Raw genomic sequence first — 55,966 nt, 5'->3', positions numbered from 1 at the left:
TCACGCCAGCAGTTCCAGACCATGACGTTCTCTTGGCATACTGTATATGGACACCCAGATGTGGCAGCTTGTTCCTATAATTTCAGCTTCATGAGTAGTTGGGTCTCGTATGTAAATAAATAAGGTTTCTGGGGTTTATTTTGTGTGGGAACCAACATGGTGCAAATATACTGGCCTATGGGAAGCACTGTCTCTTTTTGCTAGCTATTGCATCTGCATAAATATAGTGGTGGCATATGCATGGCATAAGTAGAACACTTGCTCTGTATGTACGTATATTTGCTATGCACAGGTATACAGTGTATATGCATGAAGAGACATATATACAAATACACACTTATCAATGGAAGACTTACTACATGTACTTTAGTGCATATGCATATGTATTTATGTAAATTGGGGTAAATGTGGCACATACGGATACAATGCCGCCTTTAGCAGTAACAGTAGCACTTAGCAATAGTGCAGGTTGAAATCCAAATACCTAACACCCGATCTTTTCATGGAACAATAGCAGTATTCTTCCCTTCAGACATGACAGAATTCACATTGGAGACTCCAATAAAATATGAACACAGCCTATCACTGCTGGGTAGTTCCCAGAGCAAAAGGACCCCGTAATAACATAAACCACACAATATAAAGCTTGTTAGCATAGCAGCTAATGGCAGCTGGATAAAACTGTATAGGCTTGCTATTATATATGCCAGGAGCATATGCACATAGTGTAAATAAAGCATTGTGCTTGCATCGTACGCCATATCCAAGCACACATCTGTTGGGAAATGTAGTGCAGACTATTGAACAATGCCTGATCCTGCAGTTCGGAACTTTCACGTTAGAATCTATGACTATAGCTAACCATAACCACTAACTGAAAGGAACATGATGCCCTCTATACAGTACATAACTGTTAAGGTTAAATTTATATGTTGACCTCTCTCTATGGAGAGAAGCCAAAAACCCAGGTAAAGGATGGTTTTTTAATTATATCTAGAGTTGGAATCCTGCAGTATTACCAGCTCGTTACTTATACGTCATGGACACAGATAAGACAATGTATCATGATTATAAGCCTGGAGAAATGGCCCAAGTTTTATTATGGTAATCACATTTTATAGACAGATAAAATATAGGGTGGCAACAAATGCTAATAAGACATAGATGAGGCGGTGCTAGTGATTTAGATATTCAGTCATGCGCAATGGCATCTATATTAGTATTCATTATTATTATTCAAAAAGGTTAGAACAACACATTCTGTGCAATGATACTTTCACATTATTCCCACTGTAACAGACAGGCAACTTTCCTCTGAGAATGGCCTTGAACGCTGATAAACATGTCTCTGAGGGAAATAGTTCTTGAGACAAAACATTCTTTCTAGTGTCATATCAGAAGTTTTCCAAGGTAAGAAATGGTCCAACTATAAGTTAACCCTATCAGGGACTCTCTAATGTGCTGGAGCTTCTGAGCAAGAGGCCTATATATATGTGTATTCATATAGGTACGGTGCAGGTAGGTAAAATCGTATCGCTGGCCTTATCATTCCCCCATTTGACATCCGTGGAGCATGGATATGGTTCATCACTGGTGGTTGGGTCGTAGCTGGAGGTTTTAAGGACTCTCAAGGGACCACAGGTGAAAACATCCTCCAAGTACTAGTACAGCATCCAACCTCCAGAAATGTCCAGGCGGCACAGATTCAAGAGAACCGATAAGAGAAAGAAAGCATAGTAACGTTAGTCTCTTATATGAGGGTGAAGCTTCTTCCTGTTTGTTGAGGTTTTATACGAAAGAAAATACACATGAACACTTTTACTGAAAAACAGATCAGTATTATGCATAAGACCACTTGGAAGAGACCCTGAAGGACTCCCATTAGTTTATGGGCATCACCATAGGATAGACAAAAATAGTACCATACGTTTTATTGAAAGTTATAGATGGCGGAACAAACTTACAGCAGATGTGGTAGTAAGATCTGCAATAACCGAAAGAAAATACTAAACAATGGGCGAGTCTGTATAGTATACATCAATATACAGCTTAGTTACAACAAAACAAATAAAAGCTTATTATCAATACTCAAACAATCATATATATATGACAAATACCTCTCCGGATTTTATCAAAATAACCAAACCTTATTGTCTCATCACTCCTGTCCCTAAGATTTGTCCCTAATCTTGACTACAGATGTAGCCCCCTTCTCTAGGTCCCTTTACCGTAGGACTGCTTTAAAGGTAAGACAATCCTCCGTCCCGAACCTAACTAGTCTCCTGTCACTCCTACGTCTCCCTGTGACACTGAGTGATCAGACAATAAGTTCTTCACTGTATATAACAGACGTGACTCTATCACAAGGACTCTACCACTTTGGTATCATGTGGGTATTGGAAAGTCACAAAAACTAACTTTAAAAAGTTTCTGAAAATAAAAAGTTTAGATGTGAACAAATCTTATCTCATGGCAAAAGCAAAAATAAAAAGTTGATTGACACATAAACCAAAAACAGCATAACAGGTGAATGCAATAAAATCTCCACAATGTGACCTACTATGTAACCACTAGATTCACTTATAATAACCAATTAGTGAATTCACAATCTTCAGTAAGGGATTCTCAAAATTTCCACTTCTTTTTAGTCTTTTTACTTCATTTTGTACCTAGAAAACGTCTTTATGATTAGATCACACAGGACTAATGACTGGTCGCATGGTCACATCTCTTCCTGTACATAATCATATAGTATAATACATACACCAATAATATGAAGTAACTGGGCGCTTAATACCGATATAATATTTGGATCCTACTGAATTGTCTCTTGTCTGACTGAGATCATCATATATTACACATAAGATAACCACCATAAAAATAACAGCAAAGTGTAAACGATACATCACCTAAGGTTTCAAAGCCTTTTTATGAGAATAATATATATCATATGATCCTTTTTGTAATAGTAGCATTGGTATGGATCCTTTATCCTTAAACCCATCTTTTGACTGACAGGCCTCTTTACAGACACTTGGACTCTTGGCCTCAGTTATATCGCTTCTTTTAAGGCCACTAGTATCACCTCAGACATTGGCTTTGTCGTCTCCCATAGCTTTGGCTGACCTGTAAAGAAGACACCAATACAGACAAGGACATACTTATATAGGCCACCTGTAAGGACATACCTATATAGGCCACCTGTGGCAGCTGGATGACGTCCACTTACATTCCCTGAAACAGGAAGGAAGATGACAGACTATGCAGACAGGCACTTTACGGTGTTACTTACAGTAGGTTATGACAGGTGTAGATAATACAGCCGTACACAACCCTCTCTGCTATATTTGTTGTCCCCTGGGCCGCCCAATGTGAGGATACTACACCACATTACACATGGCTTCCTTCTGCTGGTTTTGTCAGATAACTTACAGTGGGATACAAGGCAGGCGGCAAACACAGTTACTTACTTACTGTCTGCATGCCATCTTTACCCAGTACCTCTTCTCTATCCGCTGGTCTCTCAGCTTGTTGCTGATTGTCTCTGGAAAAGACTTAAAAACAAACAGATCCACATCTCCCCTCCACCTGTACACTATGTACGGTTACCTCAGGAAGAGACTGGAAACATCTCCCCATTCCCTTGTACGCTTTGTACGCTGTTACCTTGGGAAGAGCACAGAAACCACCGCATCACCAGCTTTATCCATCATCCATCACCCTTTTTGGCATCAGGGTTTGTCTGCGTGAACGTTGCGTCAGCCGCTCTTATGGCAGCTTTTCTTCTTCTTTGAACATTTTTTTTTTTTTTTTTTTTTTTTTTTTTTTTTTTTACAACTGTTTTTGGTAAGCCCAGGGACCAAACAAATCTCTAATTTGCCAATTAACCCATAATGGTGGGCTTCATATAGACATCTGCACAGTTACCTTCAACCATCCTACATGTCTCAGTGATTGTCCTCACCTCCAGCTTATAGCAGGAGCAGTTTCTGCAGTGGAACGTCACTCTGCATGGCGGTCACCATATATCCTTGCGTCTTGTGTCATCCATCTTTGAAAAGTCTGAGATAATCTACAATGAAAACTTTTAAACTTTCATTAATATTTGGGCTTTCAATTACATTTTCATCTTTCACAATTTAAAATATCAAACACAATAAGTAACAAAAACATCCTTATTCAAAAATAAAAAATTTGTACGGTGTTTAAAAAAATTTAAAACATCAAAATTGGCTACTCCATCAAAATGGCAAAATTGGCTACTCCATCAAAATGGCTGCTCCCATTTCCATTCACCTCCATCCCCTCCCCCATTTGAATCTACATCAAGAACCATGTACACACATACAAAGTCCTCAGAGGACTGATCAAATCTAGCTCTTCAGGTGTCTCAGAATAAGAAAAGCTGAGCGGCAATCATATTAGTTTACATGAAAAGCTTTATTGTAAAATAAATTTTCATCATAAATCGGCACAACATGTATACTTCTTACAATGTTACAAAGAATACATTAAATATAAATATCTGACTACACAAGAGAGGCACTTTATCCAATTCTTCTTTTTTATGTTAAAATCTCAAATGTCATATATTCCTCAAAGCTGCTTTAGATAATTACAAGGAATATTTAATGCACTTATCTTTTCACTGTAATCATCATATCAGTGCTCCAAGCCGACAAAAGCATTAAATATACATTGGATCAAATTCAAAGAAATGGAAACTGCACATAGTGATCTATAACACTGCAGTTGGGATGACTTGTAATAAACCTTTCTAAATGTAAATTCACAACAAAAGTTAGAATGGGGTCCCATTTAGCCAAAATGCCTATCAGCAGCGGGTTCATAAAATACAAAGGTTTTATACATCCTATTAAAGCAGGGATAGGGAACTTTCGGCCCTCCAGCTGTTGTAAAACTACAATTCCCATCATGCATGGACAGCTGAACCTAACGCTGATGATGGGAATTGTAGTTTTGTAACAGCTAGAGGGCTGAAGGTTCCCCATCCCTGTATTAGAGGGAGCCAGTCACATTGAAAATGCAGAGCAAACTGCAGGTAGCATGTTGTAAGGCAAAAGGAGGTAGGCAAAATGATATACAGTTCTGTGGGAAAAGATTCAGTTGAATTTGTCATATATTGCTCTAAGAGTCCAGGAGGCGGGTCTACTCAGTGATTGACAGTCTTTCCTGTATGAACTTATGTACTGTATAGGAATTGCTGTTAGCTTCTAATTAGAACTGCCCACTGGACTTTAAAGCCCAAAACAGGCAAAGATTTAGTTGGGAATCTTTGACTAAATCTTTTCTTACAAAATAATATATCAATCTGCTCAGCTCCTACAGGTTCCCCATACAGAATTCTGAGTTAAAGGGGTAGTGGGGCGCTTAAAAATTATTCACAGAATAACACACGTCATCAGCTGCTCAGTCGCGATTGGCTGAGCATAACTGTGCTCAGCCATACGCGGCTAAACACAGTTATGACGCGGCAGAAAGGAGACGGCGGCAGCGATTCGGCCGGCCGGCCGAAGATGATGTTTGGCACAAGATGGAGGACATGCGCGACACGGATGAGGTAATGTATAATGCACCACACTTCCGGGTACACGTGCGGGGGTGGTGGGACACGGGGAAGGGGGCGATTCACAGACATAATATACATTACAAAGTTGTATAACTTTGTAATGTGTGTTATTCTGTGAATAATTTTTTAGCGCCGCACTACCCCTTTAATAGTGGGAGCTCTTTTGTACAGGATCTTGATCTTTTGGCCAGAGTAGAAAATGTTTATAATGTTTATAAAGAAGTCAGTCCTAGGTATACTTTGGCAGCTTATCATAAAAGGGATGCAGACATATACCGCAGCTGGACCATTCACCTTGAAGCGGTTGTCCAGCGAAAAACTTTTTCTTTCAAATTAACTGGTATCAGAAAGTTATATAGATATGTAATTTACTACTCTTAAAAAAATCTCAAGTCTTCCCATAGTTATTAGCTACTACATGTCATGCAGGAAATGTTTAATTTTCAGTCTGACACAGTGCTCTCTGCTGACATCTCTGGCCGAGACAGGAACTGTCCAAAGCAGGAGAGGTTTTCTATGGGGATTCATAGAAAACCGAGACAAGAGTTCCTTTCTCGGCCAGAGATGTCAGCAGAGAGCACTGTGTCACGGTGTGGAGTTAGCGTAGGGACCCGTGTGGACCAGAGGACCTGCGCGGTGGTACACGGGGCAATATGGCTTGATCAATTCATATACAGACACTCTGGTGTTGATTTTTAATATAGGCCTAGCGGCATTAGTATCAGCCATAGATGGGATGTGCAGCGGTTCCATTCTCTCCAGTTCGTGTTTTACAGTTCTCCCTCTCTGAACAGCTAGCACTCCTTTATAAGACCCACATGACCAAAATTAGCAGGATATGCCTGTGCTCACATGTCTGGACCCTAGGTCTTCCCCATTCTGTGAGAGCAGCAATGGTAAGTGTAATACCATATCCATACTTGTGTCATTTGGGGGCAGCCTTCCCCGCCGGTGGTGCTGGCTGGGTTTTGGTGGGGCTTTTTGGGTCTGGTCCTGTGACATTGGGGTTGCAGGGCCGTTCCATGGCCTCCCTTCCCTGCACGTGCACGCTTTGCGGGGTTGGCGGTCGCTGACCGACACGGTGTGGAGTTAGCGTAGGGACCCGTGTGGACCAGAGGACCTGCGCGGTGGTACATGGGGCAATATGGCTTGATCAATTCATATACAGACACTCTGGTGTTGATTTTTAATATAGGCCTAGCGGCATTAGTATCAGCCATAGATGGGATGTGCAGCCGTTCCATTCTCTCCAGTTCGAGAGAGCACTGTGTCAGACTGAAAATAAAACAACACTTCCTGCAGGACATACAACAGCTAATAAGTATGGGAAGACTTGAGATTTTTTAATAGAAGTAAATTACAAATCTATATAAATTTCTGACGCCAGTTGATTTGAAAGGAAAAGTTTTTCGTTGGACAACCCCTTTAATGTCCCTAACATTTTCAGCTAGTGGCTATGTTTGGGCCACTTCCTGCAGGTATAAGTTCATCTAGTGGGATTTAAAAGCATTGCATTCAATACCATTGAGTCACAATAAATATAAGTATATGTATAGGAAGAGGCCAGACATAACTACTAGCTGACTCTGTTTGGGTCATTAACCCCTTAACGACATCGGGCGTAAACTTACGCCCTCGCGCCCTGGTACTTAGCGCATCAGGGCGTAAATTTACGCCCGATGTTTCCCCGATCGCTGCGTGTTCACACACAGCGGTCGGGGAAGATGGCCTGCTATAAATCATAGCAGGCCATCATAGCTTCACGGCACGGGGGGTGGTTAACACCCCCCGTGCTTACGATCGCCGCTATAGGCTGATCAATTCAGATCAGCCAATAGCGGCGATCGGAACCTTTCCGGGTCATCGGTGACCCGATAAAAAATGGCGGTCGGTGCTGTCCGAGGACGGCACCGACCGCCATTACTGTAAAAAGTAATGGTGGTCACCGTGCCACCGGCCCGATCGCCGTGAACGGCCGGCCGGCCGTTCACGGCGATCGGGCCGGTGGCACGGCGATCAGAGTCCAGCAAAATAATAAATACCTGCCCTGGACCCCTCAGCTAGGTAGCCGAGGGGTCCAGAGCAGGTATTTGTACATTACTCACCTGTCCCGGGCTCCTGATCGGCGTCTTCCGGGTTCGCGGCGTCCTCCGTCATTCCGTTCGGTCTTCGGGTCTTTCCGCCGTTCCCCGTCGTCTTCTTTCGGCTATTTTCGGCTCCAGCCTCGTCATTTTCCGGATTTTGCGCTCTGCTGCCCCCTAGCGGCTGATATGTGTAATACACTTATCAGCAGCTACAGGGATATTCAGAATATAGAAATTTTTTTTTTTTTTTTCCAAATTTTTTTTTCTTCTATTTTCCGCACCCTATCGCCGCTGAGTGTTGATCAGCATCGCACGAAAGTGCGCTGCTAATCAGCAACTCCTCCTTTTTGGCGTAGGGTGTTTTTTTTCTATATTCTACTGCCACGGTCTGCTGATAAGTGCCGAACATAAGTGCGGCATTCATCAGCAACACCATTTTTGGCGTAGGTTTTTTTTTTATACTTACTGTAAAAAAAACACGTAAAAAACACTACATTACACCACACTACATTGAATAAAGTTTGACACTACACCACTACATACCCCATATACCAATCCCCGTATAAAGATGGCCCCCAGGGTGTTTTCGGCGTCAGAGGGATACGTTACTATTGCCCCCGACCCCGAAACAGCCAGTGAGGATGAATGGGGGGATCCTTCTTTCCTCCATTCATCCTCATCATCCTCATCATCCAGTGACATGTCTGGGGGGTAGCGTAGCGTACGCTGCCCCCCAGACACGTCTTTTCCGCCAGTACCGTCCCAATAAGAGATGACGGTATGGTGTGAAATTCTACAAACTCTGTGAGAGTACCTCAGGGTACACTTACAGATCCAGGGTACGTGCACACTGCGGAATGGCGAAGGATAACCCTTTGTGCATTCCGCAGCTGGCACCCGCCAGCGGACTGATGCGGGCGCATGTCTCCACCCGTGTCATAGACTCCATTCTATGCACGGGCGGAATCCGTCGTCCGTCCAAAGAATGATCCGCCCGTGCATAGAATGGAGTCTATGACACGGGTGGAGACATGCGCCTGCATCAGTCTGCCGGTGGGTGCCAACTGCGGAATGCACGAAGGGTTATCTGTCGCGATTCCGCAGTGTGCACGTACCCTTAAGAGTGTATGTAGAAAGGGACACCCAAATCCAGCCCCCAGATGCCCCCTCCCCCCCCATCCTCGGAACAAGTGGAAAGATCGTCCGGGAACTGATCTTCCCACTGCTGGATAAAGGTTACCACCTGTACGGGGATAACTTTTATACCAGCACCCCCTCTTCCGGTCCCTCGCTGCCCGAGCTACTGTAAATTGCTGCACGATCCGAACATATCAGAAGCAGTAATAGCGCCCTAATATTTAGCAGCCATGGAGCGGACCCAGCACTTCTGGATATGAAGGACCCCGTATCGCACCAGGACAACATTTTCCAGGTGATGTCCCCCACACTGGAGAACAGGAGACCCCAGAAGAAGTGCAGAGTGTGGCGTAACAGGGGGATCAGGAAGGACGCCATTTTCCAGTGTGACGCCTGTCCTGATCACCCCGGCCTCTGCATACTGGATCGCTCCAAGGCGCACCACACGTCACTGGGGTTCTACATTATCTAAATTCTGTCCCTTATTCCTATTTCAGGGGTCACCCTGATCCAGGGATTATTCTGATCGCCAATATACATATATATAGTCGGGAAGGAATTTTTCCCCTGCTACTGTCGTCTGCCTCACGAGGGGTTTTTGCCTTCCTCTGGATCAACACAGGTTGAATTTGATGGACACCTGTCATTTCCAACCTTATAAACTAATAATTGGCCTAATACCCCCAAATAAATTAGAATTGTCCCTTTTCCCCAGCTAAATAGGTATGGCCGCCATTCCCATTAGAGGATGCCATGATGCAATTACAAGGCCTCTGTGCGGCCAGGACAGTAGAAACCCCCCACAAGTGACCCCATTCTGGAAACTACACCCGATAAGGAATCTAACAAGGGGGGCAGCGGGGATATGGCCCCCTGGTGACGGCCACATTTGGGACGTGAAAATGAAAAAAATTGTATTTTTTATTTTCTCGGCACATGTTCTACGTAAGTGCCTGTCACCAGTGGGGTCCATATCCTCACTGCACCCCTTGTTAGATTCCTTATGGGGTGTAGTTTCCAGAATGGGGTCACTTGTGGGGGGTTTCTACTGACCTGGCAGCACAGGAGCTTTGTAATTGCGACATGGCCTCCATCCCCCATTCCAGCCTCTAAATGGCGCTCTGTCCCTTTGGTGGCTTGCCCTGTGCCCATATGGCACATTATGCCCACATATGGGGTATTTTCGTAATCAGGGGAAACTACCCTACACGTTTTGTGTTAATTTTCTTTTTTAACCCCTTGTGGAAATGGAAAAAATCAAGGCTAGACCAACATTTAGTGTAATTTTTGTAAAATTTTTACTCTAAATCATTAATCTTGTCATGATTTTTTCATTTTCACAAGGGGCTAAAAGATAAAAAAAAACACTAAATGTGTAGAGCAATTTCCCCTGAGTACGGAAATACCCCACATGTGGACATAAAGCGCCATGCGGGTGCAGGGTAAGCCTCCGAAGGGAAGGAGCGCCATTTGGTTTTTGAAGGCTGGATTTGGATGGAATGGATTTTAAGGGGCCATGTTGCATTCAAAAGGCCTCTGTGTTGCCAAGACAGTTGAAACCCCCCACAAGTGACCCTATTATGGAAACTGCACCCCTCAGGGAATGTAACAAGGGGTGTAGTGAGCATATGGACCCCACTGGTGACGGACACAAATGTGGAACAATGTGGCGTGAAAATGAAATATTACATTTTTTACACTATAATGTTGGTTTAACCTTGAATTTATCATTTTCACAAGGGGTTAAAAGAGAAAAAAACACACAATATGTGTAGAGCAATTTCCCCCGAGTCCGTAAATACCCCACATGTGGCGATAAAGTGCCAAGCGGGCGCAGGACGAGCCTCCAAAGGGAAGGAGCGCCATTTGGATTTTGGAGGTTGGATTTGGCTAGAATGGATGATGAACGCCATGTCGCATTTACAGAGCCCTCCTGCTGCCAAAACACTGGAAACCCCCCACAAGTGACCCCATTCTGGAAACTGCACCCCTCAAGGAATCTAACAAGGGGGGCAGTGAGGATATGGACCCCTTGATGACGGGCACATTTGTGCCATGAAAGTGAAAAAATGAAATTTTTTACTTTTACGTCACATTGTTCCACATTTGTGCCCGTCACCAGTGGGGTCCATATGCTCACTGCACCCCTTGTTAGATTCCTTGAGGGGTGTAGTTTCCAGAATGGGGTCACTTGTGGGGGGTTTCCAGTGTCTTGGCAGCACGAGGGCTCTGTAAATGCGACATGGCCCTTGAAATCCTTTCCAGTGAAATTCAGCTTCCAAAAGCCAATTGGCGCTCCTTCCCTTTGGAGGCTCGTCCTGCGCCCGCTTGGCACTTTATCGCCACATGTGGGGTATTTCTGTACTCGGGAGAAACTGCGCTACACATTTTGTGTCTTTTTTTCCCTCTTATCTCTTTAAGAAAATGAAAAATTGAAGGCTAGAACAACGTTTTAGTGTAAAAAATAAATTTTTCTTTTTTCACGCCATATTGTTCGGAAAATCTGTGAAGCACCTATGGGGTCCAGATGCTCACCGCACCCCTTGTTACATTCCTTGAGGGGTGTAGTTTTCTAAATGGTGTCCCTTTAGGGGTGTTTTTTAGGTTTTGGCACCCCAGAGCCTCTGCCAACCTGAAGTGGTACAGTCAGAAATGACCAAATATAACGGAGGCGTTGAAATTCACTAGGCGCTCCTTTGATTCTGAGGCTTGTGGTTGCGTCAAATAGCGCAATAGGGCCACATATGGGGTATTTCTATAAACTGCAGAAACGGGGCAATAATTATTGGGGTGCATTTCTCTGGTAATAGGTTTATAATTATGAAAAATATTGGATTACAATAAAATCTCTGCACAGAAAATTAAAATTTTCAAATTTCTTACACACTTAGCTTTTATTTCTGTGACTCCCCTAAAGGGTTAAAACACTTTCTGGATATGCTTTTGCAGAGTGTGGGGGGTGCAGTTTCTGAAATGGGGTGCTTCGTGGGGCTTTCTAACATACAGTCCCCTCAAATACACTTTAAACCTGAACAGGTCCCTAAAAATATCTGATTTTGAAATTTTACTGAAAATTTGGAAATTTGCTGCTAATGTTTTAAGCTTCCTATTGTCTAAAAAAAATTAAAGATCGTTTAATAAATGCCGCCAACATAAAGTAGACATGTTGCTAATGCTATTTAATATATAATTTATGTGGTATAACCACTTTCTGTATACGCAAAGAAGTTTCAAAGTTGGAAAAATGCAGTTTTTCACATTTTTTCACATTATTTTGGTTTTTTTCATAAAGACTCGTTATGAGTATCGACTCCAATTTACCAGAAATGTAAAGTACAATATGTCACGAGAAAACAATCTCAGAATCAGCCGGATAGGTAAAAGCATCCCGAAGTTATTAATGAATAAAGTGACACTGGTCATATTCATAAAATTTGTCTCTGTCATTAAGGCCATTTCAGGCTCTGTCCTTAAGGGGTTAAAGTGCACCAGACTGCTGACATATACCTAAGACAGACAGCATTAATGCAGTGAGTACCCGGATTAACAAGTAGGGATTGTCCAGTAGAAAATTCCCTACCTATGGTCTTCACGCCATCCCATATATGTAGCTTTTCCTGGTTATATCTAGAGATTGGTGAGGGTCTCAGCACTGAGACTCCAACTTATCTAAACTTTTGACATGTTTTTGTGAAAGGTCAAATTTTTAAGTGATGGTAACACTTTCATAGTCTGGGTATAGCTGCAATCCCCAATAGTAATCCTACATTAGTCTTTTTTCATATCAATACAGCCTAATAGGGCTTATGGAAAGGGGTTGTCAAGTGCTTTACTTACATAACACAGAAAAAAATCCCTATTACACGGATTCCCCCAGATGAAGTTCTCTGCTGTAATCATTCAGAAGTGACTTTTTTGTCTTGTTCCTTTCACACCCATGTCCCTCTTTATTTGTGAACATTATCTTTCCAATATGGAAGATTTATGTAGATTAACCTTTTTCATAGTTTCTCTAATTTTCAGAAGTGTCCTGATGTGATTTACCTGTGATGGACAATAATGACTGTCCCTTCCTTCCTGTACACAATGAAGTCTCATCAACCAAGGAAATGATTACCCAGCATTACCATTATTCAACTGTGTAAAAGATAAAATATAACAGCAATGTAATTATTAAAACACAAAGGCGATTGTCTGTGCCTCACAGTGATGCATTACTCCTTGCATTTTCTGCTCATTTATTCTCAATTTGCTCCTAAAATGATTGCAAAGTTTCACTTAAGTCTTGCTAGCTAAAAACCAGAGCAGTTGTATGGGCAGTGCAGGTGGTACTGCTGTTCGTGGTCCAGCCAAATAAAGAACCCATACATACCTGTGGGTGGCCACCCCCCTAAGTACTTATGAGGTGTCCCACCATGGGTGTTGCAAAAGCCGGTAACTCAAGTTTAAAGGAGAATTCCAGTGAAAATTTTTATTAAAGTATTGTATTGCTCCCCAAAAGTAATTCAAATTACCAATATACACTTATTATGGGAAATGCTCATAAAGTGCTTTTTTCCCTGCACTTACTACTGCATCAAGGCTTCACTTCCTGGATAAAATGGCGATGTCACAACCCGAATCTCAGAGCTGTTCAGGCTGTGGCTGCTGGAGAGGATAATGGCAGGGGGACACTGAGGGACACAGGGCACTGATGGGACACTGAGCATCCCTCTGCCATCATCCTCTCCAGCAGACACAGCCCACACAGCTCTGGGAGTCGGATCGTGACATCACCATTTTATCCAGGAAGTGAAGCCTTGATGCAGTAGTAAAAGCAGGGAAAAAAAGCACTTTATAAGCATTTCCCGTAATAAGTGTATATTGGTGATTTGTATAACTTTTAGGGGGCAATACAATACTTTAATAAAAAATTTTGCTGGACTTCTCCTTTAAGTGGTAAAGAAGTTATGTATAAGTTTTGCCACTAGATGTCGCTATTATGTATATCTATGTCTGTATATGGACAGCTGTAGTGAATCAAGGGTTAATGTTTTGTTCAGGATCTGCACCACCAATGGGAACTGGTCTTTCCTTCTGCCTATCTCTATCCTTATTTTTCTTTTGCACTCTCTTCTTCACCACTCACAGGAGCTGTTACACACCCTGTAGGAAGTTGCCACATGGGGAGAGGAAGTATAGTCACACACTTAGTCAGTCTTATCTAGGTTTCAGTAGAGAGAGGACGCAAAACAAGACAGTCCCTGCTGTAGTCCAGCTGGGCCCTGGCTCTGTTAGGTCCCCTACCAAGTCCAGTGTAGTTCAGTCTAGTGTGGTAGTAGACAGAAGTATGGGAGACACAGAGACTTTCTTCTTTAAAGCAACTCTTATTCTTACTATGCAGTGCTAAACACCTAAAGAAATGACAATTTAGGGATCACCCCAACCCACAATGTGAACATCTCTAAAAGTGCAGAATGTTATCCTATAGCAGAGAAACTGATCCAGATAGAGCAAAGTTGCTACAAGCCTAAGTACTGTACGCAGGTTACACCGGGACATCCTTGGACACTTCGCTCAACTCAGGTAACTAGTACTGGGGCTTGTGTCACCCTAGTAGGACAGGTCACTCAACACTGTAGGGCAACAGATGGTATAACGACAACAAAGGTCAAAACTCGGGCACAAGTATTCTTCTTCTCTCAACTATTCTTCTTCTACTTCTTCAAAATTTTCGGCAGAGCACAGTACTGAATTGGGTTGGGACTCTCACGATCTATTCCTCTCCACTACTCTGAATGTTCACAACCTACTCTTCTCCACTGCTCTCAACTCTCTCTACTCTTGTAAGCACGTAACAAAGCCCGCACTGCTGCTACCTCACAGTTCTCGGTACGGATCTAGTTAAGTCCAGATTGTATCATGCTGCTCACTTGTATCATAAAAGATTCTTAAGTAAAAAAGGAAGTTTATTTATTCTACTGGGACTCAGTAATTATTGCACCAACACCTATACACAGGTTACACCGACCTTGGGTCATCTCCCCTTTTCTGTGGGTGGCAGTACCGACAGTCCGGATGGGTCACAATTCCACTCCGGACCACCATGATAAGCGCTCAAGGGACCCATCACAACCTGGCAGGTCACTGACCATTAAGGAAAGGGTAAAGCCAGCCTCAAAAACTAAAATCAGGTGTGCCTCCATACCTGTGTGCTGATTCAGCACTGGTGTCACAACAACCTACCATCCGGCTGAGCTATATTCCACCGACCAACCACCACAGTAGTGACGTCACACTATACCATCTAGCAAGTGACCGTTGGAGCACACACATACAAAGTGTGTTGATCGAACTTGCCAAACTGTTCGGGTTCAACAACATTCTCCGAACCCGAACGCTAGGCATTTGGCTCCCAGCAGCTGGAGAAGTTCGATGCTGCCCTAGGGAATCCTGAAAAACATTGATACAGCCACAGGATGTATCTATGTTTCCCTGGCAGCCCAAGGGTGGCATCCAACTTCTCTAGCCACTGGGTCAGTTTTAATGGGTCAATGTGCTTGGAAAGAAACATAGCAGCCCATTCTCTGGAGCCTAATAAATGCACTGAAACTTTTAAAAGATTCAAATTGATGGTCACAGTTTGGAGTTTGTAGGCCCTAACTATTTACTAGGGACAGGCGTAAGAGAGCAACACATGACCGCAGGATCAGACCAGGGGCATAACTAGAAATGTTTGGGCCTCATAGTAAACTTTTGAATGGGCCCCTCCCAACTGACCACAAACCCATCAAGTGTAGTCATAACCTTTAACATTTAGCACTTGCAGTTCAAGAGATATATTACGCTCCTGGATCAGACTATATATGGATTATTTGTATCCTGTAACACATAAGGGAAATGTATGTATAAAACAGTAAGAAAATGTACAATTAAGACTATATATAAAATGTCGCTCCATTAGATGCTTTAATGATATAATGAATACACTTCATAGACATAAGACTGAGCAACCCATAAACACTTTACCATAATGGTGCTTATCATACCCTGGATATTCCAACATGTTTGACATTAACAGCCCTTATGCAGTCACCATTGAAGCAAACATTACCTTGTGTAAACCCGGTCTGTCATGTTGGAACTTGTCATTGTATTGTTTGTGTCCATCCAGTCAAATAGAATTTATCCATCTTCCCTGTGGCGTAATGACTTCAGCCTGAAAAAAATGTGTCTGATAAAGGAGGCATTGATCTTTGTTGTGACAACCACTGGTCCTTGTGCCCACAGGCTGCCTGTATAGATCACTGACATTATTTAAGGTGTGACTGATCTATAGCCGTCAGCTGTTATCACAGAGATCAATATGAGAGCTACTGTAGTCAGAGCAATGCGTTTTGTACATAGACAAACCCTTCAAATATTTTAACAGCTCATATTCTTTGCTTTTAGATCGTTAGAACTTTTCTTTTGTTTTCAGAACCTATGGGGGAATTTATCCATGTTTTTGCGTAGCAATTGCTCAAAAATTGGTGACTTTTCTTTGTACTGCGCAAAAAAAAAACAAAAAAAACCCCTACTTTTGTACGCTACTTTTCTGGTGAAAACATAAATAAATTTATGGGGGGTTTTTTCTTACCACCTTTTTTTATTGCATTTTGAAATGTCAAGTCAACTTTAGGCTGGGTTCACACTACGTAAGTTTCCGGCCGTAGCGCGTTCCGTGAATAAGCGTCCGGAAACTTACGTAGTTTGCGTAGAATGTAAAGTATACGATCTACGGCCGCACAGTTCACACTACGTACGAACTTACGCCCGGATCGTATGCGGCGCCGTAAAAAATGAACCAGACCATTATTTCGGGACGGAAATGCCCTAACTTACGCCCGTAGCATTACATGCGGTCCCGTACGTAGTGGTGATTTCTTCATTTTTCAAGCTTTTTGTGCCGATCCAAAAGGTTCTGTGGGGTGTCCGGGGCTAGGCGAAGATTTCCAAGTAAAAGACCGCTGTCAGATCGCTACGAAGAGCGCTCAGGAAGCGTAAGTACACTACGGGCGTAAGTTTGCGTTCCGTACGTATCCGGCCGCAACTTGCATAAAGTCCCGGCCGGAGTTTCATACGTATATGTCCGGCCGCGGAAAATATGCGGCAGGACATATACGTAGTGTGAACATAGCCTTAACTTGATTTTAGAACGCATATTAATTACAAGACAACTACATACCCCTTCGGGCCGTATTGGGTTGTGTTCACACATAGTGATTATTTTGTGTTAATGATGAGTTTTTGCTGCGATTTTGACAATGTTTTGCAGTGGATTGTGCAACTGCGGAAAATAACGCTATTTTTTTGTCGCAATCCCATTAAAAATTTCAGCACAAATGGTGCTATTTTACCACAATTGGTGCCTTTACACAGATATTTATCTGACATATTTTTGAAGCCAAAGCCAGGAATGGATTTGAAAAGAGGAGAAATCTCAGTCAGATAAATCTCTCTGTGTAAATGGACCCGAACCCTAATTGGGTCAGCAATCAGCTGACAAACAAACATATACACCTGTCAAAAAGCATTACCTGTCAGATGCACATCCCCCATTTTGGCTGTGTTCACACATACAGTAACACAATGAAAATTCTATGTGAATGCATTATTTAACTGCAGTAACTGATCATTTTATTGCATAGTCCATTTACACAGAAAGATTATCTGATAGATTATCTGCCAAAGATTTGAAGCCAAAACCAGAAACAGAATATAAACAGAGATCAGGTCAAAAAGGAAAGCCTGAGATTTCTCCTCTTTTCAAATCCATTCCTGGCTTTGGCTTCAAATCTTTGGCAGATAATCTGTCAGATAATCTTTCTGTGTAAATGGACCCTTACTGCATCACTTCATTGCAGTAATTAATTATTTAATTGTCATCCAGCTGTCCTTCATGGCATTAATGCAATGAAATAAAAACGTGCGTGAATATACCCTCAGTGGGGGATTGCAGACCATAATTTTTAATTGCAAAGGCCCATGTGAATGATGCAGTGACCTCCACCTGATGCTTAAACCATGTGAAGGCTCTGCTAACAAGCTCCAGTCTATGAGATCGGTTTATGAGATCATGTTTACCATTATCGATGGAATTTGCTATAATCAATTTTTGCCCTGCCTCATTCGTTTTTTAACTTCTCTGATGTCATTCACGTATTTTATTGGACTACTGAGTTTTTGTCATGATGCATTAAAAGGATTTTATTGAGTTTTTGGATTATTATTTGGGGGGGGGGGTTGTAGTCTAAATACTGTTTAGCAGGGTGGCAAGTAAAATAGTAGCTAAAAAATTCATATTAATCCTGTTATGCATTCTTGCCTGTGTGTTATCTTTAACACTTATGTCAGACGGATGCGTTCTGTGCCCGATGTAATAATAACACTATAGGAAGCCTGGTAATAACACTCTCGCTGTGTTGTCTCATCCTCTGCAGGCAGTGTAAATGTACTGCCCGGTTATATCAGAGAAGATACTCTGTGAAATTTCCTCATTTACAGCTATTTTATTGAGCATCCCAGGGGTATCATTGTCATTTGTTTCTCCCTATGGTGGTTTCAGTTGACTACTTGTATATCGAAACTTTTGTAAAGCTTAAAAGTCTCTGTTCCAGGAAAGCAGTCTACAGCGAATTACAGCACAGAGCGGAGACATTTAGGCTCAGTTCTAGGTACAGGAAGTCTTATATACATTGAAAATGGTCAAAAAGAGGTGTTCATTTTCTGTCTCATAAAACACTTTACATTTGTGAATATTGTTTTTATTGCAGGTGTTATAGAGAATAGTGTTATAGAGTCATTTAAAATATATTGCACAGATTCTCCAATAATCCTGAACTTGGTATATGCCCTCCCATAACCCCCAGAACAGGGCTGAAGAATAGATTATAATGTCAGGCTGCTTGACCTCACTTTGCCTAATAATATAGACATTTCAGATATTTACATGTATTACTGGATTAGGCAAAAATATATTGCTAGCTATACATCAAACATGTCCTAAAGCAGCTTTTAAAAAGTGGTTAAACTTTCTTTTTTTTCTTCATAAGTCAAAGGGGTACTGACTCTCCTTACAGACCATTGCTGCTCCACTGAGAATTCTGGGAAGAAAGTATATGCAAAATAGCTCTCACACCTCTTGAGCAAAGAGATGTCTCAAGTCAAGTCTGGCTCAGTTAAGGAGCCTTAGAACATTGACTGGGGATTTTATGCCAAGCCAATAATCTCTCCAAAAGGAAAGATTTCCCATCTGCAGACAGCTATTTCTGGGTTTATGCCCCTCATCAGTGCAGAGCAGGGTGTTGGCTGGTTAGTGAGAGGTCTATCGATGTGGGTCAAAGGGGTAGTGACTCTCCTTAAGGAGAGCCCGTCATAAATTCAGTTTTTTTAATGCCATTAGTACAGAGATTTTTGCCCTAACAGGCCATAGGCGGTTTGTTGGCCTCCCACATGCCACCGGTGTTAAAGTCCATTGGAAGCGTACTAGATCTTTGACCTCTTTTGAGCAGCTGTGTATGCAAGGTGCTCCTTGTAAAGGGATGATTTCCATTCTCTATTCTCTTAAGCTGGAGTCTCTACTTGGAAGGTCAGTATTAGCAACCATTCCTGGGCTCGCTAAGGTTTCCGGTAGTAAAAGGGTCTGACTTCTTTGTGGATTCTTGGTTTTTCTGACTAGTGGGGTCGGGACAGGGGACGCCACCTTCAAGATATGCCTCAATATGCTGTAGTGTTCTGAGGTTTTAGTTATGTTTTTCCTTGAAGCCCTCTAGTTACGCGGTTGTTTGTTATCTCCTAGTACAACACATACGCAATGTAAATTATTATTATAGATACCTGACATTCGCACACTTGAGTGTTTCTTTTGTGTACTTCCTTTACGTACCTCCCTTCTTTTCCCTATTTGTACTTATTTACTTATTTTCTTACAATGTGACTCACTTGACGATGGTGATTATTTGCCTTTCGTCTTTGTGTTTTTCTATTTGAAAACTTTAATAAAACTGCAGACATGATACTGCTATGAGGGCCCGGGAGAGAGGTGGGTAGACCAGTTTTTAAAGAGAACCAATCACCTAAATATAACTGTCCCTATTATGACAGTACATCTCTCCCTAAGTCTATTCATGAAGATACAGACTGCCTTTGCAGTCTGTATCTTTATACTTTACCTGATCCTCTGTTCCCTGGCTGTTCCGGTGAGCGCCGCCATCTTGATGACGTCACTTGCGTTCCAGCTGTGCGTTCCAGCGTGACGTCATCAAGATGGCGGCGCCGCCGGAACAGCCAGGGAACAGAGGATCTGGTAAAGTATAAAGATACAGACTGCAAAGGCAGTCTGTATCTTCATAGATAGACTTCATGAGGATACAGACTGCATTTGCAGTCTGTAGCTTTATACTTTACCTATCCTCTGCTTCAGTGCCGCAAGGCCGGGCACCGCCATCTTGATTACGGGCCTTGCGTTCCACCGCTGGAACGCAAGTGACGTAATCAAGATGGCGCCGCCGGCCTTGCTGCACCGAAGAAGAGGATTAGGTAAAGTATAAAGATACAGACTGCAGAGGCAGTCTGTATCTTCATAAATAGATTAGAGAAGAGGGACTTTAGATAATACACAGCGATCTTGCGCTGTATAGCGCGAGATCACTGTGTGTTAACAGAGCGGCAGGCAAAGGATCATGGGAACCTTTCCTGCCACTCTGCATGACGGGAGTTTCCTGTCTCGCGCCGCCTCTTTTGAAAAGAGCCGGCTCGAGACAGGAAAGTAAAAAGGGAATAATTCAAAAACTTGACAATAAAAATAATTAATTATATTTGCAAATGTCAATTAAATTATGATTTGCATCTAATTAAGGAATAAAAATTTTTTAACTTTCGTCCATGATTGGTTCTCTTTAAGCTATGGCCCAGATTTATCAAAGGGTCTAAAATATAGACTGGTGTAAACTTCCCACAGCAACCAATCACAGCTCAGCTTTCATTTTACAGGAGCTAAAAAACAAGCTGTAATTGGTTGCTGAGGGGTGTCTACACCAATGTATAATTCAGACCAGGGGTGTCAAAGTCAGGCCCTCCTGCAGTTACAAAACTACAATACCCATCATGCCTGACAGCCAAAGCTTTAGCTGGAGGGCCTGACACCTATGTTTTACACCCTTTGATAAATCTCCCCCTATGTGTTTTTGTCTGACACTACTTGAATAGTAAACACCATTTTCTGGTTTGACAAATGAACTGAAATCTTTTCATTTATATAATGTAATTCACACTCCAGTCCCATGCATATTACAGTAATAATCACAGTGCATGCTACACTCCCATGCACATTACAGTAATAATCACAGTGCATGCTACAGTCCCATACATATTATAGTAATAATTACAGTGCATTCTACAGCCCCATACATATTACAGTAATAATTACAGTGCATGTTACAGTCCCATACATATCTCTGTAGTAATAACAGTGCATGCTACACTCCCATGCATATTACAGTAATAATTACAGTGCATGCTACACTCTATAGTGCATTCTACAGTCCCATGCATATTACAGTAATAATCACAGTGCATGCTACAGTCCCATGCATATTACAGTAATAATTACAGTGCATGTTACAGTCCCATACATATCTCTGTAGTAATAACAGTGCATGCTACACTCCCATGCATATTACAGTAATAATTACAGTGCATGCTACACTCTATAGTGCATTCTACAGTCCCATGCATATTACAGTAATAATCACAGTGCATGCTACAGTCCCATGCATATTACAGTAATAATTACAGTGCATGCTACAGTCCCATGCATATTACAGTAATAATTACAGTGCATGCTACACTCTATAGTGCATTCTACACTCCCATGCATATTACAGTAATAATCACAGTGCATGCTACAGTCCCATGCATATTACAGTAATAATTACAGTGCATGCTACACTCTATAGTGCATTCTACAGTCCCATGCCTATTACAGTAATAATCACAGTGCATGCTACAGTCCCATGCATATTACAGTAATAATTACAGTGCATGCTACAGTCCCATGCATATTACAGTAATAATCACAGTGCATACTACAGTCCCATACAAATTATAGTAATAATTACAGTGCATTCTACAGCCCCATACATATTACAGTAATAATTACAGGGCATGTTACAGTCCCATACATATCTCTGTAGTAATAACAGTGCATGCTACACTCCCATGCATATTACAGTAATAATTACAGTGCATGCTACACTCTATAGTGCATTCTACAGTCCCATGCATATTACAGTAATAATCACAGTGCATTCTACAGTCCCATGCATATTACAGTAATAATCACAGTGCATTCAACAGTCCCATGCATATTACATTAGTAATTACAGTGCATTCTACACTCCCATGCATATTACAGAAATAATCACAGTGCATTCAACAGTCCCATGCATATTACATTAGTAATTACAGTGCATTCTACACTCCCATGCATATTACAGTAATAATCACAGTGCATTCTACAGTCCCATGCATATTACAGTAATAATCACAGTGCATTCTACACTCCCATGCATATTACAGTAATAATTACAGTGCATTCTACACTCCCATGCATATTACAGTAATAATCACAGTGCATGCTACAGTCCCATGCACATTACAGTAATAATCACAGTGCATTCAACAGTCCCATGCATATTACATTAGTAATTACAGTGCATTCTACACTCCCATGCATATTACAGTAATAATCACAGTGCATTCTACACTCCCATGGATATTACAGTAATAATTACAGTGCATTCTACAGTCCCATGCATATTACAGTAATAATCACAGTGCATTCTATAGTCCCATGCATATTACAGTAATAATCACAGTGCATTCTACAGTCCCATGCATATTACAGTAATAATTACAGTTCATTCTACAGTCCCATGCATATTACAGTAATAATTACAGTGCATTCTACAGTCCCATGCATATTACAGTAATAATTACAGTGCATTCTACAGTCCCATGCATAATACAGTAATAATTATTCTACACTCCCATGTATATTACAGTAATAATTACAGTGCATTCTACACTCCCATGCATATTACAGTAATAATCACAGTGCATTGTACAGTCCCATGCATAATACAGTAATAATTACAGTGCATTCTACAGTCCCATGCAAATTACAGTAATAATCACAGTGCATTCTACAGTCCCATGCATATTACAGTAATAATCACAGTGCATGCTACAGTCCCATGCACATTACAGTAATAATCACAGTGCATTCAACAGTCCCATGCATATTACATTAGTAATTACAGTGCATTCTACAGTCCCATGCATATTACAGTAATAATCACAGTGCATGCTACAGTCCCATGCATATTACAGTAATAATCACAGTGCATGCTACAGTCCCATGCATATTACAGTAATAATTACAGTGCATGCTACAGTCCCATGCATATTACAGTAATAATCACAGTGCATGCTACAGTCCCATACATATTACAGTAATAATTACAGTGCATTCTACAGCCCCATGCATATTACAGTAATAATTACAGTGCATTCTACAGCCCCATGCATATTACAGTAATATATACAGGGCATGTTGCAGTCCCATACATATCTCTGTAGTAATAACAGTGCATGCTACACTCCCATGCATATTACAGTAATAATTACAGTGCATGCTACACTCTATAGTGCATTCTACAGTCCCATGCATATTACAGTAATAATCACAGTGCATTCTACAGTTCCATGCATATTACAGTAATAATTAGAGTGCATTCTACATTCCCATGCATATTACAGTAAAAATTACAGTGCATTCTACAGTCCCATGCATATTACAGTAATAATCACAGTGCATTCTACAGTCCCATGCATATTACAGTAATAATCACAGTGCATTCTACAGTCCCATACATATTACAGTAATAATTACAGTGCATTCTACCCTCCCATGCATATTACAGTAATAATCACAGTGCATGCTACAGTCCCATACATATTACAGTAATAATTACAGTGCATTCTACAGTCCCATGCATATTACAGTAATAATCACAGTGCATTCTACACTCCCATGCATATTACAGTAATAATTACAGTGCATTCTACAGTCCCATGCATATTACAGTAATAATCACAGTGCATTCTACAGTCCCATGCATATTACAGTAAGGGTATATTCACACGGGCGGGCTCGCAGCGAGATTCTCGCTGCGAGCCCGGCAGGTCCTGGCAGTTCCCATACACTACATACTTGCTGCCGTCTAAACGACCTTAGCGAGTATGTAATTATACCGCCCTTAACCCCTTCTGCTCCCGTTCGGCTCCCTCGCTGTAAGCATACTTTACCTGTCCTTGCTGCACGGGTCCGGCGTCCTGCTCTCCCGCCCGGCCAATCAGTGGCTGCGGCTAGGCAACATACTGATTGGCCGGACGGGAGAGCAGGACGCCGGACCCGTGCAGCAAGGACAGGTAAAGTATGCTTACAGCGGGGGAGCCGGGCGGGAGCAGAAGGGGTTAAGGGCGGTATAATTACATACTCGCTGCGGTCGTTTAGACTGCAGCAAGTATGTAGTGTATGGGAACTGCCAGGACCTGCCGGGCTCGCAGCGAGAATCTCGCTGCGAGCCCGCCCGTGTGAATATACCCTAATAATTACAGTGCATGCTACAAATTAAACATGGAATATATTGTCTCCTCTCTGGATTCTGCTGGGGTTTGTTTTCCTCTCTTTACAGCAGCCACTATGTTGCAAAAACGAATTCAATAGCTGATCACTCCCCACTGTTCACATTGCTTAGCAACCATGTCAACAGCTCCGTGGTAACATATTAACAGTGTGGGAACACAAAATAGAGAAAGCCATCCTTGAGTAAAGAAGAACACCTGAAAATTAAGATTTGTATGTGGGCTCTGGATATAGGGTGATGCCTGAAGCAATTACTGGAACCTGGGTAAAAATACATTTATTTTCATCTTGTCTTCTTTTCTCTTTCTTTATGACTACATAAGGGTTTATAGATTGTGATTGTCGCTGCCACCAGAGCCAAAGTCTGTATCTCCTGGGCCCTAATGCCAGACCTACCCTGCCTTGTGTTAAAGCTTGATGGGAGTTGTAGTTTAGAGGTTATAGCCTACAATTATTGTCTATTTCTTATGTTTTTTCCCCCCAATAACCTATTATACCTGTTTGATGAAATATTTTATGTACTTTTATAACAGCAAAGGTTATGGTGAGTAGGTAAAATGAACATGTTCTATATTAGGGATGGGGAACCTTCGGCCCTCCAGCTGTAGCAAAACAATTCCCATCATGCCTGGACAGCCAAAGCTAAAGCTATATAGACAATATCTGGAATCCCAGAATCATTCCTTCCACTAAGAGACATTAGAGAACATGGACCCTATCAGATGGCTTTCAATCTGTCAGATCCCTATTGTTTTCTCTAGGGTAAGTGGCCCCAGATATATCTGGCAACCACTCATCTCTATTGAATAAAATAACCTGCATGAGTCAGATATACCTGTGTATGAAGTCTGAGCTGTCAGCTGCCATCTGAATAATCATGTGACTAATATCTCGTGCATGTCTATGGACAATTTTAGTCATCCCAGTGTGAATATATTGTTTCTGCTTCTTTACTTTCGTGTATGTATTTGCATGATTTTCTTTGTAAATCAATCAATCAATACATAAGGTTATGAGAATAGGCAGCAAATCCAGCAGAGATTTATCACACAAAGCACAAAATGTGTGTTATTATGGAAATCCTATGCCATATCTTATTAGGACGGGATGGAACAAGGCTCCTGGAAATGAAGTATGCACATAGATGTTTCTTGCATTTCCATAGCATCAATATAATCAGTGTTGATGTATGCGCCGCTGGTGGAGCAGATTGCATCCTAATAGGTCAAGCACTGCAAGGTTTTTCCTTACTAATTCTCATTTTCTTTATTCTATGTGTGGTAGTTACCTGATAACCTTCTTTCTATCACTTGTGGATTAATAGTTTGTACTTTATAATAACTTTTCCTCTGACTTCCTGTTGAGACTGTAATGGACGTGTACACAGTAGGCAATCTTTAAGGGGAAAAGCAGCAGAGGGGGGGAGCGCCGCCTGAACCAATGATTAGGTAGTGGGTGTGTCTCAGACTACCTTGGACTCACTGTAGCTAAACTGTAAGGTAGTGGGTGTGTCTCAGACTACCTTGGACTCACTGTAGCTAAACTGTAAGGTAGTGGGTGTGTCAGACTACCTTGGACGCACTGTAGCTAAACTGTAAGGTAGTGGGTGTGTCTCAGACTACCTTAGACGCACTGTAGCTAAACTGTAAGATAGTGAGTGTGTCTCAGACTACCTTGGACTCACTGTAGCTAAACTGTAAGGTAGTGAGTGTGTCTCAGACTACCTTGGACTCACTGTAGCTAAACTGTAAGGTAGTGGGTGTGTCTCAGACTACCTTGGACTCACTGTAGCTAAACTGTAAGGTAGTGGGTGTGTCAGACTACCTTGGACGCACTGTAGCTAAACTGTAAGGTAGTGGGTGTGTCTCAGACTACCTTAGACGCACTGTAGCTAAACTGTAAGGTAGTGAGTGTGTCTCAGACTACCTTGGACTCACTGTAGCTAAACTGTAAGGTAGTGAGTGTGTCTCAGACTACCTTGGACTCACTGTAGCTAAACTGTAAGGTAGTGGGTGTGTCTCAGACTACCTTGGACTCACTGTAGCTAAACTGTAAGATAGTGAGTGTGTCTCAGACTACCTTGGACTCACTGTAGCTAAATTGTAAGGTAGTGAGTGTGTCTCAGACCACCTTGGACTCACTGTAGCTAAACTGTAAGGTAGTGGGTGTGTCTCAGACTACCTTGGACTCACTGTAGCTAAACTGTAAGGTAGTGGGTGTGTCTCAGACTACCTTGGACGCACTGTAGCTAAACTGTAGTACGATCCTGTACTAGATGGGCTGAGATCCTGTAAAGTTATATAATGGACACTTTCTGCAACAACACTGATGGGTCCCTAAACTGCACAACCAGCCTTTATCTTTAGTGCTTTGCATTCCTGGGTCTATGTGAGGATTTTTTTGCATGACAAGTTGTACTTTTTATAGCTGAATGATTACATTTTACTATGGTTTTTTTTGTATGTGTGTGTGTGCGTGTATGTGGTGGGGGAGGGGGGTTGGTTGAAAAATATGTTTTTTGTCTATTTTTTGCACCCTTAATATCTACTACACACTAAACATCCTAAATATCCACTACACATAAATACGATTTTATTCTTTGATTTGGTACGATACCAAGTTTTACTAGTTTGACACAATATACACTGTTTATTTTAAAGATAAGTTGAATGGCTGCTTTCTTGGAAAAACATGTTTTTATTGGTATAATTTTCAGGTACATATGACTTTCGATCCTTCTCTTTCCTTCGTTTTATGCATTTTTTGGGGGGTGGGGCATTAGTTTTTAGATAGTCGGAGTGATCCTCTGATTTCTCCTATAATAGATTGCATTACTACTGTAGTGCAGTATATTATGAATGCTCACAGGCAATGTATACAGCCGTGTCGCCAACACTGCTGTATATCAGCACATACATGGCAGGCCCTGTGGCTCTCATGAAAACCCAGTGATTATGTCACTAGACTGCTGATGGGGTAATAGAGACCTGCAGATCTGTTTAATGTCAAATCATGACTGCGGCATGAAACGGGTTAAACTGTCGGGATCAGTTTCTCCAGTCCTGGCAATGTACAGGCAATGTATTATACATATATAATTCTGACATTATAATCATCTCATCAACTGTAGGCCATTGGATGGTTCTTTTTCTTTATGGGTACATGCTATGGTGCTTTTATACTTTGAATACAGTCAGATAATATTACCACAGTCTGGAACAATATATTTCCCATAGACACATTAATTAAAAACAATAGCCATTAATATGCTTTTTTTTTACATAAACTATAATGTGTACAATGCCTAAAGCCTCTGTATAATGAAATTGTAATTTTTCATGTATCATGCTCCAGTTAACCTTGAGCCATCAAAATTACTGTATGAATTATAAATCATAATCTCCTTTGGGAATAAGGACAATGAATTGAGCAATATGACGTTTCTAATAATAATTTTGTAAAACATTCATGAACAACGGCTGCCCCAAAGGCTTCAAGCTGTTTGCTTCTGTAGCAGACACGAGAGACTTGTTCTCTATGTGGTTAGAAAATACGTCATTGTCTCGTCGCCAAGGGGAAGAATAAAGAATTTAGATGGGTGCAATTAATCTATGCACAAATTTGATTCTTGAGTAAAGGGAGGATGGAAAATTAGTCCTAGTAAATGTGATTTAGCCAGAAGAGATTACATAACCAAGGCACATTTTGTGATTGTTATTCTGTAATGTACAAGTGCATGTAAAAATTATTTTTTTTAAAAAAAAGGTAACAGAACATTTCATTTTCTTATTTTTTGTCAAATTTCAAAATTTTACATTATGGCTGTAAGAGACGAAAAGTTAGGCCCAAATGTGATAATATATTCAACTATTTTTTTTTTATATATATATACTTGCAGTTCCCTTCTGGCTTTCATGGACATTTCAGAAGCCATATTCGCAATGATATATGTCAGGAATATCGTATGGAAGCCAAACCACCACCTCCCAAAGCTTTCACCCAACGGATAAAGGTAAGGCTACAAAAAGTTTAGTCTTTTTATTTTATTTTTTATCTTCCTAAAAAATATAATTTGAAGAAAACTATTTTCTTGGCTATTGCTTTAAAACATCTGGCAGTTTGGTGCACTAGGAACAGGACTACCCTCAGTGCACCAACTTGCCCACTTGCTCACCACTTCCCTTGGCTACCACTTCCTCTATATTCATGAGGAGGGCAGACCAGAGGTGGTTTGGTGCACTAAGGGTAGTAGTCCCACCTCCAGTGCACCAAACAGCCTAATTTACATATTGGTTGAAGTGAGTATTTACTTAAGGCAGTGCTGTTGATAAGGATAGGAAAAGTACCTTTATTCTCAGAGCCTCATACAATATGGGAACATAACAGCAAATTAGAGTCTTCTAACCTGCTGTGAGTTTCCCTTTAAGGAACTACTACTATGTTGCTGAATGCTGCAACATACAGGAGAAATGCGTGTTTCCCACCTGTAAGAGATGAAAGGGTAAATGCAGAAAAGCTTGGTGTCACCACAGCTCACTGATATGAATTATAGATGCACAGAAGTGGGTTATGACATTACCACCTGTGTTCTGTGCAAATGAAGACAGTAAAGGATCTGTCAGCGGTGCGGAGGCCGTGTCAGTTCTGCTCAGCTGCAATCGCAGATTAAAGCCACATGGTACTGAGGAATCTTTCTCTTTCTAATCCTGCTCCATGGGGCTGTCTGCATAAACATCATCCTCTGGTGGTTGACGTGTTTGTTTACCGTCTCTCCGGGAGATGTTTACCGTGCGCTCTTTACTTGTCTAACCTTCAGATTAGTGTATAGAAGAGACAGATCTCCTTACTTGGAAAGAAATGTTATGATGTGTTTATATCACGGCTACCAGGCCAAACTCATAGGGAAGACTTTATCCCTCCAATATAACATCAGTGTTTCTAGTCTTACAGGATAATAGTTTGTCCTTACTGAGAATATCTGGGGGATTCGTTGTAAAGATCATTCCTACAAGATATTAAATGTAAAAAAAAGAAGTCCAACAGAAAGGTGTCCCAGGGGCTTTTTACTTTTAGGAATCATTTGGATATACTGTGGCAGATTTGCAGCAAAATCCACACAATAAAGATATTTTCAGCAGATCTTGTAGATGTCACAGTGGCTGGAGATGGTTTTACTGGTCCTCGGTGTCACCCTGGGTTACCACAATGTATTGAGAGGGGGGCTGCCCGTGTGATTCAATTTAGTACCCTGGTTCAGTGGCATAGCTACCATAGAGGCAGGGAAGGCAGTTGCTATGGGGGCCCCGATGCACAGGGAACATAAGAGCCTCCTGTGTCCTTTTGCTTAACCCCTTATGTACTGCAGTATGTAAGTGACCCAGTGTTCTCTGACATGCTGCAACACAAAAAAGGGTTAATAAGCTAAAGACAATAAGCTCTCTGCCTCACTGCTCTGATAACCCCTGACCTCTGCAGGAGCTCAGAGAACAGAGGTCATATGTTATCAGAGCAGTGAAGCAGAGAGCTAATTGTCTTTAGCTTATTAACCCTTTTTTGTGTTGCAGCATGTCAGAGAACAATGGGTCACTTACACACCGTAGTACATGAGGGGTTAAGCAAAAGGTAGTCTGCTCCTGCAACTATTATATAACCATGTGGCTCCTAATAGGCTGTTATAGTTAAATACAGTGGATGGACAGAACAAGCAGACTTTGGATTTCTCCTCTCTCTCTCTCTCTCTCTCTCTCTCATTCTCTATGCATTGTATAGTGTGTAGGGGAGGGGGCCCCATACAGTTTTTTGCTATGGGGCCCCATGAATCCTAGCTACGCCCCTGCCCTGGTTAATAATATATGGTTGAAGGCAGATAAGGCGCTCTTCGTGGTGCTTACCCAGACACCAGGATTCGAGGAGGTAAGTTGTAAAAAGGCAACTTTTATTAAACAGACGAATAATCATTCATAATATGGACGTATGCAGATCAGTTCCTGAGATGACTCAGTCCCAGAGGTGATGGAGAAGTCACAGCAATTTTTCTCCAGGCAGTAAAAAGGTGGTCTCCCCAACCGTAGGCCCATAAAGGCTAAGGGGCCCTTGAAATTGTTATCCTCCTCAGACTAGAGACAAGAAGGACTGTTGTCCTCCAGGCTTGAACAAAGCTTTATGCAGTGTGTCTGTAGACTCTACATTCATTGACCAAGCTTGGCTCTTAAAGCAAATGTACCATCAGGTACCGTGCTGGGGGTTAAGACTGGAGGTGGGCCAGCTTGCTTCCAGTGAGAGGGAACCCCTCCCCTCTATGATGCGGCTCCATTATAATCAATTCCGTTTCAGTGAATAGAACGGCGCTGTACATGGGAACCGGGCCAAAGTTAAAAAAAATAGACCGCGGCACCGGCTTCCCCGTGCTGTTGCTATTTTATACATGGGTAATACTTAAAGCGAACGCACCTGATGGTACATTCGCTTTAATGAACCTGGTAGTTCCTAACAACTAATTGGACCTGAGACTTCACTTTGACACTAGAACTCCCTGAAGACCATGATTTCTGGAATAGCTGGGTATTTATAGGGAGCTAATCATACTAACACCACTTTCACTAGAAAGTCCTAACAGGCAAAGCAGAGAGAAGGTTGTTCTCCTGTAGGTGGCAGCAGAAAGCATTGTATGCAAGTACAGTATGTAATGTGATTTACAGTAAGTTCTCTTTACCACTTCCCACGTACATGGTGCAATTAATCATAATCAAGAGCAGTACAGCAGAAGGATTTAGGTGAACATAAAATTTCCACCCCCAGTGCACCCATAATGCTGCTAGATACCCCCATATACACCTTTAAATATCTTCAGGAATAGCAAGCTCTCTCTGGCTGAATAGGGCTGTCAAAGTCTGATCACATCAAGTGATGATATTACTAACATATTTACCTATGGGACTAATAGGGTATTATTGTGTCATGGTACCCAGTAGTTTGTGTCTTTGAAGATATGTTCACACAGGTTGGAGTTTCATTGCATTAATGAAGCATGGATGGACGGCAATTGTATAATTAACGACTGCAATGCAAAGATCATTTACTGCAATTAAATGAGGCACATTGCTTTACTGCATGTGTGAACACAGCCTGAGAGACACAGCTTATTATGAGGTGGGGGCAATAGAGGAGAAGTGGAAAGGGGGAAAGGAAGGAGTGCTGATTATTCTAGCTCTAAAAAATGGAAGTAAGGGAAGTAAGACTTAAGTAATTAAAGCGGTGTAATGCTTACTATAACTGAATTTCTACTCCAAATGAATTTTTTTAATAAATCATTTTTTTTTTATAAATTGTTACTATAAAATATAAAGTTCAAAAAAAGTTATTTTAAACTAAAAAGAAAATCTTAGAAGGCCTCACATTATGGATTAAGGCCAACTGAATATAGTGTGGTCTCGCTTGTACCCTAGATGCGTTTCAGCCATGGTGTAGCCTTGATCACAGCCTTGATCTCTGAACACGGAGCATTTACACTCGGCTAACTTCCTTTTCCCCTGTACAAGCTGAAGATTATTCCATTTCAGGAGATACAGACAGGGTCGCTTTTTCCATTTTGTACTTCAGAAAGCAAGCTGCAGATTGCAGAGATAATTGTGTAATGTCACTTTCCTGCTCTTGGCCCCAGCTTGTGCTCTTTCTCTCTCTCCCTCTCTTACATATGTATGCACTCTCTAGTCTTATGCATAACTTGGAAGTTTGGTAATTACTTATACTCTTAATCTTACGGGTCCTATTCAGCTATTCAGCTGCTTAGCCGCCTCAGAAAAGACACAGAAATTCAATTCTGGGAGGTCATTAATGGAAGAGCTCAGCAATGTCCTGGCAGATTTCACTACTTACTCCTTAAATGACCTACTGTTTGTTCTCTTTTTGCTTGGCTTAAATATAATGCACACTACTTGCTGGTAATTTACAGCTTGTGTTCATTTTTAACCGCTTGTATTGTTTTGTGATGTTTGTATTTCACCCTTATTTATATTTGTCCATCTTCGGTTAACACATTGATGACTAAAAACTAGTATGTGCCGCAGGCTGATGCTGAATTATGGCAAGCATATTTTCCTACTCTAAGGGGATACTCACATGTTCCGCGCACGGTCCGTATATATGGACAATTTGCTACAGAACGGAATTCGGCGTTCCTGGCATCATCATTCATTATGATGTCAGGAGCTCTGAAGTTGCTTAACTCTTTGCACTAATGTACTTATCCAGGGTGGGAATTCCCCCTTAGGCTTGTTTTCTTGCAGTGCAGGCAAAATGTGGGCGAGGTGTGGCTGCAGTGCATCTGTGGCCAGTGCTGTTTTCAAAATTTTTTGCAAACCTCTTAATTATCAATGACAGTTTTGCAGCTTAGCAGTTTACCAAAATTGTTTGCAGCTAGTCGTATAGTACAAAGGTAATTCATATATAGTCAAAAGATTTACGTAACTGAGCATACGGCATTTGCTTACCGTTGAATGTAGCCCTAGTAAGGGGACATTCACACGTTCGCAAATTTGTGGACCCTACGGACGGGGAAGAAATGCAATGGATTCGTTCCCCGCCCGGCATGATGTGTCAATATCATGCTGGCACCGGGGAAACTCTGTGAATTGCTGAGCCACTGTCACCCAAAGGCCAATTAGTCAAAAACGTGAAATGACGGACATCACTTTGAACTTATAATGATGGACATCATTTAAAAAAATAATAAATGGAAAGAAAAAAACATATATCCATGTTTTCCAGGCAGCCTTTGGGCGGCATCAAACTTCTTCAGCCACCAGTAATAAAATCCCGCACACTCGAGCACGGACATCTCTAATTAATATGTCTGAGACAAAAATGCATGTGATTTTAAAAGATTGATAATAGAGATCTGATGGTTCATCCATAACAGATATTTTAGTTTCAGCCATAAACATATAAACATAGAGAAGAGAAGATGTACAGTGTTCGCACATTGCACCACATAACTATAGAGTTAGTTCACATTTATACTGTATCTATCAGTTGAGCACATATACTTTCCTTTAATACACCTTATTTCAAGCACTTTCGCTAATCCTCCCTCTCTGAGGCTGCATAATTAGAATTGCTTGTCATCTGATTAATGTTCATTAGTGCTTTGTAATTATTACAACAAAATGATTACATGTTATAGAAGGGAACATTTCTTCTTTCCTGTAGCATTCCATGAATTAAATGATAAATCATATGCAGCCACAGTCACTTTGCTTTTAATTACCCCTCAGATGTGAGCTTTGATTATATACTTCCTGATGGGCCCCAGTGTTCACAGACACAGGAACATAAAAGAGGAATCACAACTTCCCGCTATTCATTAATCAAGGTTTATAATAATAAGAGAATATCATCCATGGCACCTTACTGATGCGGCTACAATATTTCTTTTCAACATATAATACATTAAAGGAGAAGTCCTCTGATTTTTAAAATTTTGTCAGCCGGCAGGGACAGAGGCGGCAGGGGGGGGGGACATAATAAATAATCACTACTTACCTCTCCATGTGGCCCCAAAGCACCGTGTCACAGGCTCTGGGACCCCTGCCTTAAGGCATTTTACCCTGAGTCCCAATGTCATCAAGACTTGGAGAAAAATACCCAAATTGGCTGATAGGTTGCCCCATTAGCCAATTAGTTAGTGCAATGTTGTCCCGCCCCTGGCTGAGCAGGCAGTCCATCAACATGGGTTGTGACGTTACAGCCAAAGAAAATCCCGAAGTACGGCGGGGGTCCTGGAGCGGCAACCCAGCGCTGCAAAGGCTCAGAGAGAGGTAACTAGTAATAGTTTATTATGTCCCCCCCCCCCTCCCCTGCCAACTAACATATTTTAAAATTCACTGGACTTCTCCTTTAACCCACCTGATCATCTAAACCTGTTAAACCACCATCTGCTAAAATAATTAAATTAGAATTTGTAAGTAATGTATTCAAAGCCACAGAATTAGTACCTATAAGTTACCACAAAGAAGGGTCATGGGCCATCATCTGCCACCTCCAAACACTATAAGTGTTTTGTATCATTTTGCTTTTTGAATGGAACTATGGACAATTTCATTGTGATATTAATTTGTGCTTGGGAAGGTATCTATCTATCTATCTATCTATCTCTCTCTCTCTCTCTCTCTCTCTCTCTCTGTAGTGTCCTAAGGGATCAACATAATGGTGACGATAATGTTTTGTAATGTGTAGTATTTTATGTTTGCTGTGGCTTTTAGTTGTATGTAGGTAATATAGTAGCTAAGAAAAGGTGTTACATCACTAAAACGGTAGGAACCTTCTAGAAGGGAGTGCTTAGCTAGCCCTGCCCACTCTTTAGGAGGAAGTTATTATCTAGTAGGCAGTGTTGGCAGGACAGTGTGGATTGAGGAGCTACAGTGTGTCTGTATATGGGTCGGGCATGAGAAGTTTGTGAGGAGATAAAAGCCAAGGAGCTAACGGTCCTGGACTAGGCCACCGGCCTGACATAGAACCCTGCCTAATAACTAAAGTGTTGCATATTTTGGGGACCTGCACCCCCTGAGCTAGGAATTACAGAGTATAAATTAAAGCATCCCACTGTTGGAGAGAGAGAGAATAAGGATTATTAGAAAGCCTGCTCCAGCTTTGGCAAAGCATTGGATTGGAACTTTGTTAAAGACTTTGTGCCTCCATCTTGAAGTGAAAGTTTTCATCTGTTTTTCATGTAAAGACAACTGTGAATTCTGTTACAAGTAACCCCAGTCTTTGTTTACTTAACTTCACCTCACCATCAAGGGGACTACAACCTGTACCAGCCAGGAGACATACAGGGGGTGTCCCAGGGACCCCTGTGACCATTGTGAACCCTACTCTGACCAGACCATGCCACCTGAGGAAGTTCAACCTTCATCATGCAGTTATCCTGCTGGGCCTGCTTCCCAAACACTGCTCCCAGACCGCTGCATATCTATCTATCAGCCTTTAGGAAAAAATCACAACCCAAAAGTGCAGGTGCACGCAGATGTAGGAGCTTTGGTCAGATGTTCACTATTCAGTACAAAATGGATTCACGCCAGCACTCAAAAGATCTAATGTGAACAGTTTATTCCATCAAATGTGAAACTGCGACATTTCTGTTCTCTCCCAGGACCTTTTTCGCTCCTTCATAGAGGTTTTTAGACAGAACCAAAACATTGCAGTTTCCCATTTGATGGAATGAACCCCTACATTAGATCATTTAAGTTCTGAGGTAAATCCCATCTATCTTTTTCTATCTATCTATCTATCTATCTATCTATCTATCTATCTATCTATCTATGCTTGAGAAAGGGCCAATCTATCAAAAACAAGAGTGAAAAATGGCTGAAACACTTCACAAAAGTGTCCAACCTTTGGATTGCCATGTTGCTCTGTTTGCCTACCTTTGTGATATCTTTGTTTCTATAGCCAGTCTGTACAGGTATAGTTGTGCTCATGGGTTGATTATTTATCCTGGGTCCCTGTACTATTTGAGCATCAGTAGTCACTCAAAGCCACTTAGTATTAGTACAGGCTAAGTATTCTTTGTCTTTAGAATATGTAGGTGGCATCTACCTTTATGTGATTAAACCACTAAACAACTGGAATCAAATTATAGCACAAAACCAATTTGCCTGCTGAGACTGTATAAAACCTCTAATAACTGTTCTGTGCTTCTACTAACAAGTAAAGCAATAAAAACAATTAGGAACAGTACTGGGTCTGCTGCTGTACAGCACATTCTCTTTGTGCACAGAAGGTGCTGGCACCAATCTTCTCACCTTCACCCCCTCCATTAATTAAACAGCATTAAGAGTAGCACTTTTACACTGAGTGTGCCGGCTTTCGCAGTAATAATGAGAACTGGCTCATGTAGTTACACCTCTCCCCCTGTAATGGAGCAATCTGTCATCATTACTAACTCCTGCCGATGCTCTGTCTGTCTCAGAGGAACTAAAGAAATTTGTGTGACCTGAATTAAGCATTTTCATCAGAGTGAAATGTAGAGCCAACGGGTCTGCAAGAAGTGGAAACCTAAAGTACAGGTTTACCTAGAAACTCTATACTAATATTTAAAGGGATACTCCATATAACACAAGAAGAATGGCTACAAAACCTTGTCTTTGTTTCCTCCACTTACACCATCTGTAATTTTAAGGATAGGTAATAGCGTCTAGTGTGCTATGAGTCATAGTTTCCTTACATTAGATTGATATGAATTCATTTGCATATTTTATATCAAAGAGGAAGCACAGCGATATTCTGTGTATGACAAGATCCTTTTTATTTTACATTGTGGCTTGAACAGTCAAGCAGTTAAGCAAACCCTCCCACAGGCTTAAAAAAGCAGCTACAACTTCCAGTATGAGGGTATGTTCACACTGAGTAAATCAGACGGAATTCTGCATAGGAACTCTCCACGGAATCTTGCCTGCTTCAGTGCCCCATAGCCTGTCTATGGGAGAGCGGGTGCTCCTCCACTGCTGCCGCTCTCCGCTCAAAGAAGTAACATGTCACTTCTATGAGCGAAGAGCGGCAGCAGCAGAGGAGCACTCTCTCTCCCATAGAGAAGCAGTGTGAAAATACCCTAGAAGGGTAAATAATAGAGATGGGCAAACTTTTAGTATGTTTGGGTTTGAGCATTATCTATGTTTTCTAGGACTCCTTAGTGCTGCATCCAACTTCTTCAGCCACTGGTAACCAAAAGCTGAGAATTATGGTTCAGACAAACTTGAATGTACTCAAAGTTCGTCCATCTCTTGTAAATAATTTATACATTCCAATATCTTTTTATGGAACCTGGTCAATAATTGGGACAAGGATCTCTCAGGTTGATATTTGCTTGTCTCCCCCTTCTATTGAAAGAATTGATTGTTCAGCCAACGGCTATCCAATGTCTAGGGTCAATTTTATTGACTAGAAGGTTGGAAGAGAAAATACATGAGACTTCCTTTCTTGCTGTCACGATCGGCAGGTGAAGACAAGACACTCGACAGTGGGCCCTAAATCTGACCCCACCCACTGTCACCTGCCTACTTGCCTCAGTCGACCCTAGGCGGTCGCGGACAACCACGAAGACAATCCCTATACTGTATACGTGCAGAACATAAAACGCAGACAGACAGACAAACAAAATGCGGAGAGTCAACTAGCCGAGTCAGGAACCAAACGAGCAACGCAGTACAAAATCAGAACCGAGCGGAGAGTCAGAGGACAGGCAAAAGGTCAGAATCCAGGCAAGACAAAATGGAAAAGGATAGGACAGAATACAAGGGACTGGGGAGCTGGGATCAGAACAAACTAATAGCCAGCGATTAGAGGCTGACACTGAAAACACTTTATACTGGATCAGGAGCCCGGACCAAAGGCTGATTGGTCCGGCCTCCTGAATCCAGACACATAGCAGCTGGTGCGCTGCAGGCTGAGTGGCAGAGAGATCCGTCACTCAGCCTGAGCTCAACAGCACTCAGCTGCTTGGTCGGGCGACGTACACTAACGCGAGACCCGCGGCTTCCCTGGTTACTAGGGACGCCGTCGGGTCTCCGTGACGTCACCCGGCTCGGCCGAGGAGGACGGCGCTGCGCTCCAGCCGGACCAGACGACGCTGGAGCGCGGTCAGGTAAGTTACTGACATTACCCCCCCCTTCAGGAGGGGCCTCCGGACCTCTACCTAAGGGACCAGCCTTAGATGGATTTTGCAGATGAAACTGTCTAACTAGACGTGATGCATGCAAATCTCTACTAGCTACCCAAGGGCGCTCCTCTGGTCCAAATCCTTTCCAATGAACTAAATATTGTAAAGAACTCTGAACTCGACGAGAATCCAGAATTCTCTCCACCTCATATTCCAGTTCACCTTGAATGACCAACGGAGCGGGAGGAGCGGACGGAATCACTGGATTAACAAATTTTTTCAATAGAGATTTATGAAAAACATCGTGAATTCTAAGACTCCTAGGCAACAGCAGCTTAAATGAAACTGGATTTATGATTTCTACTATAGGATAAGGACCAATGTATTTTGGAGACAATTTACCAGATGGTGTCTTTAATTTCAAATTTCTAGTGGAGAGCCACACCTTGTCACCTACCCTGTACTCAGGGCCAGATATGCGTCTTTTATTAGATTGTTTTTTACAATTCTCTTGAGCTTTAACCAGGTTCTGCAGAGCCTGGGCCCAAACTGTGCACAGTTTTCTGTAAATTCTTTCGGCGGATGGATTAGTGGATTCGGACGCATGTACAGAAGAACAACGAGGATTAAACCCAAAATTACAAAAGAACGGCGACATTTTGAGAGACTGACTTTCACGATTGTTCAGGGCAAATTCAGCCAAGGGTAAGTATTCTCTCCATTTCTCCTGTGAGCCTGCAACGAAACACCTTAAAGGGAATGTGTCACAAAGTTAAAAAAAAACATGAAAGTCTTAAAATTGAATGTGTTATTTTTTTGCTAATTTATATGTGCATTTTTTTATTTTTTACATGTAAGGAAATATGAAAAATTAACTATCTTATTTTCCATATTTCCCAGTGATGGCCACCAGGGGGAGCTCCAGGAGGAAAACTGCTGGTAAAAGTAACCTGATATACGGCTGTGCTGAAAAAAGAGTCAGTCTCTGCTCATTTGCTGTGACATCATCACCTCCCTCCTCTTTTCACAGGAGAACAAAGAGGGGGAAGGTGATATGTGTACTGCTGGGCAGCACCATTTTGTTGTTGTCTGCACAGAAGTACAAGTGTGTCCCTAGCTTTTCATAATACACCTCAGCTGCTGCAAAACCTCATAATACACCTCTGCTCAACCTGCTGCAGAACCAAATACAGTTCGCCTGCCCACACTCACCTCCCGCACTTCTCACTGCTCATAATACAGGAGAGTACAGGGTATTGCTCTCTGGTGTCAGCAGTGTCACACATTACACAAGTAGGGAAGATATATATGTATATATACACAGTGGTGCCTTGGATTACGAGCATAATTCGTTCCGGGACGGCGCTTGTAATCCAAATCCACTATTAAACCAAAGCAAATTTTCCCATAAGAAATCATAGAAATTCAGACAATTCAGACACCCCAAAAATAGTGATTTATTATTCTGAATAACATGTAAAACAGATGAAACAAACATTCAGAAACAGCAGCTGGATATGTGATATTATAAGTTACTGTACAGTAATGGAGAGGATGGGAAACACAAGGACGGACAGAGACTGCAGGGAGCATGAAGGAATGAGCAGGGCAGATGTGGGCACATACATGCAGCGCTCTCTGTCCGGGGAGAGAGGGGCTACAGCTATGGAGAGATTACCTCCACAGTCCTGTCCCCTGATGTAAGCCCCAGCCTGAAGTGGATCTGCTATGATTTGGAAGGTGATGGAGACTTCCTGGGTCAGAGTACAGGGCTGTAGACCCCGCTATGCAGACCATGCACCTCCCACCCAATACAGGGAGCTCTTACACCAAAGCAATGCTCTAACACCAAGTCACTATTAGTCCACTACTAACTAATCTACTACTAATTAATCTACTCTTAATCCAAGTTACTCTTATACTAAAGTATCACTATATATATATCTATATCTATATATATATATCTATATATATATATATATATATATATATATATATACACACACATACATACACACAAGAGTATAGGCTATTGCTCTCTGGTGTCAGCAGTGTCACACATTACACAGGTAGGATATATATATATATATATATATATATATATATACACACACACACACACACACACACACATATACATACAGGAGAGTACAGGCTATTGCTCTCTGGTGTCAGCTGTGTCACACATTACACAGGTCGGAGAGGTATACCGTATTTTCCGGCGTATAAGGCGATTGGGCATATAAAACGACCCCTGACTTTTAAGCAGATTGTCAGGGGTTCGCCTTATATGACGGAAAATGTTAACCCCTGCCTGACCGCAGCCCTGCAGGGGTTAACTGCAGCTAAATTGAAAAACAAAACATTTAACTCACCTAGGGCCCGTTCCCGTCACAGGCAGTGTGACGTACACTACCTGCACCGGAGACTGAGATAGTCGAACCTCTCCCCGGCAGCCGAGCGTCATCGAGACGCTCAGCCGCCGGGAGAGCTTTGGAAGAATGAGAGAGGCTTCGGGAACTTCCGGTGCCTCTCTAATTCTCCCGAAGCTCTTCCGGCAGCTGAGCGTCTCCGAGCCTCTAGTGTACGTCACACTGCCTGCGCCGGGAACAGTACCGGAGGCAAAGAACGGGCCCTAGGAGAGTCAATTTATTTATTTATTTATTTATTTTTATAGTGGTCGCCCCATACAGTGGGGATGGGGCAATTTTTGAGCCCCACACCGTATGGGGCGACCATACGCCGGAAAATACTGTGTGTGTGTGTGTGTATATATGTACAGGCTATTATATACAGCCAGGACAGGGGGGGTTATATACAGCCAGGACAGGGGGTGTTATATACAACCAGGACAGGGGGTGGTAGTATATACAGCCAGGACAGGGGGGGGGGGGTAGTATATACAGCCAGGACAGGGGGGGGGGTAGTATATACAGCCAGGACAGGGGGGGTATATACAGCCAGGACAGGGGAGGGTATATACAGCCAGGACAGGGGAGGGTATATACAGCCAGGACAGGGGGGGGGGGTATATACTGCCAGGACAGGGGGGGGGGTATATACTGCCAGGACAGGGGGGGGGGTATATACAGCCAGGACAGGGGGGGGTATATACAGCCAGGACAGGGGGGGGGTATATACAGCCAGGACAGGGGGGGGGGGGGGTATATACAGCCAGGACAGGGGGGGGTTATATACAGCCAGGACAGGGGGGGTATATACAGCCAGGACAGGGGGGGGGGGGGTATATACAGCCAGGACAGGGGGGGGGTATATACAGCCAGGACAGGGGGGGGGGGGGTATATACAGCCAGGACAGGGGGGGTATATACAGCCAGGACAGGGGGGGTATATACAGCCAGGACAGGGGGGGTATATACAGCCAGGACAGGGGGGGGGGTATATACAGCCAGGACAGGACAGGGGTATATACAGCCAGGACAGGGGGGGGTATATACAGCCAGGACAGGGGGGGGGGTATATACAGCCAGGACAGGGGGGGGGGGTATATACAGCCAGGACAGGGGGGGGGGTATATACAGCCAGGACAGGGGGGGGGGATATACAGCCAGGACAGGGAGGGGTATATACAGCCAGGACAGGGGGTTATATACAGACAGGACAGGGGGTTATATACAGACAGGACAGGGGGTTATATACAGACAGGACAGGGGGTTATATACAACCAGGACCTGTGTGTGTGTGTTTCTTTCCCCTTCTGACCTGACAGACAACACTGCAGCTCTGGTCACAGATCTCAGGCAGGAGCTTTTGCTTACCAGGCTGCACAGAGCTCCGTAGCAACACTCCCGTCCCTGCCGGTCTCTCCCATCCCCCGAGCTGATCCATGTGAGAAGAGGAGGCCGGCTCCAGAGAGGAAGGAGACTCTCTGCCCGGCTACTGACACACAGGTTAGGTTAGGCAGAGCAGCAGGGAGTCAGGGACCCGGGGCAGGGGGCACCTATGATAAGAGGCTCCAGCACTCCTTACACTGTGAGGGGGAGCCCATCCATCACTCTCCCCTTCTGCCTGCTCCCGCTGTCTGGCTGCACATAACGATCACCGGCACTGATGTCCCCCTCCCCTGCACTTCAGGACGGCCGGCCGCACACACAGGACTTTCTGTAAGTAGTGGACTTCTGTAACATGGCGACCCCTCCCTCCCACAGCTGTGTACTGCGCATGTCAGTACACAGCTTCTGAAACACAATGTAAGTGAACGGGACGGACTCCGTCCGTTCACTTCAATGTTATGTGTGTGCCGTACAGCATCTGTGTAAGTGTCGTGAAATGACGTCATACACAGATGCTGTTCAATATGGCAGCCCCCTGTGCAAGCATCACAGTGTTTTAAAACACTGATGACAGATGTAAATAAAAAAACTAAAATAACTAAACCACTTAACTTTTATAATTACATTTTGTTAATAAATAAAAAAAAAAGTGACACTGTCCCTTTAAGAATTGCTCCAGTGACTGATTTACCCTCTCCGTTTGTCCATTGGATTGTGGATGAAAGGCTGAAGAAAATGACAAAGATATACCTAGGCGACCACAAAACTCTTTCCAGAATCTAGATATAAACTGTACCCCCCGGTCAGACACGATATTCTCTGGTACCCCATGCAACCGTAAGACATGACTAATAAAAAGAGAGGCCAAAGTACGAGCATTGGGCAGTTTGTTGAGAGGAATTAAATGACACATCTTCGAGAACCTGTCAACAACCACCCAAATCACCGTTTTACCCTTAGAGGGTGGTAAATCAGTTATAAAATCCATGGAGATGTGGGTCCAAGGTCTAGCAGGCAGAGGCAGGGGTTGAAGAAGTCCCTCCGGTAACCTGCGAGGAACCTTGGACCTGGCGCAAATCTCACAAGCTTCTACAAACAGTTTAGTATCCGTAGCCCAGGATGGCCACCAATAATGACGAGACAGTAGATATTTGGTACCAGCAATACCTGGATGACCTGCCAGTACTGAACAATGTGTTTCTTCCAACACTTTCAACCGAAGATTAGGGGGAACAAATAGTTTATTTTCCGGGGTGTTTCTAGGCGCCATGGACTGAGACTGAACCACCTGAGCAGCCAGATCGGGCTGCAGAATTGCCACCACCACCCCAGGAGATAAGATGGTTTCGGATTCTCTTACAGGAACCTCTTTAACACTGAAACTACGAGATAACGCATCTGCCTTTACGTTCTTGGAACCTGGTCTGAAGGTGATTTCAAAATCAAACCGTGCAAAAAACAATGCCCATCTGGCTTGCCGTGGAGTAAGGCGCTTGGCTTTATCTAAATAAACAAGGTTTTTATGATCGGTAAGAACTTTAATTTTGTGTTTAGCCCCCTCTAAAAAATGTCTCCACTCATCAAATGCCCACTTAATGGCAAGGAGTTCTCTATTGCCAATGTCATAGTTGCATTCGGTCTTGGAGAACTTTCTAGAGAAGTAGGCAACGGGTCGGAGGTTAGTGAGTGTTACGGGACCTTGTGAGAGGACAGCCCCTACACCCACCTCTGATGCATCTACCTCGACAATAAAAGGTAATTCAAAGTTAGGTTGAATCAACACTGGAGCGACAGAAAAACATGTTTTGAGTTTGTCGAAGGCCAGAATGGCTTCAGGAGTCCAGTTATCCATATCGGAACCCCTTCTGGTGAGATCGGTTAAGGGTTTAGCAATTACTGAGAAGCCTTTAATAAAATTTCTGTACTAGTTGGCGAAACCCAGAAATCTTTGAAGAGCTTTAAGATTCCTGGGGCGTTCCCACTTTTCAATGGCTGCCACCTTAAGGGGATCCATACCAAAAGAACTAGGGGTGATTTTATATCCCAGAAAAGAGACCTCCTGAACACCAAACTGGCACTTCGACAACTTCGCAAATAACTGATTGTGTCTTAACAGTTCCATAACTCTGCGAACATGATTGACATGTGAAGACCAATCTGGAGAAAAAACCAAGATATCGTCCAAGTACACCACTACAAAACGACCCAGGTACTCACGAAACACATCATTGACGAAGCGTTGGAAAACTGCAGGCGCATTACACAACCCGAAGGGCATGACTAGGTATTCAAAGTGTCCCTCGGGGGTATTGAATGCAGTTTTCCACTCGTCACCCTCCCTTATTCGAATCAAATTATAGGCCCCCCGGAGGTCGATCTTAGAAAACCACCGGGCCCCCCCAATCTGATCAAACAAATCTGGAATCAAAGGGAGCGGGTGTTGATTCTTAATGGTGATTTTATTTAGCTCCCGATAATCAATGCAGGGACGTAATCCACCATCTTTTTTGCCTACGAAGAAAAATCCGGCCCCAAGGGGAGAACAGGAGGGACGGATGTGACCCTTATGTAAGCTTTCCTTAATATAATCCCGCATAGCTTCCCTTTCTGGTCTAGACAAATTAAAGATTCGCCCTTTCGGGTATTTAGATTCAGGAACCAAATCAATAGCACAATCGTATGGACGATGAGGGGGTAGCTCGTCCACCGATTTTTCATCAAAAACATCACAAAAATCAGACAGAAACTCGGGGATCTCCCCTTCTAATGAAGAACATCCTGTTAAATTTAAAGAAAGACAGTGAGCAGCACACCCGGGCCCCCATTGGACGAGTTCTCTGCTTGCCCAATCAAAAACAGGGTTATGCTGGGTCAACCAGGGCAAACCTAAAATAACATTGGAAGACAAATTGTCCATAACCAGAAAATCAAGACACTCCGAATGGATCGACCCCACTTTTACTTCTAGAGGAGGAGTGATATATTTCACTCTACCTTGAGCCAGTGGTGTAAAGTCCGCCCCAGTAATACTCAGCGGGCATTTAAGCTGAAGTGGACATACCTCCAGACTGGACCAAAACCCGGAATTAATGAAATTAGCGGATGCCCCTGAATCAACATGGGCCATTCCCGAAATACACTTCTCACCCAAACATAGTGAGATGGGGACCATTAATTTATTCTTATCGAGTGGTACCTGTGCGCCTGAGTGACCCCCTCGATAGTCACTCAGGCGCTGGAGTTTTCCGGCGATGATCCAGGCTTGGAAGTACATTCCCGAACACGATGTCCAGCTTTGCCACAGTACAGACACAGATTATGTTGCATACGATGGGACGTCTAGTTTTCGCATCGGTAGCCCCGATCTGCATGGGTTCCTCAGGAGGTGGTAACGGGGAAGGAGGAGGTTTAGAAGGAGACAGAAAAGAGGTAGGGGTTTTACAGAGTTCAACGATTCCTTTCTCCCTACGTCTGTCCCGCGTACGACGATCCACCCTGATGGCTAACGTCATGGTCTCTTCTAACGTTTCAGGGGGAGGATAAACTACCAACCAGTCCTTTAGCTGCTCAGATAGGCCCACCCGAAACTGATAGCGCAGAGCAGAGTCGTTCCAACCGGATGGGATACACCACTGGCGGAACTCTGCGCAATAGTCCTCAACTGGCCTTTTACCTTGTTTAAAAGATGTCAATTGTCGCTCGGCTACAGCAGTCCTGTCAGGGTCGTCATACAATAATCCCAAAGCTGAAAAGAAATAATCAACCGAGGTTAACTCTATGGCGTTGGGAGGAAGAGAAAATGCCCACTCCTGTGGTGGCCCCTGCAACAGTGACATGATAATCCCCACTCTTTGGGACTCGTCCCCTGAGGAGCGGGGACGTAGTCGAAAGAACAGTCTGCACCCCTCTCTGAAGGTCCGGAAATTCCTTCTATCACCCTTAAATTTTTCTGGGAGTTGTACCGGTGGTTCAGGGGGGGAAGGGGTGGTCATAGTAACTTGTCGGGGAGCAGCCTCCTGCTCCTGGACCCGTTCAGCAAGGCTCTGTACCATAGAGTTTAGGTTCTGCATTTGCTCCAACAATGCTTTCATAGGATCCATAATAGAAATCCTGGTGCACGTCACGAAACTGTACAGGCTGGCTATTCTGTCACGATCGGCAGGTGAAGACAAGACACTCGACAGTGGGCCCTAAATCTGACCCCACCCACTGTCACCTGCCTACTTGCCTCAGTCGACCCTAGGCGGTCGCGGACAACCACGAAGACAATCCCTATACTGTATACGTGCAGAACATAAAACGCAGACAGACAGACAAACAAAATGCGGAGAGTCAACTAGCCGAGTCAGGAACCAAACGAGCAACGCAGTACAAAATCAGAACCGAGCGGAGAGTCAGAGGACAGGCAAAAGGTCAGAATCCAGGCAAGACAAAATGGAAAAGGATAGGACAGAATACAAGGGACTGGGGAGCTGGGATCAGAACAAACTAATAGCCAGCGATTAGAGGCTGACACTGAAAACACTTTATACTGGATCAGGAGCCCGGACCAAAGACTGATTGGTCCGGCCTCCTGAATCCAGACACATAGCAGCTGGTGCGCTGCAGGCTGAGTGGCAGAGAGATCCGTCACTCAGCCTGAGCTCAACAGCACTCAGCTGCTTGGTCGGGCGACGTACACTAACGCGAGACCCGCGGCTTCCCTGGTTACTAGGGACGCCGTCGGGTCTCCGTGACGTCACCCGGCTCGGCTGAGGAGGACGGCGCTGCGCTCCAGCTGGACCAGACGACGCTGGAGCGCGGTCAGGTAAGTTACTGACACTTGCTTTGTATAAAGACAATTATAGTATAGTGTCACATTAAAATAAATGACCACCCTTAAACACTATTTTCTTTTCTTCTTGTTTTTATATTTTTAAAGTTTTTTTGGTCATAAAAAACTGTTACCCCCCCTAGATGCTGTTATCAGTGGTGACTGTGAATCTAGACTACAAACTACAAAAATCCTAACACAACTGATAAGGAAATCCAAAACATTGAACAAACCAAAGCATTGAACAGCTGCTACTAAAAGCTGAATAGTGGGTGTGCCAAGAGTTAGAAGCCAACTGAACTTATATTGACGGCCTATCCTGAGGCTAGGCCATCAACCTGGCTGGATAGCCCCTTCAAGGCATTAATACTAAACTGGTGGCTATTGCCATCATTAGAGGGACCTTAAAAATGTATTGTATACCACTTTTAAATTTAGCTGTTAGCTCCCCCTTTATATGATATAATGATAAATGGTGGACATTAAAGGACAACTCCCACAAAAATTTTTTTTTGCTCATTTAACACACATTACAAAGTTATATAACTTTGTAATGTGGTTAAATACCCGGTCTGGCCCCCTTCCCCCACTTTCGGACCCCCGACCCCCCACCCCGGAAGTTAAAGAATGTATACATTACCTATTACGATCATCACGGTCCTCTTCTCCGGGGCGGCATCTGGTGACGACGACGTCAGAGCCGAGGGGCGGTCCGGGTCTTCTTCCTCCTCGGCGTCTTCATGCAAAGTGAATGGGGATGAAAAGGCTGCTGGCGCACATGCGCACCAACAGCCTTTTCATTGGCTGGAGCGCATCACATGGCTTCCATCTTGCTCAGCCCTGATTGGCTGAGCTTGCTGGAAGCCATGTGATGCGCTCCAGCCAATGAAAAGGCTGCCGGTGCGCAAGCGCACTGGCAGCCTTTTCCATCCCCTGGACCCGGAAGTCGGAGACATCGCTGGATGGCGGACGGCGGCGACGGAGAGGCGGACGGCGGGCGAATCGAGTGGCGATCGTCACCGGAGAGATGGTGAGTATGGTGTCTGTGTGTGTCTGTGTTTTTTTTTTTTTTGGGGTCCCGCGGGAGTTGTCCTTTAAGGCTTCAGTAATTGTTATGTATTTTAATGCACCAGGATAGACAGTGCCGTGAATATTTTTAGCATCATAGAAGATAAAACTCATTCTACTTTTAATTACTCCTGCATAAATTAGGCCTGCTGATAATAACGATATTTCCCCCTGACCCCTCCAAATCTCTTGGTGGATGTATGCGACTCACTAATGTTATTTGTATAATGAATGCTTTGTAGTTTATTACATTAACGTCATTATCATGCCGAGATCATATTTGGCTACTGGTATTGTTTCCATCTTAATGATATAACCTGCCCCTGGATGGTAATCTAAAGCTCATTATAGAATTGATCTCACTGTTTGCCCTTCTTTCTCCAGGAACATCCAGCGAAACATATATTCTCCAGACACGACAACCGGCACATATTCCCCAGCTCTGTGTTTTCTTTTGAAAATGTAAGTATGAAAAATATATATAATTTATACAATTGTATTTAGTATATTTCTACACCACAATATAAAATCAGATATAAAAGGGTTGCCTGGGGCATAAGGCAACCCACAAAAAACATAAAAACCTAATTCGTGCTCACCTACCCTGATCCCCTGCAGCTGCCATTTTGACCTCTCCTGGGCCCATATCATCACTGCTTCTACCTGGTTTTGCAATAAGTAATCCCAGCTGGAGCTGCCCCACTGCCAATAACCGAGGTGGGATACTGCTGGGACCGTGGGCAGTGGGCAGTGCTTTATCGGAAAACCAGGAAGAAGAGCTGACAAGTAGGGACTGGGTGATGACAAAACAGCAGTTGCGGGGGATCAGGGCAAGTGAGTTTTACTTGGTTTTTCGATGCTTACTCACAAATGTTTTCCTTCTGGGACCTCCACTGATCAGCCATAGGCTATGTTCCCATAATGTAAAAATAAAGGCAAATAGGGGCCGATGTTGTTAAACTACGTCCAGAAATAATGTTCATAAACTATAGCCATGTACTGTTGGTAAACCTGTCAGTGCTTGTTCAAACTTGCTGCAGCAGCCACGAAGGGAACGTTCAAATCAACAGGTTGTGTGTGTATTGCAGGTCAGCATGAGAGATGCCCTTTGTAATTGCTTTCTACACTGGCCAAAAGATGAGTACCCTGAGCAAAGAATACCCTCTATTAACCCTACCAATAGGGTACACGAAAATTAATTTTCTAAACTAGACAAACCCTTCAAAAGGACAAGGGCATCTAAATATATAACTGCCAACCGTAGTTCTAATAGTGTTCTTCTACTTTTGGTGAAGACCCTTGGAGTATAATAATCCTTATGTCATAGACAATAATATATGATATCACTAACCTGCTGTCAGATCTGCCTACTGCTTCTCTAGGCAATTTTGTCTTCCGGGTCTCAATAACTTTTACAAAAAAGAGAACTTGCAATCAGTCCAAAAAATTTTTTCTTTAAATATCCCTTTATAGCCTTAGGTGACCCCTAAGCCACTTAATCGCATCCCCTGAGTCTAGCATTTATACCCTGTTTTGCAATAAAGTTCCCATCCATTAAACAGTACAGTGAAAATTATAGCTAGTGAACTGAAGAGTAAAATCCCTCCTGTATTGGGAAGCATAGCAAAAAGTAAACACAACATTGGAATCAGGGCACCCGAAGACATAAAATGATATAAAAATCTCATTGGGGTGGTTTATTATTGAATTTATGCCAGCTTTTGGTGTAAAAAGGTTACAATTTTTTTGCAATTTTTTTGCCAGTTTACACTACACCTATCAATTTTGGCCTAGTAATGCTACAAAAATTGTAGGACCCATTTCTTGAGTGTACATGAAGAAAGAGGGATCAGTACACTTTAGTAGACATCTAAAGGATACTCCTCCAACCCTCAACATCCGCCCCCTACCCAGGGGCGTAGCTAATGTCTCCTGGGCCCTGGTGCGAGAGGCCAACTTGGGCCCCCCCCCCTCCTTTCACGACCAAGTGATGCTATTGTTGTGTGTGTGTATATATATATATATATACACAGTGGTGCCTTGGATTATGAGCATAATTCGTTCCAGGACCGTGCTTGTAATCCAAATCCACTCTTAAACCAAAGCAAATTTTCCTATAAGAAATCATGTAAATGCTGACAATTGGTTCCACACCCCAAATATATTTATTATTCTGTACAGTAATGGAGAGGATGGGAAACACAAGGGCTGACAGAGACTGCAGGGAGCAGGAAGGAATGAGCAGGGCAGATGTGGGTACATACATGCAGCACTCTCTGTCCGGGGAGAGAGGGGTTACAGCTATGGAGAGTTTACCCCTCCCACAGTCCTGTCCCCTGATGTAAGCCCCAGCCTGAAGGGGATCTGCTATGATTTGGAAGGTGTTTAGAGTACAGTGCTGTAGACCCCGCTATGCAGGCCATGCCCCTTCTCCACTCGCGCTCCCACCCAATACAGGAAGTTCTTAAACCAAAGCAATGCTCTTAAACCAAGTCACAATTTTGAAAAACTGTGAGCTCTTAAACCAAAACGCTCTTAAATGAAGTTACTCTTAAACCAAGGTACCACTGTATATATATATATATATATATATATATATATATATACACACACACCAAGACAGATATTACCTATTACCGCCATACTGTTACCGACCAAATCCTGTATACTGAGACCAATATTACCAGTAATACCAGTATATAGGGAGGAAACATTACCGCCACACCACAACCACTACCATCACCACCATATTGTTACTGACCAAATCCAGTATACTAAATCACCTCATCCAGTCAAATAGAGGTGGCCCCAGCTCTACACAGGCTCTGTACACCATATACATTACTGTGCAGTTATATCAGGTGACTCACAGGAGACGTCTTTTCTGATCTGAGTTCTTTCCTTTTCATCTTCTTCTCCATTTGCCCTGGGCCGTTATGAGAACTTCTCCGAGCCACGAATCCACAGAATCTGCCAGACAGACATATTAGGCTCCACACTCTGACACCATCTCCATCTCTCTACACACTGCACATCTGTACTGTCCCCTTTACACCCTCATTTAGTGGGTAGCCCTGACTCTATGTGACCCCCTAATAATATATGCCCCCCTCTGTGTATTCCCTCTCCCCCTATGTTGCCCCCCCCAAATAGATGGCCCCCTCTACCCCCTCCCTTATAGATGGCCCCCTCTACCCCCTCCCTTATAGATGGCCCCCTCTCTCCTCACCCTCCCTTATGGATGGTCCCCTCTACCCCCTCCCTTATAGATGGCCCCCTCTCCCCCCCCTCCCTTATAGATGGTCCCCTCCCCCCCCCTCCCTTATAGATGGCCCCCTCTCCCCCCACCCTCCCTTATAGATGGTCCCCTTCCCCCCCCTCCCTTATAGATGGTCCCCTTCCCCCCCCCTCTCTTATAGATGGTCCCCTTCCCCCCCTCCCTTATAGATGGTCCCCTTCCCCCCCTCCCTTATAGATGGTCCCCTTCCCCCCCCCTCCCTTATAGATGGTCCCCTTCCCCCCCCTTCCTTATAGATGGTCCCCTTCCCCCCCCCCTCCCTTATAGATGGTCCCCTTCCCCCCCTCCCTTATAGATGGTCCCCTTCCCCCCCTCCCTTATAGATGGTCCCCTTTCCCCCCCTCCCTTATAGATGGTCCCCTTTCCCCCCCTCCCTTATAGATGGTCCCCTTTCCCCCCCTCCCTTATAGATGGTCCCCTTTCCCCCCCTTTATAGATGGTCCCCTTTCCCCCCCCCCCCACCCTCATAGATGGCCCCTCTTTCCCCCCACCCTCATAGATGGCTCCTCTTTCCCCCCACCCTCATAGATGGCCCCCTCCTTCCCCCCACCCTCATAGATGGCCCCCTCCTTCCCCCCACCCTCATAGATGCCCCCCTCCTTCCCCCCACCCTCATAGATGCCCCTCTCTTTCCCCCCACCCTCATAGATGCCCCCCCTCTTTCCCCCCCCCCCCTCATAGATGGCCCCCTCTTTCCCCCCACCCTCATAGATGCCCCCCTCCTTCCCCCCCACCCTCATAGATGCCCCCCTCTTTCCCCCCACCCTCATTGATGGCCACCTCTTTCCCCCCACCCTCATAGATGCCCCCCTCCTTCCCCCCCACCCTCATAGATGCCCCCCTCCTTCCCCCCCACCCTCATAGATGCCCCCCTCCTTCCCCCCCACCCTCATAGATGCCCCCCTCCTTCCCCCCCACCCTCCATAGATGCCCCCCTCTTTCCCCCCACCCTCATAGATGGCCCCCTCTTTCCCCCCACCCTCATAGATGCCCCCCTCCTTCCCCCCACCCTCATAGATGCCCCCCTCCTTCCCCCCCACCGTCATAGATGCCCCCCTCTTTCCCCCCACCCTCATAGATGCCCCCCTCCTTTCCCCCCACCCTCATAGATGCCCCCCTCCTTTCCCCCCACCCTCATAGATGGCCCCCTCTTTCCCCCCACCCTCATAGATGCCCCCCTCCTTTCCCCCCACCCGTACAGGCTGATAAAAAAACAAAACTTAACTCACCTGACATCGCGCTCCCACGTTGATCCTCACTCCTTCGGTCTGTCCCCGGCTGCTGCGCGGCTGCCTGGGGGTGTGGCGTCTTATCCTCGGCAGCGCGCGCATCCCAGAGCTCCCTGCGCGCCGGAAACCGGAAGTCAGGGCCCAAGGCGCGCAGGGAGTTCTGGGATGCGCGCGCTGCCGGGGGTAAGACGCGACACCCCCGGCAGCCGCGCAGCAGCCGTGGGAAAGACGGAGCCAGACTCTTGTGACCGCAAGCAAAACAATGCTTGCGGTCACAAGAGTGATTGATCGGGGGGCCCCGCGGGCCCCCCTTGTGGCGGGCCCAGTCGCGGCGGCGACCCCCGCGACCACGGTGGCTACGCCACTGCCCCTACCTCCTCCCTGTTGTCTGTGTCTGGTACTGCAGCTCATTCCCACCGGAATACATGAAAATAAGCTGCAATATCAAAAACATACCATGGCATGATCATTATTTTGACGTCCGCATCGATAACATCCGTCATTCAATACATTGTATGCATTGGACGTCCGTCTTCCCATTGACTGTAATGCATTACATTGCAGTTAGTTAAATTGCGGCAATAACGGACGTTTTTCAAAATTGCAGAAGCGGATGCCTTTTCTATATTTTTGACGTTGTGTGAACATAGCCCAACCCTTGTATCTAATCCCCTGGAAAACCCTGGTTTGGCGAATTTAACATAAGCAATAATTGCAGCAGCCATATCCCTGCAGGTTAATTGTCATCTTGAGTATGCACACTGAACAGTCTGTCCACTGAAGAGTGACTACTAGGATTTCTTAGCATCTGTGCAAGTCACTGACTCCATTCATTGCTGGTATTTCTCCCTGGTGTCACCTAATTAGGCTTGTGTGTTTGAATTCTAAATTGGGCATTTAATTCTAGGGAGCTAAGCAGTGATTTCTGGCTCTAGAGATTCTAAACAATAATGAATGTGCCCATGCCTTTCACCAGTCTTCCTCTAAGTACATATATTTATGACTTCTCACTCTGTGGAATGAAGTACAAACTCCACACGGCAACAGAGCAGCCAATTATCTTTATCATTCCGGTAATCACGGCTTGTTTTACTCTGCAATACATGTTAAAAAGACAGAAATTCTCCAGCCTATTCAAAACACATGCAACGAGGATGAATAAAATAACCACTGAGACAAGAATACACACACAGTGATTAAGGAGCGGCTCAGGGATCTCTTTGTCTTCTGCATAGCTTTGTTTTCGTATGCCTTAACAAAAGATTAAATTACGGATGGGAATTATAAAGGTTAAAACAACGCATTTACAACAATTTTTATTGCGGCAGAGCATCTTGAATAATATAAATGTTACTTATAGTTCTATTTAAAATATATCCTACCATGATGTGTATCAAGGCCTTTTGCAGATTAAGGTTCCTGCGTGGTTACAGACTACAAACAAAGCCTTGTGTAGTCAGATCAAGACCATTGGATGAAAAAATTGTTTCAAAAGTTTACACCCCCTTCAAGCTAGTCTGTACATGGTCATGGCAGCCAATGGCAAATAACAGGTTACAGTTGGAGGAAGTAACTATTTCTTTCATGGTGCTACCCTATTATATAAGGAGCAGAAAAAGTGTTTGCTTTATTACATAATTAATAAGTCACTGAATTTAGAAGGTGTTTTTATCAGTATGAGAACTTTACATTTACATGAAATAAATTTACACTTTTAATTATGTTTTTTTGTTGTTAAGGGATTGGGGAAGAAAAAGCTTCTCAAGCATAGAGAGTCCTATAACTTCACCCACTGGATCCCTCTCGAGGAGGACTTAAAGAGACAAAGACCACTCATCAGCACCTACCGAATGGATTTTTGGAAAAAGGATGATGAGACGGGTAAAATGGTACCTCAGATATTGGTTCCGAGATTGACACGAGCATCTTCAGCTTCATGTTCTGGGTTGACATCGACCTACAGACAAATGTTGAGGAGCCATGGTAATCTACAAGCCTCACAAAACTCATCCACAATGGACATCACTCTCATTTCTAACAACAACAGAGGAGGGGCAGCTGGACTGCAGAGAGCTATGTCTGCTCCATATAAGCGCCTGACCGTGTCTGACTGCCTTGTTTGGCATACTCCAGACAGCATTAAAAAAGAAGTCTTGCAAACCACTGAGGCGCTTTAGTAATGTATATTCTTCTCTTAAACCATCACCATAAATTATTTATACAACCCAATGAGTATCAAGATCAGTGTTTTAACTTTTGATCTTCACTTAACTGGGGCGAACTTACACCAGGTTCCTCCAAAGGCCCCATAGCATCTGAAGGAACAGAATTATGAGCTGAAGCACAATAACATCATGACAGTTTAACTAGTGTATAATGGCTGAGAAAAAGCTCAAGATTTTATCAGCTTCCACAGCTACTATGGGGCTATGGGACAACTGAGAGGAAGGGTTAGCTCCATTCTCCTGTCCACTGATGGAGTGAACAAAACAGGGTACTGTCCTTAAGGGTCGACATGGTTTTCTAGTCTTAAAACAGCCTCCCCACCACCACCACCTCTATATTTACCCCTGACAAGGTCTTAGACCTGGGAGAGGCAGCCTAACAAATTAGGTAAAAACAGTTCTTCACCACCAGAAAGAACATTGTAAGGCTATGTTCCCACTACCAGATTTCATCAGGAAAAGGCATCCATTCGGCCGCAAATAATGATCATGATGATTATTTTCAGTCATGCTTTTCCTGATAAATGCCAGTCTGTTCCTGTGGTGGAACGGACCGGCATTTTTCAGCCGAAAACGAGATGTGAGCATAGCCTTATTGGGCAGCTTTTCTTGATCACCATGCAGTCGTTCCTGCTGCTAGATCTGTGCACAAGCTTTATTGAATCAGAAACTTACCTGGCATGGATGTATCCTGGTTACCCAATCCTCCTGTGGCAGGACTAAATGCATGCCAATCAGGAGAAGCTGCCCAATAACAGACACGCTTTGAGGGATGGAAAAAATTACCAGGGCATTATTATTACAAAGAAAAAAAAACTAAAAGCACAGACAGAATACAGACCCATCAATATTTAATGGAAGTATTATATATTTATGCAGTAACTAGACAGTCTGGATGTTCATGGGTTAAATACTATTCACAACACATTTTGGGGCTTCCTCGCAGATATACAGTATGTTGGCATACCTTCGAAAAGACTACAATTATGTCCTGCAAACAAACCAAATATGTGTGTAAAACGTACCAAAAATAGTCACTGCCGCAGGTATGCTGCGGTATACAGCGAAACACCTTTTTATAAGCATTCCAAAGTATACCGGAGATGGAGCCCACAAAATGGGATATGATTGTGGTTTAAAACAGAAGATATAAAGGTATATATGCATGAAATATATATATGAAATATATATATATATATATATATATATATATATATATATATATATATATAATGAAATCAGAGTATTTAGAGTCTACCATATATTTTATATTTGCTGATCATTTTAGAATGGCATTATACTTTTCATATAAAGAAATTATTACAGACTGGGGTAAACTGGGTA

At 43.3% G+C, this 55,966-nt stretch overlaps 1 protein-coding gene across 1 annotated transcript; it reads left to right on the top strand.

Annotated features, from left to right (window-relative positions):
* Positions 1–24,599: 24,599 nt before the first annotated feature.
* Positions 24,600–55,747, top strand: CIMIP7 (ciliary microtubule inner protein 7). Its single transcript, XM_069968747.1, has 4 exons — positions 24,600–24,806; positions 28,440–28,553; positions 48,255–48,332; positions 54,137–55,747. The coding sequence occupies exons 1-4, from the start codon at positions 24,780–24,782 to the stop codon at positions 54,572–54,574; spliced, it is 657 nt and encodes a 218-aa protein (XP_069824848.1). The 5' UTR covers positions 24,600–24,779; the 3' UTR covers positions 54,575–55,747.
* Positions 55,748–55,966: the final 219 nt, after the last annotated feature.

This window comes from Dendropsophus ebraccatus, chromosome 4 (genome assembly GCF_027789765.1).
Source record: "Dendropsophus ebraccatus isolate aDenEbr1 chromosome 4, aDenEbr1.pat, whole genome shotgun sequence".
NCBI classification, from domain to species: domain Eukaryota; kingdom Metazoa; phylum Chordata; class Amphibia; order Anura; family Hylidae; genus Dendropsophus; species Dendropsophus ebraccatus.
The sequence above is the reverse complement of the archived record's forward strand: the minus strand, read 5'-3'. Positions and strand labels throughout refer to the sequence as shown.

What these genes read in the sequence shown, in the direction of transcription:
- CIMIP7 (XM_069968747.1), top strand. Translation starts at nt 24,780, where the DNA reads ATGCCTGAAGCAATTACTGGAACCTGG. An exon ending in AAGCAATTACTGGAACCTGG is followed by an intron (nt 24,807 to 28,439) that starts GTAAAAATACAT and finishes ATATACTTGCAG; the next exon opens with TTCCCTTCTGGCTTTCATGG. An exon ending in CTGTGTTTTCTTTTGAAAAT is followed by an intron (nt 48,333 to 54,136) that starts GTAAGTATGAAA and finishes TTTGTTGTTAAG; the next exon opens with GGATTGGGGAAGAAAAAGCT.